The sequence below is a fragment of the Coregonus clupeaformis genome, chromosome 12 (assembly GCF_020615455.1).
Source record: "Coregonus clupeaformis isolate EN_2021a chromosome 12, ASM2061545v1, whole genome shotgun sequence".
Classification (NCBI taxonomy): domain Eukaryota; kingdom Metazoa; phylum Chordata; class Actinopteri; order Salmoniformes; family Salmonidae; genus Coregonus; species Coregonus clupeaformis.
Window position 1 is genome coordinate 19,041,298 of NC_059203.1, and position 60,969 is coordinate 19,102,266.

The 60,969-nt window shown below is 45.2% G+C and overlaps 1 protein-coding gene across 1 annotated transcript; it reads left to right on the forward strand.

Annotated features, from left to right (window-relative positions):
- Positions 1-6,587: 6,587 nt before the first annotated feature.
- LOC121577908 (rhamnose-binding lectin-like) lies at positions 6,588-44,740 on the forward strand. Its single transcript, XM_041891893.2, has 17 exons — positions 6,588-6,662; positions 7,530-7,565; positions 7,649-7,693; positions 7,834-7,969; positions 8,050-8,168; positions 9,530-9,574; positions 9,717-9,852; positions 9,931-10,034; positions 40,947-41,027; positions 41,981-42,016; positions 42,100-42,144; positions 42,286-42,421; positions 42,502-42,620; positions 43,969-44,013; positions 44,156-44,291; positions 44,370-44,477; positions 44,560-44,740. The coding sequence occupies exons 1-16, from the start codon at positions 6,638-6,640 to the stop codon at positions 44,473-44,475; spliced, it is 1,350 nt and encodes a 449-aa protein (XP_041747827.2). The 5' UTR covers positions 6,588-6,637; the 3' UTR covers positions 44,476-44,477; positions 44,560-44,740.
- The last annotated feature ends 16,229 nt before the right edge of the window (positions 44,741-60,969 follow it).

Consider the following 60,969-nt stretch of genomic DNA (forward strand, 5'->3'; position numbering starts at 1 on the left):
CCCATAAAGGAGACCGACTCCTGGCAAAACAGACACTTCTCTGCCTTAACATACAGGTCGTGCTCCACCAGCCTCCGCAACACGCTGCGCACCAGGGCCACATGCTCGACACGGGTAGGCGAGTACACGAGAATGTCATCTATGTACACAACGACCCCCTGCCCCTGCATGTCCCTGAAGATCTCATCCACGAATGATTGGAAAACTGACGGAGCGTTCATCAACCCGTATGGCATGACAAGATACTCGTAATGGCCCGAGGTGGTACTAAAGGCTGTCTTCCATTCATCGCCCTCCCTGATGCGCACCAAGTTGTACGCGCTCCTGAGATCTAATTTAGTGAAGAAACGCGCCCCATGCAAGGACTCAGTCATGGTCGCAATCAGCGGGAGTGGATAACTGTACTTCACCGTGATCTGATTGAGACCACGGTAATCGATGCACGGGCGTAAACCCCCATCCTTCTTCTTCACAAAAAAGAAACTCGAGGACGCAGGGGAAGTGGAAGGCCGTATGTATCCTTGTCTCAGAGATTCGTCTATGTAAGTCTCCATAGCTTTCTTCTCCTCCTGAGACAGAGGATACACATGGCTCTGTGGGAGTGCAGCTCCTGCCTGGAGGTCTATCGCACAATCTCCCTGCCTATGGGGCGGCAACCGCGTCGCCCTCGACTTACTAAACGCGATGGCCAAATCCCCATACTCAGGGGGAACGTGCAATGCGGGCACCTGGTTTGGACTCTCCACCGAGGTAGCCCATACGGAAACGCCCAAACATCGACCCACACACTGGGCAGACCACTCCATCAGAGCCCTCTCCTGCCACGAAATAAATGGGTTATGGGTACTCAACCAGGGCATGCCCAGCACCACCGGATACGCAGGAGAGTCAATCAGAAATAGCTGAATCATCTCATGATGACCCCCCTGCGCACACATCCTAAGTGGCGCAGTGACCTCCCTGATCAAGCCCGCACCCAACGGACGGCTATCTAGGGCATGAACGGGGAAAGGGACATCAACAGGAAGAAAGGGAATCCCTAAGGCTAAACAAAACTTCTTATCAACAAAATTCCCAGCCGCGCCTGAATCTACCAGCGCCTTATGCTGGGAATGAGGTGCTACCTGTGGAAAACTCACAGGTATGCAGAAATGTGCAACAGAGAGCTCTGGGTAAGTGGGGCGCCTACTCACCTGGAGGGAATCCCCAGTGCGGGACCTGTCGTCCTCTCCCCTAGGAGGCCATCCCCAGCACCTAGCCGCGGTGTGTCCTCCCCGACCACAGTTGGTGCAGGGGATGGACCCCCTAGTAAGCCGACCCCTCCTCTCTCTAGCGCCAGTGCCCCCGAGCTCCATGGGGCACGGCTCGGAGGCGCTGGAGGGTGAAATGGACGGAACCCCCTCGGGACGTCCGCGGGTAGCCAGTAGGTTATCCAGCCTGATGGACATGTCGACCAACTGGTCGAATGAGAGGCTGGTGTCCCTACAAGCCAGCTCCCGCCGGACGTCCTCTCGTAGACTACATCTGTAGTGATCGACGAGAGCCCGATCATTCCACCCTGCATCTGCCGCTAGAGTACGGAATTCGAGGGCGAACTCTTGGGCACTCCTCCTCCCCTGCCGGAGGAAGACCAGACGCTCCCCCGCCGCTTTCCCCTCCGGGGGATGGTCAAACACCGCCCTGAAGTGGCGGGAGAACTCGTCGTACGTGATGGTGTCCGCGTCGATCCTCCTCCACTCCGCGTTGGCCCATTCCAATGCCTTCCCGGAAAGGCAAGAGATCAGGGCGGACACGCTCTCATGTCCCGAGGGCGCCGGGTGCACGGTGGCCAGGTACAGCTCCACCTGGAGAAGGAATCCCTGACACCCGGCCGCGGTTCCATCGTAGGCCCTCGGGAGCGAGAGTCGGACTCCTCGGGGTTCCGGTGCGGGAATGGGCGGACTGGCCGATGGTGCTGGCAGGGTGGGTGGCGGTGGAGGCGTTCCCCAGCCTCGGATGGTGGTGATCACCTCCTGCAGTGCGGTCCCCATCTGCAGGATCTGGTCCCGTTGTTCCCGGGCCTGGTCCTCCAGTGTCGTCTGGGCTGCTGCGGCTCCTGCTGATTCCATATTGGTGTGTTATTCTGTCACGCGTGCTGTAGGTGGGTGTAGTGGTGGAATCAAACGCAGAACACCGAAGGATAGTCCAAACAACTTTAGTCAATCTACAAACAGGAAAATATGACAACACTTGCCCGAAGGCAAAAATACGCACGAAGGCGAATAAGCAAAAAGCGCACTAACAGGTGCGTAACACTCCAACGCAGTGGAGGAAAGCTCAACCGAGCGAAAGGGCGAAAATAAGCCCAACACACGACAGACCAAAATCAATAACACACAACACTAGACAAACACAACGAGAAACTTATAGGACACTAATTAGGCTAAACGAGAACAGGTGTCACAACAAAACAGACAAAGCAAACGAACATGAAACATACAACGGTGGCAGCTAGTATTCCGGAGACAACGAACGCCGAAGCCTGCCCGAACAAGGGAGAGAGGCAGCCTCGGCCGAAACCGTGACAAGTGGACTGATTGATCTGAATAACTTATTAATATTAATGCTTTGTGATGTTGACATGGCAATTACTTGATTAGATATGGATATTGATTATTTTGATTGTTATAATATTTGTGATATGGGTGAAAAAGGTTATTTAAGCTAAAGATATTGACACCATTCTTAAACATGTCCTAGAGATTATTGTTAAGACAAAGTTGCATATGTTGATGTGAAAGGATACTAACACATATATGGGAAGGGCTATAACCAAACAAAAGTGGGGAGCATTGTTTATAAAGAGATACACACAGTTCAGGGAGCGCCAAAACAGTAGGTAAATAAATATGGGACATTTTGGGAATATGGGAATCCTGAATGTTTGTATGGAGTTGTTCCTGGGGGTGGATGGGCCTGCCATGGTTACAAAGCCCAACAGGAAAATGTGGAGGTTAATTTAGAGGAAAACCTTCCAGACTTATAATCAATACCTGACTGGGCTAAGGGTCCTCATCAGGATGGGTCAGACAATGAGGAAGATACATTGGTCTGAATATATATTCTTATAAAATGTAACCACAGATGGCAAGGCTAAGAATAAGTATATGCACATGCTTACACTCATTTTATGTTATCTTTTGTTTTATTGGTTGGGACTTAAAAGTCCCAGAGGGGGGAAATATATAGATGATTTTCAAGTACATATGTTGTAAAATTAAAAACCTATATGCCTTAAAATGTTTATGGATTGAGAACCAGTTGAAGGGTTAATACAGAGCAGAGACATTCATGTGTTTTTCATAGACTCCCTGCAGCTGGGCTGGGTATGTCAATGACGTGTGTGGAGATTGGAGTAACAATGGAACTAGTGTTATCATTTTTTGTGCTTATGACCTTATGACCTGACACATGGCCACATGCACATAATCTCAGGGGCCGGGGAGGATGATGAATGATACATGTTTTATAATGTGTTATGAAATGATAATGGTGAAACAGAATGAACATGTTTGATATTTTATAATCCAGATACATGCTTAAATAAGGAATATAGACATGGAGTATATGCTGTGTTTTAAATGAATGAATGTGTTCTTTCACAGGGGCTCTTAAAATGTGGCCCACATGTTATAGACACATGGTAGCATTACATTAGTTCTTTTTTTTTTTTTTTTAAGAAGGGGCCTAAGCACGCAGCCAATAGAATGATAGAATGAGAGGCTTCATATAGAAAAAAGCATTCATTACCTTTTGGAGTGGACATTGTGTGACAGCTGGACGTTGAAAAAAAGGGTGGTGCAGAACTAAAAAAGTTAGGAATGTACGCATGTTTTTTCATCTGTGTGGATATAAGAGATATCTAAGCGAGAGAGAGACAGTTGTTCCATGGAGCAAGCTCAGGATTTGTTATGCAATAAAGTCTAATTCTTGAATTCACAAGCTCCGGTGTCTTGAGAGATATGTTTGAGTTGATTATCTATTAGTCAAATATTTCCACGACATCACTGACCACCTTCCGGAGACACTTGAAACCCTACCTCTTTAAGGAATACCTGGAATAGTATAAAAGTAAACCTTCTAGCGGGCCCCGTGGCAATACATTTGTAAAACCCAAAGCTTACCTTGACTTGGAAGAGTTCCAGTGTTGTGTTGGAAAGTCATAGCCAGCTATCTAACATAGCATGTGTCACGCCCTGACTCAGGGGACGCATATATGTTGACTCAGGGTGTGTATATTCCTTGTTGTGCTTTTTCTATGTTGTCTATCTAGTATGTGTGGATCTGTTGGCCGGTGTGGTTCCCAATCAGAGGCAGCTGTCGCTCGTTGTCTCTGATTGGGGACCATACTTAGGCAGCCTATTGGCACTGTCTAGTTGTGGGATCTTATTCCATGTAAGGTTTGTTGTTCTGTACTACCTTTCAATATCTCCCTATCCCAGTCTGTTGTCCCCACTTGCTTCAAGATGTCCACAATTGATCCAGTACCCAAGAAAACAAAGGTAACTGAACTAATCAGAGGGCTGATATAAATACTATGCATGCCAGTCTCTCTTGGCTAAGAGTTCAGGAGAGACTGACTGCATCACCTCTTCTTTTTATAAGAAACATTAATGTGTTGAAAATCCCAAATTGTTTGCATAGTCAATTTAAACACAGCTCTGACACACACACTTACCCCACCTGATAAGCCACCAGGGGTCTTTTCACAGTCCCCAAATCCAGAACAAATTCAAGAAAGCGTACAGAATTATAAAGAGCCATTATTGCATGGAATCGTTCCATCTCATATTGCTCAAATAAACAGCAAACCTGGTTTCAAACAACAGCTACATCAACACCTCACGGCACAACTCCTCTCCCCTACTTGACATAGATAGTTTGTGTGTATGTATTGATATGTAGGCTATGTGTGCCTTTTGAAAAACATGTATGTAGTTCTGTCCTTGAGCTGTTCTTGTCTATTAATGTTCTGTATTATGTCATGTTTTGTGTGGACCCCAGGAAGAGTAGCTGCTGCTTTTGCAACAGCTAATGGGGATCCTAATAAAATACCAAATGACTATTGCCCAATAGCACTCAGTTCTGTCATCATGAAGTACTTTGAGAAGCTATTTAAGGATCATATCACCTCCACCTTACCCGACACCCTGGACCAGGGCTCTCAACTCTGTTCCTGGAGCTACTGTCCTGTAGGTTTTAACTCCAACCCTAATCTAGCGCACCTGATTCTAATAATTATCTGGTTGATAAGATGAATAAGGTTAGTTACAACTGGGGTTGGATTGAAAACCTACAGGATAGTAGCTCTCCAGGAACAGGGTTGGAGAGCCCTGCCCTAGACCCACTACAATTTGCATACCGCCCCAACAGATCCACGGATGATGAAATCGCCATCGCACTGCACACTGCCCTATCCCGTTTGGACAAGAGGAATACCTATGTAAGAATGCAGTTCATCGACTACAGCTCAGTCTTCAACGCCATAGTGCCCTCCAATGTCCTCACTAAGCTCAGGGCCCTGGGTCTGAACCCCACGGGGGGCCAGTATGACAAATGTATGCTCCCTCACTAATTGGAAGTCACTCTGGATAACAGCGTCTGCTAAATGACTAAAATGTAAATTAACTTCTACTGCTGCACCATTGAGAGCATCCTGTAGGGCTGTAACACCGCCTGGTATGGAAATTGTAACCACAGGGCTCTCCAGATGGTGGTGAGGTGAGGAAGAGGACACCCAGCCACCAGAAGTATACCTCATGGGGATCTGACCATAGAGAATGATAGATACAGTATATCATCTAATATGTGTCCCATTATGAAGTCTGGGAGCGCACGGGAAGCTCCATTCAAAGCAAATCAAATCAAATTTGAGGCAATATTGAGTCAATATGCATTTAAAAGTAGTCCATTTTCTTCTTCTACTATTTCTATGAGTTGGCAAACAAACTAAAAGGTGCACACTGCCACATAGTGTTGTTTGAAAAGGTATAAAATCAAAGTTGGAGATTTTCTGCCACCTACAGTCATGCAATGTTTGCTCACGAGTATAATTCATTGGCTGATCCCTCCTGATGACCCGGATGGAATAATGGGGCGCGTTCAGCAGGACGCAACGTTTTGGAAGGTTCAGATAGAAATATGCTATGGTGAACAAACATGTCTCTCCTACATAATAATAATAATAATAATAATAATAATAATAATAATAAGGAAATACGTTAGCTCTATTCATGAAATGTATATCTGCAACGCTCTAGAAGGTTTTGCAACTGAACGTGGCCAATGTGATTCTTCCTTAACCAGGAAGCCCCACCCAGATGACTACTTTAAATTGGTGGAAGCCCTCAATGGCAATGTTCATGCCAAAATGGATTTTAGCCATCTAGAGTCCTCTATATAACTCTATGAGACTGACCCAAAAGCCTGGTACAGACCAGCAAAGCCCAGCCCCTGATTGCAATGAAGTGCACCTGGACACAAAATAGATACAGCTGAGTTAATTAAGACATGTCACATAACATAAATACCAGGTGTATTAGGTCAGGTTACCATCAGTTTCATCATATCTGCTACTACCACGCTTGTACCTGGCATCATGTTCAGACTGACGGTGGTCACCTGTGAGTATACAACTTCTGTATATGATGCAGGTTAGAATACATATCACTAAATGTTTAAATTTGTATTTCAGAGTTTTTGAAGTACGTGTCATGATTTGAGGTCTACAGTATGATGTGTTAAGTTAAAGTTCAGTATTTCCATAATTTGATAGTACATCAGGAAATGTTGAGGGAGACTGATCGTATGGGATAGACATTTTGCAGGGCTTGAATGTTTCATGAGATGATGGTAGAACTCATTATTGGAGGGTATTTTAATACATCTGTTTAACCGTCTAGAAACAAAAGCACTATCTAGAGCCCCCTTCTGAATTTGTCAAAAGTGTTAGGACACTTGCCTATAGTATATTACAGTAGTCCAAATATTAGTATTTGGTCCTATATTCCAGGCACACAATGACTACATCAAACATGTGACTCTACAAGGTATTTTGGCTGCGTTTGCAGTGTGTTTTGGTGTATGTTTTGCCCAATAGTGACTGGAGTTATTATCTTTCTAGATGTTTCTGAACACTTAAATTAATGCCATGATTAAGAAAGCATGAGTGAGACAGGCTACAAGGGCACATGTCAACCACTCACATTATCAATAACTGGGGAGGTTAGTATTTTAATCTTCAAAATGACAACCTTAATCATTCAGTTCCTTTTAGGCAAAAATGTATCTATAACCAACTACAAATGCGTCTAACAAGTTTAGTCACATTGCATGCATGGAATATGAGACCAAATGCTGAACTTGACTACTTTAATACACTAGAATATCTAAAATGCTTAAGGATAGAGACAAATGCTCATTTCTAGCTTCACGGTCCAAATGCATATGATGTGGATTGTTGCTGAACTGGCTGTGTGATGTTGTTTCAGTGCTGGTTGCAGCTTCCTGTGCACTAACGGATGGAGGTACTGTGTGTAATAATGATGATGATACTACTACACCAAGCTAATGTGAGTGGTGTGTAACTCCTGTTTATTTGTCCTGGCAGCACGCAGCATCACATGTGAAGGCTCTGATGCTTTACTACAATGTGGTAAGCTAGTCAACACTACTGAACAGTGTATATTCTCAGCTATCACCTGTTTTATACTGTAGATTACCTACACCGACGATGCCAACCCTTGCCTCTCCTTCGTTCCTTATCCATCTTTTCGTTGTCCGTCTCTTCCTCAGATAGAGGTAAGATCCATATCGAGCGTGCCAACTATGGTCGTCGTCAACGCAAAGTGTGTTCCATTGGGCGCCCCGCTAACCAACTCACCAACACCAACTGCTTCAGCCAATCCACCACCAGTAACATGGCAGCAAGGTACTGGAACCTGTGGTGTGTATTTACTTGTAGACACCCATTGGCTGCAGCGATGACCACTACCTGTCTTTGACACACAGGTGTGACGGGAAGAGCCAGTGTGTCGTCCCGGCATCCAATTCTGTTTTTGGAGACCCCTGTGTCGGAACCTATAAATACCTGGTCACTGAATACTCCTGTGTCCAACAGCAAGTAGCAAGTCAGTCTGTGCTAATAATACTTGGTGGTGGGCACCAATATCGTTAAATTGAATATCTGTATGACTGAGGCATGTTGGGATATTGTTTAATACTTCGGTGAAAGAGCGCACTCTGCTGATGGCTAGCAAAGCCATAGAATGGGTTGGGTCACCAATGGGACCAGCTTGTGAACTTTGTTTTATGGCCACCATGTGTTTTAATACATGCCCTTTTCTTTTCTCCACTCTTACACCACCCTCACTTCCTAACTAACCCTAGCTATCCCACAAACGGTGGTTATGGAACAAAGTAGCCGGCAACAACTTTAGTTAGCATAGCTTACAGGGCGGTCAGAGACCTGGTAGTGTGGCGCCAGAATGACAACCTCTCATTCAACGTCGACGAAGAAGATGATTGTGGACTACAGGAAACAGAGGGCCGACCACGCCCCCATTTTCATCGACTGGGCTGTAGTGGAGCTTTTCGAGAGCTTCAAGTTCCTCAATGTCCGCATCACTAAGAATCCATCATGGTCCATGCAACAGCAGTAGTATAGAGGGCACGACAATGCCTTTTCTCCAACCTGCCCAGGAGGCTAAAAATATTTGATATTGGCCCTCCGATCCTCAGTTCTACAGCTGCACCATTGAGAGCATTTTGACTGGCTGTATCACCACTAGGTATGGCAACTGCTTGGCATCCAACCGCAAGGCGCTACAGAGGGTAGTGCGTACGGCCCAGTACATCACTGAGACCGCGCTCCCTGACATCAGGACCTCTATACCATGCGTTGTCGGAAGGCCCTACATTTTCAATGACTCCAGCCACCCATGTCCTACTGTCTGCTACTGCATGGCAAGTGGTACCGTGGCACCAAGTCTTGAACCAGCAGGCTTCTAACCCCCCCCCACTCCCTGTCACCTTATTCCTAGTTATATGTGCATATCTAACTCAATTAGCCAGTTAGCACATGGTAAGAAAGATGGGTAGTCGTACCACACAGGTCTCCTTTACATTGTGGCTTAGTTGATTCTTGCGCGCACTTCATCTGGTGTAACAGTGAACATCTGTTTCAGCCAACATTAGCTAGCTCAAATCTCGTTTATAGCTATTCAGACGGCACGGGCACAAATTGTATAGAAATATAGCTTTGGTCTAGCGGTACGACTAGCAAATTTTAACTAGTTTGCTCTCACATTCTGAGCAGTTTGAGATGACGACGTCTCATAAGGAGCTTAAACCACGGTGCAACGGCTGACAATAATGCATTTAACTTTCTACAACTCTGTTTATGGCTATACATTAATTAATCACTTCACCAAGCCATAGTATGCCTTTATTTGTCAGGCCAGTGTGGTGTAACTCCTGTTTGTCCTTGCAGTAAGCAGCACCATATGTGAAGGCTCTGATTCTCAACTACAATGTGGTAAGCAGGTCAACACTACAGTACGGTATCCTCTCCGTTCTCATGTAGTGTTGTGTATATTGGTCTCTAGCCCACACAAACACCCAGCCTTGGCCTTCTTCCTTTTCTTCATCTATCTCTTCCTCCTCGTCGTCTCCCTCAGATGTAGGTATGATCCATATCCAGAGTGCCAACTATGGTCGTCGTCAACGCAACGTGTGTTCCATTGGGCGCCCCGATATCCAACTCACCAACACCAACTGCCTCAGCCAATCCACCACCAGTAAGATGGCACAAAGGTACGGCAACCAACGGTGTGTATTTACCTGTACACTCATTGGCTGTAGTGATAACCTCTACCTGTATTTTAAACACAGGTGTGATGGGAAGAGCCAGTGTGTCGTCCCGGCATCCAACTCCGTGTTTGGAGACCCCTGTGTCGGAACCTATAAGTACCTGGAGGTGGCTTACACCTGTGACTAAATGTGAGTTATAAACATGCTCGCACACATGACTGGGAGCTTGAGTGCTGGTGCTTGAATGCTGGTGCTGACTGAAATGTTTGTCTTGCAGGATATCTTCCCTGATGAACCTAAAGGCTTCTAGGATTTCTTCATCGAGTGGATCAGTTTATTTTCCTCCAACCCCCCCCAAAAAATCAACTTCAAATCATTGTAAACCTGTGCCTTTTGTGCTAAAGCGTTTCTTAAACAATTCTGAACTGTGGTGGTTGGTCTGAATTAAACTAAGCAGCATGAATCCAAGACTTGGTGTCTTTAGTTCTATATTACTAAATGTCTACTGTCACACCAATATTACTGAACATGTGTCCTGTATTCTCTCTTGCACTGTTCACTGAAGACCCATTTACACCTGGCACTAACATGTGTTCTTTGTCTTGATTTCCATATTCTCTGCCCACAGTTGTAGACTAGTAAAATACTCATTGTGATGAGCTCTTCCTGACCACCTCCGGCTGTAGTCAAGCACGCATTTTGTCTGGATCTCTATCAAGTGTGAACTGATCTGGACGGTCAAATCAATTATACCTGCCTCTAAAATCATTGCCAGGTAGAACCGTTGACTTATGACCTCAGTAGGCCTAATGGACTTAATCCATATTATTTTGGGAATGTCATTGTCACACGGCACTAAATAATCTGGTCAGAATGTGGACATGGACGGTTAAGAAGTTTTAATAAAACGTGTAGACTCTCCAAACCTTGATCACATGAAACAAATGTTAGCATGAGGTGTAAAATGCCGCTTTTATTGGGGATGAGCGGAGCACCACAACGACGGTCCCTATTCTGGTTTGCCTAATTTCAGTTTAACAAAACAAGTATTGTTGTACTGTCTCAACCGCTGTGAAATAGTTTTATAACAAAATTGTTTTTCAGCTGATGCCGGTGTATAAAACTATGCATAGACAGCGCGCAACAGATGTACCGCTTAGACGTTCTTTCATTGAGGGACAGATCTACAACCCATTTCTGTGATTTGGTCAAGTTGCCCAAAAAGTGATATATTACAGCGTTAACGATCTATATTAAGTTGTATGAAGCACATAGCAGTCAACACCAACATTAGTCATTTAAACAATTTTAAATGTCAGGATGGTAATTTCTCTGGGCGTTGATGTAGTTCAGATGTTATCAAGAGCGGATGATGAACTGTCAGATCTGAGCTGCATCCTCAGCAACACTACGCTTTCCCCTCAAGTTCTGTCTTCCGGCTTTGTAGATGGTTCGCTCGATAGCCACACCACGTAGCACCCACTTGAGTCATTCTACTCGAGCAGGTGCTGGAAGCTCACCACACAATGTTCATGGTCAGAATTGCTTATCACACAATTCTACAGAGTTTGGAGACTGCGTTTACTACATGCCGTGCTCACTAACCTTGAGGTTGCTAGTGTCCTGCACTGCCGCCTGCTTTTCCGCTGTTATTTTAACGTTAAAGCGAGGGTATTCACTATCCGGTTGTGCCACGTGAGAGTTGGGTTGATTACATTAGCTATCTATGTCCCTCACCATAATGTTTACAAAACTGAGGCAAAGCAGTGCTCGGCAGGCAGGGGCAAAGGACACTGTGTACCGGTGTCCCCTGTGGTTTTTCAGTGGCTGGCATCCAATATTGGTGCGTTGCAGCAATGTGTGGTACAGGCCAGAGATACTTTTGAGGAGATGGGGAAACTCCATTGGAATCGTATTAATGCCCATTTTGTATGTTGTCAAAGGGCTGCGCAGTGCATTCTGGAACAAGGAGATCTCTCCAGGAGGGAATGGGAGTCAATTGGGCGCTAGTTCAAAACCCAAAATTATGTCAGGGGCTGATGTGGATGGGGTGTTGGAGTCAGGCGCAGGACACAGAAGCTTAGTTGATCCGACTTTAATAGTCACAGGAGCAAAATACAAATCCAACGGGCCTCAACAGGAGGCGAGCGAATACGCAAAACAGTGCGAAAAGCACTAACAACAAGAAAACAAATAACCTACACCAACGGACAGGTGTACAACTACAAACAAAACCAAAGGAAACGTATAGGTGACATCAATACGAGATATGGAACAGGTGCACTAATCAGACAAGACCAAACAACATCAAACGGTAGCAGCTAGTACTCCGGGGACGACGAACGCCGAAGCCTGCCCGAACAAGGAGGAGGATAGAGCTTCCTCGGCGGAATTCGTGACAGTACCCCCCCTTGACGCGCGGTGTCGTAGAAATATTTGACTAATAATTAATCAACTCAAAAATATCTCGCAAGACACCAGAGCTTGTGAATCCAAGAATTTAGACTTTATTGCAAAACAAAGCCGAGCTTGCTCCATGGAACAACTTTCTCTCTCTGGCTTAGAGATCTCTTATATACACACAAATGAACAAACATGCGTACATTCCTAACTTATTTTAGTTCTGCACCACCCTTCTTTTTCAACGTCCAGCTGTCACACAATGTCCACTCCAAAAGGTCATGAATGCTTTTTTCTATATGAAGCCTCTCATTCTATCATTCTATTGGCTGCGTGGCTTAGGCCCCTTCTTAAAAAAGAACTATGGTAATGCATACCATGTGTCCATAACAAGCCCATGGGCCACAGTTTGAGAGCCCCTGCGACAGAGCACATACATTCATTTAAACATAATCATGTTTATTACAAATATTATTTTACCTTTGACCTCTCCCTACTTTTGCCTTAATGATACATAAAATAATACCATATAATCCCCCCTATGGGACATTCCAACAATGTCCCAACAATACAACTATTAATTGTATAAATGAATATAAGCATGTGCATTTCCTTATTTCTAACCTTGCCATATGTGGTTACTTTTCATATGCATATATTTAAACCAATATATCTTCCTCATTACTTGACCCATCCTGATGAGGACCCATAGCCCAGTCAGGTATTGATTACACGTCTAGAAGGTTTTCCTCTAAATTAACCTCCACATTTTCCGTTGGGCTTTGTAACCATGGCAAGCCCATCCACCCCCGGGAACAACTCCATTCAAACATTCAGAATTCCCAAATGGACAATCCATTGGTCCTCCCTTAAGTTTACAAAATGTCCCATATTCATTTACATACTGTCCTGGAGCTCCCTGAACTGGGTGTATTTCTTTGGCTGAACTAGTAACAATGATCTGTACAGTTATTTGTTTTACTGTGGTTTGGATCAACAAATTATTTTAACAGAGGTAGTATACAGCAAAACACTACTCCCATTACTACAAGTGATATTCCTATCATTATTGCCATCTTTGTAAACATTGCTCCCCACTTCTGTTTAATTGTAGCATTTTCTCATATGTATTAGTATCCTAACATATGCAACTTTATCTTAACAATAATATCTAGGACATGTTAAGAATGGTGTCAACATCTTTAGCTTACATAATATTTTTTCCCATATAACAAGTATTATAACAATCAAAATAATCAATGTCAATATCTAATCCATTAATTGCAATGTCAACATCATTAGGCATTAATATTAATAACTTATTCAGATCAATTAGTCCACTTATAATTTATAATCATAATCAAATTAATTACCCAAAACAACTTTAGAATGACAATCCTTAATTAGTCACCTTTGTTCCATCATTCAAAGTTAAAACTCTCACCTTGTCACATATTGACACTGGCCGAATGTATATTTATATTATAATAATTCTAGCATTAACTTCCTCATAACGAGAATTACAACAGATCAGTACCTCAATGCATTGTCCAAATTACTATAAATTTAGTAGTGTATAATACCTCCTTAATCAACATACTACCTCAACTAACACTCCCTTCCTCTACCGGCACTCAATCTTCTGGCGTCTTCATTATGTTCTTCAGATAGCTTCATAGTTCATCTTGGATTGCCCATAGCAATGTCCCAATTCCAATGTCACACCTGAACCGCCACACCTCCACCATCATTCTGTTTTGTCCATGTGCAAACCAGTATACCCAAACTAGGAAGAACGTTGCATTTGCATAGACCTCATTCCTCACATTCTTGAAAGAAAAGGCACAAAAGAGAAGGCAATTGATTGCTTTGATTTGATGCTGGATTCAGGTCTCCTGGCAGAAGTGGTGTCGGACAGGAACGCCTTCAACGCCTTTGTTGTTCCTCTTCAGCCGAGTAGAGGATTTTTGGTTTTTATTGAGGTTTACACCGTTCTGGGCCAAATGATCTCTGCAATGCATTACGACACCATCCGTAGTAACCTCAGGAAAGGACAGATCATAACAGTTCAGTTGAGTTAATTTCCAATCCAAAACATCCCTATTAACATTGTCTACATGACAAATCATTATGTTTCACATTCTCCCAAATTATATAACCCAATTGTTTTATTGTAACATTCCTATATTTTTGCTCACACTATTTGACATTACTCTGGTGTTTCCCTTTCCTTGTTCCTATTCTAACAATTGCTTACACTTCTCTCCTCATCCTGGTTGATCATAAAATTGTTTATATTTAGGATTTCCTAAATATTACAAACATTCTGCTGGCCAATATGGTCTTTCCGAGTTCCTTATATGACAAAAGTTGTAGTTGAATCATAACACAGTCCTAGTAACTGTGAAGATTTTGAACTACTGTTAATTCTTTAAACGGAGATGTGGTGCATATTAGACTATTTTCTTTATTTAATTGTAATATAAGATATTGTACTCATCTATATCAATCATTGTTTAACGGTTCCTTCAATTCCCTTTCTTCTGTATTTGGTATAGCTCTAACATATACAGGGTTTAATGCACTTTCCCAAGGAATAACTACTCCAATACCACTTCCCCCTGGAAATCTAACACCAAATACTACATAAAATTGTTTATCTAAGTCTTGGACTGTTCTCCTTATGTCTATGATTCACCTGTCTCTTTGTCACTTCCCCAAACTCTTTGTGATGGTTTCTCACACACCAATAATATTTTAACCCTTGTATTTTAACAGTGATCCCTTCCTGTATTTTTAGTTATGGTTCCTGCCTGTGCAAGAATATACATTCTAATCCTGTCTATATCCCTTCTATATCTTGTTCTTCTGCTCTTTATTTTTATCAGTACTCCATTCCCCTTATTCTCAAATCAAATCAAATCAGGTAACTAGTCAAGTGTAGAGAAATCAATGATAAGGATATCTGGTGCGTCTTGGAGGTCTGGAATCTCTCGGTGGTCTGGAATCTCTCGGTGGTCTGGAATCTCTCGGCGGTCTGGAAGGTCCTTAAAGTCTCTTAATCATCAGTTCCCTCACTCTGGTACAATGGTTAAGATGATACCCGATACTCCCCTCTATCCGTACCATCGTTGGTATAACCTGGACAACGATGTGTATGGTCACTTCAGTTGTTAACCTTCCCCCGTCACTAGGGTCTCCGGATCAGCCAAAGTCCCTCTCAATCTATCGACATCTGTCTGTGAAAAGTGTCCTTCAATCAGCCTACCCATAGGGAAGCTCAGAGTTACTGCTGCAAAGACACAAGCACAGACACACACAAAAGACAACAATGCTACCCAATGGCTGAGGTTGGAACACTCCTATAGTGGGAAACATGAATCTAAGTATCTACTCCACCACTTTTACCATTATTAAAGTAGCCAACAACACCTGGTACAGGCCCCTCCACATAGGGTCTTTCCAGCTCTTTCTTCTGTAGTCTTTTGTCATCACATAGTCTCCAGGGCACAGAAAATACTCAGATTATCCTACTCAGTTGGGCAGAGTTATCTTCACCCATGAAAAGAAAATCTTAAGAACATTGTTAGGTTAGGTGAGACACAGTATGCTACTCATGTCCTCTCATCAATGTACACTCATGTCCTCTCATCAATGTCCTCTGTCGTCAATGTACACTACCACTCCCTGCCCATGCAGGTCCCGGAAGATCTCGTCCACAAATGATTGGAAGACTGAAGGAGCATTCATTAAACCGTATGGCATGACAAGATACTCATAATGACCTGAGGTGGTACTAAATGCCGTCTTTCATTCATCTCCCTCCCTAATGCGCACCAAGTTATAAGCGCTCCTGAGATCCAGTTTTGTGAAGAAACGCGCTCCGCGTAATGATTCAGTCATACTCGCAATCAGAGGTAGAGGGTAACTGTATTTCACAGTGATCTGATTGAGACTACGATAATCAATACACGGGCGCAAACCTCCATCCTTCTTCTTCACAAAAAAGAAACTCGATGACGCAGGGGAAGTGGAGGGCCGTATGTATCCTTGTCTCAGGGACTCAGCTATGTAGGTTTCCATAGCCGCCGTCTCCTCTTGAGACAGAGGATACACATGGCTCCGCGGAAGTGCCGCACCTGTCTGGAGGTTTATCGCACAATCTCCCTGTCTATGAGGTGGCAATCGCGTCGCCCTCATCTTGCTGAACACGAGTGCCAAATCCTCATACTCAGGGGGAATGTGCATTGCGGGCACTTGGTTCAGACTCTCCACCGTGGTCGCCCCAACGGAAACACCTAAACATCACCCAACACACTGGCCAGAACATTCCTTGAGAGCCCTCTGTTGCCACAAAATGGTGGGGTCATGGGTGATTAACCAAGGAAGCCCCAGCACCACGGGATACGCAGGAGAGTCAATGAGGTACAACTGAATAATCTCCTCATGACCCCCCTGCGTCTTCATCTTTAGTGGCGCTGTGACCTCCCTAATCAACCCAGATCCCAACGGGCGGCTATCTAGGGCATGGACAGGAAAGGGTGCATCAACGGGCAGGAGGGGAATCCCTAACTTAGAACAAAATTTCCGATCAATAAAATTCCCAGCTGCGCCTGAATCGACTAGCGCCTTATGCTGGGAATGAGATGCAACCTGAGGAAATACCACAGGTATACACAAGTGAAAAACAGAGAGCTCTGGGTGAGTGGGGCGCCTACTCACCTGAAATGACTCCCCAGTGCGCGACCTGTTGCCTCGATTCCTTGGAGACCCTCCCCAGCACCTAGCCGCAGTGTGTCCTCTACGGCCACAGCTGGTGCAGGGGATGGCCCCGCTCGGGTTCTCTCTCCTACTCTCTCTAGCACCAGCACCCCCGAGCTCCATTGGGCTCGGCTCGGAGGTGCTGGGGGATGGAATGGACGGCCCCATCTCGGGACATCCGAGGGTGGTCAGCAGGGTATCCAGAAGGATAGAGATGTCCACTAGCTGGTCGAAGGACAGTTTGGTGTCCCTGCAGGCCAGCTCACGACGAACGTCCTCACGCAGGCTACACCGATAGTGATCGATGAGGGCCCTCTCATTCCACCCCGCATCCGCCACTAGAGTCCGGAAATCCAGGGCGAACCTATGTGCGCTCCTCTTCCCCTGTCGGAGGTGGAACAGACACTCCCCCGCCGCTTTACCCTCAGGAGTGTGATCGAAAACTGCCCTGCAGCGGCGGGAGAACTCCGCGTAGCTGATGGTGGCGGCGTCTATTCCCCTCCATTCGGCGTTGGCCCACTCCAACGCCTTGCCGGAGAGACAGGAGATGAGGGCGGAAACGCTCTCGTATCCCGAGGGCGCCGGGTGTATGGTGGCCAGGTAGAGTTCCACCTGAAGGAGGAACCCCTGACACCCGGCTGCGGTGCCATCATACTCCCTCGGGAGCGAGAGCCGAATCCCACTGGATTCCGGAGCTGGTCTGGTGGGGGCTGGCCGATGGTGGTGGTAATGTAGGAGGAGGTGTGGGCACGCCTCCCCTTTCCCATCGGCGCAGGGTGTTCATTACCTCCTGCATGGCGGAGCCGAGTTGCTGGATCATGGCGTCCTGGCAGCTGACCCGATCCTCCAGCGACTCGGTCGCCGCCGCTGCTCCTGCTGACTCCATTGTATGGTGTGTTGTTCTGTCAGGGGCTGATGTGGATGCGGTGTTGGAGTCAGGCGCAGGACACAGAAGCTTAGTTGATCCGACTTTAATAGTCACAGGAGCAAAATACAAATCCAACGGGCCTCAACAAACAGGAGGCGAGCGAATACGCAAAACAGTGCGTAAAGTGCGAAAAGCACTAACAAAAAGAAAACAAATAACCTACACCAACGGACAGGCGTACAACAACACACAACTACAAACTAAACCAAAGGAAACTTATAGGTGACATAATCAATACGAGATATGGAACAGGTGCACTAATCAGACAAGACCAAACAAACATAGATAACATCAAACGGTAGCAGCTAGTACTCCGGGGACGACGAACGCCGAAGCCTGTCCGAACAAGGAGGAGGAGCAGTCTCGGCGGAATTCGTGACACATTAGCCTATTTTGTGAACAAGAAGTACATTGCAAATGTGATCCGAGATGTTTGAAAGTATCGTACAGATTTAGAATTGTTACATTACGTACTCTCGAGGAAAATAGGCAGGTTTCTCGACTTTGAGAAGGGATTACGTGATGATTAGTTTAGCAACCGTGTGACGCAGCATGACAAGGTGAATGTGATTAGTCTACAGTCTGCTGGGTGGGGTGTTACACCTTTCTCCATTCATTGGGATTCCTATCTCCTCCTTTCTCTATCTCTGACAGCGCTAGGAGCCTCATTACAAATGTTCCCAAAATATCACCAACATGTATCCTGCCCATCAAGAGGATCCAGCGTGCTTGACCATGTATGAGCAAACATCCATGACAAGTACAAAGCCATCCCACTTCGGTCAATCAGATCACATCTCTCTGTTCCTATTTCCCGCCTAAAAGAGGGAGCCACCAGCACAGCGAATAGTGAGGCACTGGACAGAGGCAGGCTTAATGCTGCAGGATTGTTTGGAGAATACCCATCCATCAACATTAAGGAATATACATCGTCAGTCACAGGCTTCATTAGGAAATGTGTTGATGTACACACAATAATAATTTGGATATACCCCAACCAAAAACCCTTGATTAACGTAGAAATCCGTACAATGATGAGAGCCCATTCTGCAGCATTCAATATCCGCAGAACGAACCCGATGTCTTGGTGGTGTTCAACGCATACAAGGCAAACAGGTACGAGCTCCTCAAATCCATTAGGGATGCAAGAAGACAATACAGACTCAAACTTGAATTGATGTTTGACAACAGACTTGCGTCGCATGTGGCAAGGACTACAGACTATCACAGACTGCAAAGGCCAATCCAGCTGTGCGATATCCACCAAAACCTCCCGATCAGAAGAGCTTAACACATTCTATGCTCGCTTCGAGGCAGACAATACCAAGTCATCCAGGAAGACTCTTGCTGCTCCGGACAACCAGGTGCTTTCACACTCTGAGTCAGACGTGAAGAAAAACTCTCAAAGCTGAATTACTCACAAAGCCGCCGGCCCAGATGGCATCCCTGGCTGCATCCTCCGAGTGTGTGCTGACCAGCTGGCAGGCATCTTCTCTGGCATCTTCAACCTGTACCAGGCTGTAGTCCCCACCTGTTTTAATGAGACACTGACTCAACACCGGTGACCCCCAGGGGTGTGTCTTCAGTCCTCTGCTGTAGTCCCTGTTTACCCATGACTGCGTGGCTTTGCACGACACCAACTCCATCAAGATTGTTGTCAACACCACGGTTGTAGGCCTGATAACCAACAATGACGAGTCAGCCTATAGGGAGCAGCTATGTGTACTGGCATTGTAGTGTCATGAGTACAACCTCTCCCTCAACGTCAGCAAAAGAAAGGAGTTGATTGTTGACTTCACGAAGCAGAGGGAACATACCCCGATCCACATCAACGGGACTGCAGTAGAGAGAGTCATGAGTTTTAAGTTCCTTGGCGTCCACATCGCTGCAGATTTGTCATGGACCAACATGACAACAGCGTCTCTCCTTCCTAAGGTGGCTGATGAAATTCGGTGTGCCGCTCCGGGTCGTCTCCAAATACTACCGCTGCACCATCGAGAGCGTCCTGACCAGATGCATCATGGCCTGATGTTACGGATACAGGTATCCTGTGTTTTTGTGTGTTTCTCTCCTTCTGCCCTAATCACAGGTGTCCTGTATGTTCCTGATTGGTGGTCGTTGAGGTGTCTGCTGATTGGACCAATCAGTGAACATTCCTGTGCATTGCACCACCTGTTACTAGTTTGTTCAATCACACATCCCATTGTATAAAAACCAGTCTTGTGTTTGTTGAGAGAGAGAGAGAATATTTCCGTATGTGAGTATGGACACGGTGGTGTCCTGTTTTTGATTACTCACTAAGTTGCTGTTTACTATGATTGGTAATTCTGTTAGACTACTGTTTTGTATGTGAGAAATGGATACTGGGATGTCCTTTGTTTAGAGTACTCACTAAGTTGCTGGTTACTCTGTTTGGTAACTATTGTGTGTTTCTGGGAAAAGGGGAGTTTGAGCTAGCTGCCCTTGGGCATACATTTCCCGTAGAAAGAACTGTCTATAAACACTAGTTAGAACTGAGCGGACCACCCACTGTATTTTTGTATGGTAGCAGTAGCCTAGCGGTTCTTGAGGCAGGCAAGATCAGTTTAGGGGGGTTTTACACTATTGTTTCATTTCTTGGGTCCTGCTCAGCCCTTTTTCCCAATCCTTTACCGTGTGTTCAGAAATAAACCATTTGTGTTTGACGGTAGTTCATGGTAGTTGTGTCATATTTGTTCTCACTATTTCATGCCACACTTATAATTTACATGAATTATGTTACGGGTCTCATGTCCATCACCCTAGACGTTCAAAGCCACGGGGTTCGTAACATAAAGTGGGGGTTCGTCCGGGATATATCCCATGCTACTCATGCAAATTAGTAAGTGTCTGGTTCAGTGTTGAGCTTGGCAGCTGTACTACCTGTTTTTTTTGTGTGTTCAGTAGTCGACGGCTCGTGTTGCTAGTAGGATGGCTACTTTTGAGTTGGAGGCATTTTTGGAAAACCCTACGTGGGAGGTTTTTGAGAATTGCCGTAGAGTGGATCTACAGGTTTTGGCTGACCACTTTTCTGCACCCATACCGAGGGGTTTAGTGAAAGCAGAAGTTAGGGAAGTAGTGCTAGCGATGTTGTTGAACGAGCGAGTGCTTGAGTTACCGCCGCCTGAGTCTGCTGCTCCTGTAGAGGAGGTGGTTGCTGTTCCTGTAAGCCCATCAGTGTCTGAGGACGAGGCTAAGGTTCCAGCCACATTGCCCCGTTATGACCCACTCTCCCCACTGACTGACAGTGATGCCAGGATGGATGTCCGCTTGACACGGCTCCAAATGGAGGCGGAAGAGCGGGCACAAATCAGGCTAGACAAACTGGAGACGCGTAAGATGGAACTGGAGATGCGTAGGCTTGATCAAGAACTGGAGATGCGTAGAATGGAACTAGAGGCAGAAACAGCGAGGTTAGTCTCTGCTCATACTATGCCTGCTAGTGAGCCATCCTCCCCAGCTGTGTCGTCTGCTACGTTTGATATTAGTAGGCAGATCACCTTGGTACCTGTGTTCAGGGAGTCAGAGGTTGATTCCTATTTCAGTGTGTTTGAACGTATAGCGGTAGCATTGAAATGGCCCGAAGAGGTATGGTGCCTATTACTTCAGTGTAAACTAACAGGTAAAGCCCAAGAGGTTCTGGCAGCGCTACCTCTTGAAGACAGTTTGAATTATGAAGTGGTCAAAGCTACTGTTCTTCGTGCCTATGAGCTTGTTCCTGAGGCATATCGACAGAGATTTAGGTCTCATAAAAAGTCTCCTACTCAGACTTATGTGGAGTTTGCTAGAGACAAAGGAAATCTGTTTGACAAATGGCACAGTGCTAGTAAGGTAACTGATTTTAACTCTCTACGGGGAGTTAATCTTGTTAGAAGAGTTTAAAAATTGCTTACCGGAACGCATTGTAGTTTATCTGAACGAACAGAAAGTATCCTCACTGTCGGAAGCGTCTGTATTGGCAGACGAGTTTGTGTTGACGCATAAGAGCGTGTTTTCGGCTCGTACGGAGAGCAGGGCTGCGGAGTTGCTAACTTTTAGTCCTAGTCGACCAGCAGTACATCCAGCACGCCCAAAAGATGTGCGTCACTGTTTCTATTGTCATAAGGTGGGACATTTGGTTAGTGATTGCTTTTTGCTTAAACGCAAACCGGGGATGCCTCAGCACGCCAGGCCGCCAACGGGTGTTGGGCTGATTCGTACGGTTGTAAGGCCGGAATCAAGACAGAGGCCTCATAGTGAATGTGGTTTGAAAGTCCCTGTCCCAGATCATAGTTATGAACCGTTCATTTTTGAGGGGTTTGTTTCTATATCAGATGACGAAGCGTCTCAGCGTCCAGTTAGAATCCTCAGAGATACTGGTGCGGCGCAGTCGTTCATACTAGCTGATGTGTTGCCCTTGTCTAATAATACATATTGTGGTTCCAGTGTGTTAGTACAAGGAATTGAAATGGGATTTGTCCCAGTGCCATTGCACTTTGTGAACGTACACTCTGAGTTAGTCAGTGGATTGTTCAGAGTGGGCGTACTTCCTATGTTGCCAGTAAAAGGTGTGACATTTATAATGGGCAACGATATTGCCGGAGGAAAGGTGATACCCATATTGGATAAAAGTGACCAGTCTCTCTCCGAGGAGCTGGCACAGGGTTATCCAGATGTGTTCCCCGCTTGTGCTGTCACACGTGCTCAAGCACGACAAGTGGGTGAAGTGATAGATTTGTCGAACACGATTCTATTCAGAGAGTGTGACCCAGAGGATAGTTCGGGTGCTACCTCTGGTAAGCTGGTGCAGTCTGACCAACAGTCCAGAGAAAGGAAGAAGGATGTGGAACTTGTTGCTGAGGCCATACAGTTACCAGTTACTCGTGAGCAGCTGATCGCTAACCAACAGGTTGACATTAGCCTGGCTAAATGTTTTTCTAGTGTTGTCTCAGAGGAGGAGCTAAAGAAGAAAAACATGGCATACTTCATTGATGGTAATCTCCTCATGCGTAAATGGACATCCCATGTTGACGCTGGCGAAGATTGGAATGCTGTTTACCAAATAGTGATTCCTACAGCCTTTCGACAAAATGTTTTATCCCTCGCTCATGATCACCAGTGGTCCGGACATCTGGGAGTCACCAAGACTTATGATCGTGTTTTGCGACATTTCTTTTGGCCTGGCTTAAAACAAGATGTGGCTCAGTTCTGTCGGACTTGCCACACCTGTCAAGTAGTTGGGAAACCGAACCAGGTTATTTCCCCCGCGCCTCTTTGTCCCATACCGGCCATAGGTGAACCCTTCGAACATGTGATGGTTGATTGTGTTGGACCATTACCAAAAACAAAATCTGGTAACCAGTTTATGTTAACAATTATGTGTGTGGCCACCAGGTACCCAGAGGCCATTCCTCTGCGAACGATTACTGCTCCGGTGGTGAGTAAAGCGTTGATCAAATTCTCCTCAACTTTTGGGTTACCTAAGGTGATACAAACTGATCAGGGTACGAATTTCCTTTCTACACTGTTCAAACAAGTGTTAAAATCCTTGTCAGTTACACACCGTGTGTCAAGCGCATATCACCCAGAGTCTCAGGGTGCGCTTGAACGTTGGCATCAGACCCTGAAGTCTATGCTCCGTAAATATTGTTTGGAATCTGAGAAAGATTGGGATGAGGGAGTTCCTCTAGTTTTGTTTGCTGTCCGTGAGACAGTACAGGAATCCCTAGGGTTCAGCCCAGCTGAACTGGTGTTTGGACACACCATGAGAGGACCTATGAAAGTCCTTAAGGATCAGTTTTTGTCACAAGAGTTGTGTGTGAAAGAAAATGTGTTGGACTACGTTAGTCGCTTTCGTGAGCGCCTACATGCTGCCTGTGCTCTAGCAAAGGAAGCGCTGTCTTCCTCACAGAAACGGATGAAACGACACTATGACACACAGGCTGTTTCTCGTTCACTGCAGCCAGGTGACAGAGTTCTTGTATTGTTGCCTGTGCCAGGAGCGTCATTGTCAGCACGTTTCTCTGGTCCTTATGTCATTGAAAAGAAACTAAGTGAAACTGACTACGTGATACAGACTCCTGATAGAAAACGCCAATCTCGTGTGTGCCACGTTAACATGTTGAAGACATACCACACCAGACCCGTCACTCAGGTAGACAGTCCAGAGAAACTGGCCGAGTCGGCTGTCTCTATTGCTGCTACGGCTGTAGTGGGAGGTCATGTTAATGATGTGGACGGAGATGGTTTGGAGTTGCGCAATACTCAGCAGCAGTGTGCTAGATTGCCCAATTCAGAGATGCTGCTGTCTCTCCCGTCAAGCCTGATTCATTTAACGGACAGACAGTCAGATGATATTGTGAGACTATTACACAGCTTTCCATGTCTTTTTAATGATGTTCCTACATGTACAAATGTGTTAGAACATGACATTAATGTTGGAAACGCTGCACCTATCAAGCAACATCCTTATCGTGTCAACGTCTCTAAGAGAAAGATAATGAGGGGTGAGGTCGGTTATTTGCTGGAGAATAACCTGGCTATGCCAAGTTCAAGTCCTTGGAGTTCTCCGTGCATTCTGGTTCCTAAACCTGATGGGACATCCAGATTATGTACGGACTATCGGAAGGTCAATGCTGTCACAGTGCCCGACTCATTCCCGTTACCCAGACTGGATGACTGTATTGATACTGTTGGTGCTGCTACTTATGTAACCAAACTAGATCTTCTAAAGGTTACTGGCAGGTGCCGTTAACCCCACGTGCCTCCGACATCTCTGCCTTTGTGACCCCAGATCACTTCCTACAATATGCTGTCATGGCATTTGGGATGCGGAACGCACCAGCCACTTTCCAACGCCTGGTTAACACAGTATTGGCTGGAGTTCCTAATTGTAGTGCTTACCTTGATGATCTGGTAATTTATTCAACTGAGTGGTCTGATCATGTTAACACTCTAAGGGTAGTGTGTGAACGTCTAGCAACCGCTTCTCTAACCCTGAACTTAGCAAAGTGCGAGTTTGGGAAGGCCACTGTTACTTATCTTGGTAAACAGGTCGGCCATGGTCAGGTGCGCCCTGTAGATGCCAAGGTCTCGGCTATAAACGCATTTCCCGCACCTACCACCAGAAGAGAGCTACGCCGTTTTTTAGGGATGGTTGGCTACTAATGTAGTTTCTGTAAAAATTTCTCTGCTGTAGTTGCTCCATTAACGGATTTGCTCAGTCCGGCGAGAAAATTTGTATGGTCTGAAGGGTGTCGTACTGCTTTCAACACTGCTAAAGCACTCTTATGTAGTACTCCTGTTCTTGCTGCGCCAGATTTTGAACGACCGTTTAAACTGGAGGTAGATGCAAGTGCCAGAGGTGCTGGGGCTGTTCTACTGCAGCAAGACCAGAGTGGAGTGGACCATCCTGTCTGTTATTTTTCACGGAAATTTAACAAATGTCAGACAAACTATTCCACCATTGAACAAGAAGCTCTAGCTTTGTTGTTAGCTCTGCAGTACTTTGAAGTTTATGTTGGTTCCAGTGCATTACCAGTGATAGTTTATACTGACCATAACCCCTTAGTTTTTCTCCACCGGATGTACAACCAGAACCAACGCCTTATGCGTTGGGCACTTGTCGTGCAAAATTATAATTTGGATATCCGCCACAAAAAGGGGTTGGATAATGTGTTGGCAGATGCTTTGTCTCGTGTGTAATGATCTAGGTTTTTTTTTTTATCCCGGCAGGATGATTTGTGAATTTGGGTGTTGTGATAGTACGTGTGTCGCAAACCATTGTGGTTTGCTCTTTTAAGGGTGGGAGTGTTACGGATACAGGTATCCTGTGTTTTTGTGTGTTTCTCTCCTTCTGCCCTAATCACAGGTGTCCTGTATGTTCCTGATTGGTGGTCGTTGAGGTGTCTGCTGATTGGACCAATCAGTGAACAGTCCTGTGCATTGCACCACCTGTTACTCGTTTGTTCAATCACACATCCCATTGTATAAAAACCAGTCTTGTGTTTGTTGAGAGAGAGAGAGAATATTTCCGTATGTGAGTATGGACACGGTGGTGTCCTGTTTTTGATTACTCACTAAGTTGCTGTTTACTATGATTGGTAATTCTGTTAGACTACTGTTTTGTATGTGAGAAATGGATACTGGGATGTCCTTTGTTTAGAGTACTCACTAAGTTGCTGGTTACTCTGTTTGGTAACTATTGTGTGTTTCTGGGAAAAGGGGAGTTTGAGCTAGCTGCCCTTGGGCATACATTTCCCGTAGAAAGAACTGTCTATAAACACTAGTTAGACCTGAGCGGACCACCCACTGTATTTTTGTATGGTAGCAGTAGCCTAGTGGTTCTTGAGGCAGGCAAGATCAGTTTAGGGGTGTTTTACACTATTGTTTCATTTCTTGGGTCCTGCTCAGCCCTTTTTCCCAATCCTTTACCGTGTGTTCAGAAATAAACCATTTGTGTTTGACGGTAGTTCATGGTAGTTGTGTCATATTTGTTCTCACTATTCCATGCCACACTTATAATTTACATGAATTATGTTACGGGTCTCATGTCCATCACCCTAGACGTTCAAAGCCACGGGGTTCGTAACACCTGGTATGAGAATTACTCCGTCCACAACTGCAAGGCACTCCAGCGGGTGGTGAAGATGGCCCAGTACATCACTGGGACCGTGCTCCCACCCATCCAGGACATCCACTGCCTGAGGAAGGCACGCAGCATTATCATGGACCCCACACACCAAAGCCAAGAGCTCTTCTCTCCCTTACTGTCGGGCAGACAGTATAGGAGTATGAAATCTGAAACCAACAGGCTTGGAGACTATTTCATTTACAAGCCATCAGACTGCTGACTACAGATATTTTGCAGATGTTATCGCAGGTGCAACAAAATGCCTATGTTTCAATCTTTAGTTCCAGTGCAGTAATAACTAACAATACAAAACAATACACACATCTCAAAAATTTTAATTAAGAAATATTAGAATGAGCAATCTGAGTATAAAAAAAAAAAGATATATACAGTACCAGTCAAAAGTTTGGACACACCTACTCATTCAAGGGTTTGTCTTTATTTTTACAATTTTCTACATTGTATAATAATAGTGGATGCATCAAAACTATGAAATTACACACATGGAATCATGTAGTAACCACCCAAAAAAATCTAAAAATCAAAATGGATTTTAGATTTTAGTTTCTTCAAAATAGCCACCCTTTAGCCTTGGTGACAGCTTTGCACACTATTGGAATTCTCTCAACCAGCTTCAGGAGGAATGCTTCTCCAACAGTCTTGAAGGAGTTCCCACATATGCTGAGCACTTGTTGGCTGCTTTTCCTTCACTCTGCGGTCCAACTCATCCCAAACCATCTCAATTGGGTTGAGGTCGGATGATTGTGGAAGCCAGCTCATCTGATGCCCGTACACAGCCTGGAGTTGTGTTGGGTCATTGTCCTGTTGAAAAGAAATGATAGTCCAGCTAATCGCAAACCAGATGGGATGGCGTATCGCTGCAGAATGCTGTGGTAGCCATGCTGGTTAAGTGTGCCTTGAATTCTAAATAAATCACAGACAGTGTCACCAGCAAAGCACCCCCAAACCATCACACCTCCTCCTCCTCCATGCTTCATGGTGGGAACCACACGTGCGGAGATCATCCATTTTCCTACTCTGCGTCTCGCGACGTTGGAACCAAAAATCTCAGACCTGGACTCATTAGACCAAAGGACAGATCTCCACTGGATTAATGTCCATTGCTCATGTTTCTTAACCCAAGCAAGTCTCTTCTTGTTATTGGTGTCCTTTGCAGCATTTTGACCATGAAGGCCTGATTCACGCTGTCTCCTCTGAACAGTTGATGTTGAGATGTGTTTGTTACTTGAACTCTGTGAAGCATTTATTTGGGATGCAATTTCTGAGGCTGGTAACTCTAATGAACTGATCCTCTGCAGGTAACTCCTTGGTCTTCCATTCCTGTGGCGGTCCTCATGAGAGCCAGTTTCATCATAGCGCTTGATGGTTTTTGCGACTGCACTTGAAGAAACTTTCAAAGTTCTTGAAATGTTCTGGATTGACTGACCTTCATGTCTTAAAGTAATGATGGACTGCCGTTTCTCTTTGCTTATTTGAGCTGTTCTTGCCATAATATTGACTAGGTCTTTTACCAAATAGGGCTATCTTTAGTATAACACCCCTACCTTGTCACAACACAACTGCTTGGCTCAAATGCATTAAGAAGGAAAGAAATTCCACAAATGAACCTTTAACAAGGAACACCTGTTAATTGAAATGCATTCTAGGTGACTTCCTCATGAAGCTGGTTGAGAGAATGCCAAGACTGTGCAAAGCTGTCATCAAGGCAAAGGGTGGCTACTTTGAAGAATCTCAAATATATTTTGATCTGTTTAACCCTTTTTTGGTTAATACATGATTCCATGTGTGTAAAAATGTAGAAAATAGCAAAAAATAAAGAAAAACCCTTGAATGATTTTTTTTATTTTTTTTATTCAACCTTTATTTAACCAGGTAAGCCAGTTGAGAACAAGTTCTCATTTACAACTGCGACCTGGCCAAGATAAAGCAAAGCAGTGCGATAAAAACAACAACACAGAGTTATGGGGTAAAACAAAACAAAGTAAAAAATACAACAGAAATAAATATATATACAGTGTGTGCAAATGTAGCAAGTTATGGAGATAAGGCAATAAATAGGCTATGGTGCAAAATAATTACAATTAGTATTAACACTGGAATGATAGATGTGCAAGAGATGATGTGCAAATAGAGATACTGGGGTACAAATGAGCAAAATAAATAACAATATAGGGATGAGGTAGTTGGGCGGGCTAATTTCAGATGGGCTGTGTACAGGTGCAGTGATCAGTAAGGTGCTCTGACAACTGATGCTTAAAGTTAGTGAGGGAGATAACTGTCTCCAGCTTCAGAGATTTTTGCAATTTGTTCCAGTCATTGGCAGCAGAGAACTAGAAGGAATGGCGGCCAAAGGAGGTGTTGGCTTTGGGGATGACCAGTGAGATATACAGTGGGGAAAAAAAGTATTTAGTCAGCCACCAATTGTGCAAGTTCTCCCACTTAAAAAGATGAGAGAGGCCTGTAATTTTCATCATAGGTACACGTCAACTATGACAGACAAAATGAGAGTAAATCACATTGTAGGATTTTTAATGAATTTATTTGCAAATTATGGTGGAAAATAAGTATTTGGTCAATAACAAAAGTTTCTCAATACTTTGTTATATACCCTTTGTGGCAATGACACAGGTCAAACGTTTTCTGTAAGTCTTCACAAGGTTTTCACACACTGTTGCTCGTATTTTGGCCCATTCCTCCATGCAGATCTCCTCTAGAGCAGTGATGTTTTGGGGCTGTCCCTGGGCAACACGGACTTTCAACTCCCTCCAAAGATTTTCTATGGGGTTGAGATCTGGAGACTGGCTAGGCCACTCCAGGACCTTGAAATGCTTCTTACGAAGCCACTCCTTCGTTGCCCGGGCAGTGTGTTTGGGATCATTGTCATGCTGAAAGACCCAGCCACGTTTCATCTTCAATGCCCTTGCTGATGGAAGGAGGTTTTCACTCAAAATCTCACGATACATGGCCCCATTCATTCTTTCCTTAACACGGATCAGTCGTCCTGGTCCCTTTGCAGAAAAACAGCCCCAAAGCATGATGTTTCCACCCCCATGCTTCACAGTAGGTATGGTGTTCTTTGGATGCAACTCAGTATTCTTTGTCCTCCAAACACGACGAGTTTAGTTTTTACCAAAAAGTTCTATTTTGGTTTCATCTGACCATATGACTTTCTCCCAATCCTCTTCTGGATCATCCAAATGCACTCTAGCAAACTTCAGACGGACCTGGACATGTACTGGCTTAAGCAGGGGGACACGTCTGGCACTGCAGGATTTGAGTCCCAGGCGGCGTAGTGTGTTACTGATGGTAGGCTTTGTTACTTTGGTCCCAGCTCTCTGCAGGTCATTCACTAGGTCCCCCCGTGTGGTTCTGGGATTTTTGCTCACTGTTCTTGTGATCATTTTGACACCACGGGGTGAGATCTTGCGTGGAGCCCCAGATCGAAGGAGATTATCAGTGGTCTTGTATGTCTTCCATTTCCTAATAATTGCTCCCACAGTTGATTTCTTCAAACCAAGCTGCTTACCTATTGCAGATTCAGTCTTCCCAGCCTGGTGCAGGTCTACAATTTTGTTTCTGGTGTCCTTTGACAGCTCTTTGGTCTTGGCCAGAGTGGAGTTTGGAGTGTGACTGTTTGAGGTTGTGGACAGGTGTCTTTTATACTGATAACAAGTTCAAACAGGTGCCATTAATACAGGTAACGAGTGGAGGACAGAGGAGCCTCTTAAAGTAGAAGTTACAGGTCTGTGAGAGCCAGAAATCTTGCTTGTTTGTAGGTGACCAAATACTTATTTTCCAACATAATTTGCAAATAAATTCATAAAAATTCCTAAAATGTAATTTTCTGGATTTTTTTTCCTCAATTTGTCTGTCATAGTTGACGTGTACCTATGATGAAAATTACAGGCCTCTCTCATCTTTTTAAGTGGGAGAACTTGCACAATTGGTGGCTGACTAAATACTTTTTTTTACCACTGTACCTGCTGGAGCGCATACTACGGGTGGGTGTTGCTCTGGTGACCAATGAGCTAAGATAAGGCGGGGATTTGCCTAGCAGTGATTTATAGATGGCCTGGAGCCAGTGGGTTTGGCGACGAATATGTAGTGAGGACCAGCCAACCAGAGCACAGTGGTGGGTAGTGTATGGGGCTTTGGAGACAAAATGGATGGCACTGTGATAGACTACATCCAATTTGCTGAGTAGAGTGTTGGAGGCTATTTTGTAAATGACATCGCCGAAGTCAAGGATCGGTAGGATAGTCAGTTTTATGAGGGCATGTTTGGCAGCATGAGTGAAGGAGGCTTTGTTGCGAAATAGGAAGCCAATTCTAGATTTAACTTTGGATTGGAGATTCTTAATGTGAGTCTGGAAGGAGAGTTTACAGTCTAACCAGACACCTAGGTATTTTTAGTTGTCCACATACTATAGGTCAGACCCGTCGAGAGTAGTGATTCTAGTCGGGTGGGCGGGTGCAAGCAGCGTTCGGTTGAAGAGCATGCATTTAGTTTTACTAGTGTTTAAGAGCAGTTGGAGGCTACTGAAGGAGTGTTGTATGTCATTGAAGCTCGTTTGGAGGTTTGTTAACACAGTGTCCAATGAAGGGCCAGATGTATACAAAATGGTGTCGTCTGCGTAGAGGTGGATCTGAGAGTCACCAGCAGCAAGAGCGACGTCATTGATATACACAGAGAAAAGAGTCGGCCCAAGAATTGAACCTTGTGGCACCCCCATAGAGACTGCCATAGGTCCAGACAACAGGCCCTCAGATTTTACACATTGAACTCTATCAGAGAAGTAGTTGGTGAACCAGGCGAGGCAGTCATTTGAGAAACCAAGGCTATTTAGTCTGCCAATAAGAATGCGGTGGTTGACAGAGTCGAAAGCCTTGGCCAGGTCAATGAAAACGGCTGCACAGTACTGTCTATTATCGACCGCGGTTATAATATCGTTTAGGACCTTGAGCGTGGCTGAAGTGCACCCATGACCAGCTCGGAAACCGGAATACATAGCGGAGAAGGTACGGTGGGATTCGAAATGGTCGGTGATCTGTTTGTTAACTTGGCTTTCAAAAACTTTTGAAAGGCAGGGCAGGATGGATATGGGTCTGTAACAGTTTGGATATAGAGTGTCACCCCCTTTGAAGAGGGGGATGACCGAGGCAGCTTTCCAATCTCTGGGGATCTCAGACGTTACGAAAGAGAGGTTGAACAGGCTAGTAATAGGGGTTGCGACAATTTCTGCGGCTAGTTTTAGAAAGAAAGGGTCCAGATTGTCTAGCCCAGATGATTTGTAGGGGTCCAGATTTTGCAGCCTCTTTCAGAACATCAGCTGTCTGGATTTGTGTGAAGGAGAAGCGGGGGGGGGCATGGGCAAGTTGCAGCGGAGGGTGCAGAGCTGGTGGCCGGGGTAGTGGTAGCCAGGTGGAAAGCATGGCCAGCCGTAGCAAAATGCTTGTTGAAATTCTCGATTATTGTAGATTTATCGGTGATGATAGTGTTTCCTAGCCTCAGTGCAGTGGGCAGCTGGGAGGAAGTGCTCTTATTTTCCATGTACCTGTGTCCAAACGTTTGACTGGTACTGTGTGTCGTGACATGACTTTAACATTAATATGAAGACTTATCTCTAATTAACTAAATATGTTTAATTGTTAACCGATTTCAATTAATCATTAAACAATTAACTCATTAGAATTTGGGGCACCATGAGAGCAGTTATTTAAAGAGTCACCATCTCCCGAATTAAACTCTAAAAGGTCTTTCCCTATCACATCTATAAACAGTCAATTATTAATCATAACCTCGTATCATATCATCATTCTGAACGTCGTAACCTCCTTGCATCTTCAAAAACCCAAGACTTGCTTATGATTTAGTACTACACAAATTACTAGTAAATTAAATGGGAAAACAGGATAAACAGCGGTTATTGACTGGAGAAAACAGGTCCCTAGTGGAATGACAACAACTTGGTTTGTTAAAGAAAAAAGGAAGAGGGAAAAAAGAGAGGAACAGAGACACTGCCACACCCTGATCGAGAGAACTCTTGTTGGTTGGATCAGGGTGTGAGTTTTCTGTTGAGATCTATGTTAGTGTATTTCTATGTTGAGCTTTCTATGTTTGGCCGGGTGTGATTCCCATTTAGAGGCAGCTGTCGCTCGTTGTCTCTGATTGGGGATCATACTTAAGTAGCCTGCCTTAGTTGTGGGATCTTTATTTTGTGTTTCTGTTAGGCTTGTTGTGAGCATAGCCCATAGGACTTCACGTTACGTTGCTTTTGTTGTTTTGTCAAGTGTTTATCGTCATTAATAAATATGTACGCATACCACGCTGCACCTTGGTCTGACCCGTCTCTCAACGATTGTGACAGACCTTGATACATTCAGAAACTTCTCTCACCTACAGTAATTACATACTTGGCACACGAACCGCCGCCCGCTTTGAGTAAGAAACAGATCGCCTCTGACCGTTCCACACGTTCTACGTTAGGAATATTATTCCAGTATTCGCTTTTGAAAGTGTTAAAGTTTCAGCGGGAAAAAGTCTGTTGAAATAAAGAACATTGCTTTAGTTAATCCTGAGGGAGCAGTCTAAACGTTCTCCTTTGATTTACAACAGGGTGTGAGCTGTTAATCACCACTAGTCCTTTCTTCCCCCCACTGCGGGTGAGAGGGGGTCTGACTAAAGTTATTCACAGTTAACCTGACCTGGCCTATTTGGATTCTCGTGGAGTCATGACGTGTGTGTGTATATACAGTTGAAGTCGGAAGTTTACATACACCTTAGTCAAATTCATTTAAACTCAGTTTTCACAATTCCTGACATTTAATCCTAGTAAAAATTCCCTGTCTTAGGTCAGTTAGGATCACCACTTTATTTTAAGAATGTGAAATGTCAGAATAATAGTAGAGAGAATGATTCATTTCAGCTTTCATTTCTTTCATCACATTCCCAGTGGGTCAGAAGTTTACATACACTCAATTAGTATTTGGTAGCATTGCCTTTAAATTGTTTAACTTGGGTCAAACGTTTTGGGTAGCCTTCCACAAGCTTCCCACAATAAGTTGGGTGAATTTTGGCCCATTCCTCCTGACAGAGCTGGTGTAACTGAGTCAGGTTTGTAGGCCTCCTTGCTCGCACACGTTTTTCAGTTCTGGCCACATTTTCTATAGGGTTGAGGTCAGGGCTTTGTGATGGCCACTCCAATACCTTGACTTTGTTGTCCTTCAGCCATTTTGCCACAACTTTGGAAGTATGCTTGGGGTCATTGTCCATTTGAAAGACCCATTTGCGACCTAGCTTTAACATCCTGACTGATGTCTTGAGATGTTGCTTCAATATAGCCACCTAATTTTCCTTCTTCATGATGCCATCTATTTTGTGAAGTGCACCAGTCCCTCCTGCAGCAAAGCACCCCAACAGCATGATGCTGCCACCCCCTTGCTTCACGGTTGGGATGGTGTTCTTCGGCTTGCAAGTCCCCCTTTTTCCTCCAAACATAACGATGGTCATAATGGCCGAACAGTTCTATTTTTGTTTCATCAGACCAGAGGACATTTCTTCAAAAAGTACGATATTTGTCCCCATGTGCAGTTGCAAACTGTAGTCTGGCTTTTTTATGGTGGTTTTGGAGCAGTGGCTTCTTCCTTGCTGATTGGCCTTTCAGGTTATGTCGATATAGGACTCGTTTTATAGTGGATATAGATACTTTTGTACCTGTTTCCTCCAGCATCTTAACAAGGTCCTTTGCTGTTGTTCTGGGATTTATTTGCACTTTTCGCACCAAAGTACATTCATCTCTAGGAGACAGATAGCCTTCCTGAGCGATATGACATCTGCATGGTCCCATGGTGTTTATACTTGCGTAATATTGTTTGTACAGACGAACATGGTACCTTCAGGTATTTGGAAATTGCTCCCAAGGATGAACCAGACTTGTGGAGGTGTAAAAAAAAATTCTGAGGTCTTGGCTGATTTCTTTTGATTTTCCCATGATGTCAAGCAAAAAGGCACTGAGTTTGAAGGTAGGCCTTGAAATACATCCACAGGTACACCTCCAATTGACTCAAATGACGTCAATTAGCCAATCAGAAGTTTCTAAAGCCATGACATCATTTTCTGGAATTTTCCAAGCTGTTTAAAGGCACAGTCAACTTAGTGTATGTAAACTTCTGACTCACTAGAATTGTGATACAGTGAATTATAAGTGAAATAATCTGTCTGCAAACAATTGTTGGAAACATTACTTGTGTCATGCACAAAGTAGATGTCCTAACCGACTTGCCATAACTATAGTTTGTTAACAAGACATTTGTGGAGTGGTTGAAAAACGAGTTTTAATGATTCCAACCTAAGTGTACGTAAATATCCGACTTCAACTGTATATATATACACGCTCAATAGTTTCAATAGTGTGTATCCAGAATGGTCCACCACCATTTTTGATACATGTGGGAAGCGTTGGAGTCAATATGGGCCAGAATCTCTGTGGAACACTTTTGACACCTTGTAGAGTCCATGCCCCGACGAATTGAGGCACACAGGTCGAAAGACAAATGTGAGGTGACAGACAGTGATACATGGAGAGACAGTGACAATATCGCCTTGCACACTCTTGCCTGCATCTAGCTGAAATAGTGTGTAATCATTAGTCCAACAGTTGCAAACGAGAGTTTCTATTGGACAAATTCAGGTATGTTTATCCCCATTTTGTTCCGTTTGCTTCCCTCACAGTTCTGGGTGACTTTAACCTCCCTACGTCTGCCTTTGACTCATTTCTCTCTGCCTCCTTCTTTCCACTCCTTTCCTCTTTTTACCTCATCCTCTCACCGTCCCTCCTACTCACAAGGCAGGCAATATGCTTGACCTCATTTTTACTAGATGCTGTTCTTCTACTAATCTCACTGCAACTCCCCTCCAAGTCTCCGACCACTACTTTGTATCATTTTCTCTCTCGCTCTCCTCCAACACTACTCACTCTGCCCCTACTCAGATGGTAATGTACCGTCGCAACCTTCGCTCTCCCATCCTATTATCTCTTTCCTCTGCTAAATCCTTTTCCCTCCGATCTCCTGATTCTGCCTCCTCAACCCTCCTCTCCTCCCTTTCTGCATCTTTTGACTCTCTATGTCCCCTATCCTCCCGGCCGGCTCGGTCCTCCCCTCCTGCTCCGAGGCTTGACGACTCATTGCGAACTCACAGAAGAGGGCTCCGGGCAACCGAGCGGATATGGAGGAAATCTAGACTCCCTGCGGACCTGTCATCTTTTCACTCCCTCCTCTCTACATTTTCTTCCTCTGTTTCCGTTGCCAAAGCCACTTTCTACCACTCTAAATTCCAAGCTTCTGCCTCTAACCCTAGGAAGCTCTTTGCCACCTTCTCCTCCCTGCTGAATCCTCCTCCTCCTCCCCCTCCCTCCTCACTCTCTGTGGATGACTTCGTCAACCATTTTCAAAAGAAGGTTGACGACATCCGATCCTCATTTATTATGTCAAATGACACCGCTGGTCCTGCTCACACTACCCTACCCTATGCTTTGACTTCTTTCTACCCTCTCTCCCCACTTGAAATCTTGCGACTTGTGACGGCCGGCCGCCCAACAACCTGCCCGCTTTACCCTATCCCTTTCTCTCTTCTCCAGACCATTTCCGGAGACCTTCTCCCTCACCTCGCTCATCAACTCATCCTTGACCACTGGCATTGTCCCTTCCGTCTTCAAGAGAGCGAGAGTTGCACCCCTCCTCAAAAAACCAACACTCGATCCCTCCGATGTCAACAACTACAGACCAGTATCCCTTCTTTCTTTTCTCTCCAAAACTCTTGAGCGTGCCATCTCTAGCCAACTCTCCTGCTATCTCTCAGAATTACTTTCTTGATCCAAACCAGTCAGGTTTCAAGACTGGTCATTCAACTGAGACTGCTCTTCTCTGTGTCACAGAGGCTCTTCGCACTGCTAAAGCTAACTCTCTCTCCTCTGCTCTTATCCTTCTAGACCTATCCGCTGCCTTTGATACTGTGAACCATCAGATCCTCCTCTCCACCCTCTCCGAGTTGGGCATCTCCGGCGCTGCTCACTCTTGGATTGCGTCCTACCTGACAGGTCGCTCCTACCAGGTGGCGTGGCGTGATTCTGTCTCCCCGCACCACGTGCTCTCACCACTGGTGTCCCCCAGGGCTCAGTTCTAGGCCCTCTCCTATTCTCTCTATACACCAAGTCACTTGGCTCTGTCATATCCTCACATGGTCTCTCCTATCATTGCTACGCAGACGACACACAATTCATTTTCTCCTTTCCCCCTTTTGATAACCAGGTGGCGAATCGCATCTCTGCATGTCTGGCAGACATATCAATGTGGATGTCGGATCAACACCTCAAGCTGAACCTCGGTAAGACGGAGCTGCTCTTCCTCCCGGGGATGGACTGCCCGCTCCATGATCTTGCCATCACGGTTCACAACTCCATTGTGTCCCCCTCCCAGAGTGCAAAGAACCTTGGCGTGACCCTGGACAACATCCTGTCGTTCTCCGCTAACATCAAAGCAGTGACCCGATCCTGCAGGTTCATGCTCTACAACATTCGCAGAGTACAACCCTACCTTACACAGAAAGAGGCACAGGTCCTAATCCAGGCACTTGTCATCTCCCGTCTGGATTACAGCAACTCGCTGTTGGCTGAGCTCCCTGCCTCTGCCATTAAACCCTACAACTTATCCAGAACGCTGCAGCCCGTCTGGTGTTCGACCTTCCCAAGTTCTCTCATGTCACCCCGCTCCTCCGCACACTCCACTGGCTTCCAGTTGAGGCTCTCATCTACTACAAGACCATGGTGCTTGCCTACGGAGCTGTGAGGGGAACGGCACCTCTTTACCTTCAGGCTCTGATAAGACCCTACACCCAAACGAGGGCACTGCGTTCATCCACCTCTGGCCTGCTAGCTCCCCTACCTCTACGGACGTACAATTCCCGCTCAGCCCAGTCAAAGCTATTTGCTGCTCTGGCACCCCAATGGTGGAACAAGCTCCCCCACGACGCCAGGACAGCGGAGTCACTGACCACCTTCCGGAGACACTTGAAACCCTACCTCTTTAAGGAATACCTGGAATAGTATAAAAGTAATCCTTCTAGCGGGCCCCGTGGCAATACATTTGTAAAACCCAAAGCTTACCTTGACTTGGAAGAGTTCCAGTGTTGTGTTGGAAAGTCATAGCCAGCTATCTAACATAGCATGTGTCACGCCCTGAGTCAGGGTGTGTATATTCCTTGTTGTGCTTTTTCTATGTTGTCGATCTAGTATGTGTGGATCTGTTGGCCGGTGTGGTTCCCAATCAGAGGCAGCTGTTGCTCGTTGTCTCTGATTGGGGACCATACTTAGGCAGCCTATTGACACTGTCTAGTTGTGGGATCTTATTCCATGTAAGGTTTGTTGTTCTGTACTACCTTGGACTTCACGTTTCGATTCCTTTGTCGTGTTGTTTATTACGTTAATAAACATGTATGCATATCACGCTGCGCCTTGGTCTGACCCGTCATTCAACGAACGTGACAGCATGCCTCTGTTTGAGCAGGGTGTTTCAGTAGCTGCATTTGCTAGCTAAGTAAGTGAAACTGAAAGTGAAAAAAACTGAGTATTTCTATCTTGCTTCTCTTTCATTTTGGAATAAATTAATTAGCTCAAAACTGTTCAACTACTCTTTCTCTTTGAGTCAACTACTCACCACATTTTATGCTCTGCAGTACTAGCTAGCTGTAGCATGCTTTCAGTACTATATTCATTCTCTGATCTTTTGACTGGGTGGCAACATGTCAGTTCATGCTGCAAGAGCTCTGATTTGTTGGAGGACGACCTCCGGAAGTTGTCATAATTACTGTGTAACTCTATGGAAGGGGGTGAGAACCACGAGCCTACAAGGTTTTGTATTGAAGTCAATGTACCCAGAAGAGGACGGAAGCTAGCTGTCCTCTGGCTACACCATGGTGCTACCCTACAGAGTGCTGTTGAGGCTACTGTAGACCTTCATTGCAAAACAGTGCGTTTTAATCAATAATTTGGTGAAGTGATTAAATTTAGTACAGTTTTATGTAAAAAATGTTTTACAATTTTATTTTTAATGAAATTCAATGAGGAGGATGGTCCTCCCCTTCCTCCTCTGAGGAGCCTCCACTGCTTTGTACATAGTACAGCAGCATCTAAGGTGCAGGGTAGAGTACCTGGTGATTGCCGGCTAGTAACAGTGACAAAGTTTCAGGGCAGGGTAATGGACATATTCAATATCTCCCTATCCCAGTCTATTGTCCCCACTTGCTTCAAGATATCCACAATTGTTCCTGTACCCAAGAAAGCTAAGGTAACTGAACTAATCAGAGGGCTGTTATAAATACTATGCATGCCAGTCTCTCTTGGCTAATAGTTCAGGAGAGACTGACTGTATCACCTCTTCCTTTTATGAGAAACATTAATGTGTTGAAAATCCCAAATTGTTTCATAGTCAACTTACACACAGCTCTGACACACACACTTACCCCACCTGACATGCCACCAGGGGTCTTTTCACAGTCCTCAAATCCAGAACAAATTCAAGAAAGCGTACAGTATTATATAGACCCATTATTGCATGGAACTCCGTTCCATCTTATATTGCTCAAATAAACAGCAAACCTGGTTTCAAACAACAGATAAATCAACACCTCACGGCACAACGCTTATCCCCTACTTGACCTAGATAGTTTGTGTGTATGCATTCATATGTAGGCTTGGGTGCATTTTTTTTTTTTATGTAGATCTGTCCTTGAGCTGTTCTTGTCTGTTAATGTTCTGTATTATGTCATGTTTCATGTTTTGTGTGGACCCCAGGAAGAGTAGCTGCTGTTTTTGCAACAGCTAATGGGGATCCTAATAAAATACCAAATGACTATTGCCCAATAGCACTCAGTTCTGTCATCATGAAGTACTTTGAGAAGCTAGTTAAGGATCATATCACCTCCACCTTACCCGACACCCTGGACCAGGGCTCTCAACTCTGTTCCTGGAGCTACTGTCCTGTAGGTTTTAACTCCAACCCTAATCTAGCGCACCTGATTCTAATAATTATCTGGTTGATAAGCTGAATCAGGTTAGTTACAACTGGGGTTGGATTGAAAACCTACAGGATGGTAGCTCTCCAGGAACAGGGTTGGAGAGCCCTGCCCCAGACCCACTACAATTTGCATACCGCCCCAACAGATCCACGGATGACGAAATCGGCATCGCACTGCACACTGCCCTATCCCGTTTGGACAAGAGGAATACCTATGTAAGAATGCAGTTCATCGACTACAGCTCAGCCTTCAATGCCATAGTGCCCTCCAATGTCCTCACTAAGCTCGGGGACCTGGGTCTGAACCCCACGGGGGGCCAGTATGAAAAATGAATGCACTCACTAATTGGAAGTCGCTCTGGATAACAGCATCTGCTAAATGACTAAAATGTAAATTACCTTCTACTGCTGCACCATAGAGAGCATCCTGTAGGGCTGTAACACCGCCTGGTATGGCAATTGTAACCACAGGGCTCTCCAGATGGTGGTGAGTTGAGGAAGAGGACACCCAGCCACCAGAAGTATACCTCATGGGGATCTGACCATAGAGAATACAGTATATCATCTAATATGTGTCCCATTATGGAGTCTGTGAGCGCACGGGCAGCTCCAATCAAATCAAATCAAATTAAAGATAATATTGAGTCAATATGCATTTAAAAGTAGTCCATTTTCTTCTTCTACTATTTCTATGAGTTGGCAAACAAACTAAAAGGTGCACACTGCCACATAGGTATAAAGTCAAAGTTGGAGATTTTCTGCCACCTACAGTCATGCAATGTTTGCTCACGAGTGTAATTCATTGGCTGATCCCTCCTGATGACCCGGATGGAATAATGGGGCGCGTTCAGCAGGACGCAACATTTTGGAAGGTTCAGATAGAAATATGCTATGGTGAACAAACATGTCTCTCCGACATAATCATAATAATAATAATAATAATAATAATAATAATAAGGAAATATGTTGGCTCTATTCATGAAAGGTATATCGGCAACGCTCAAGAAGGTTTTGCAACTGAACGTGGCCCATGTGATTCTTCCTTAACCAGGAAGCCCCACCCAGATGACTACTTTAAATTGGTGGAAGCCCTCAATGGCAATGTTCATGCCAAAATGGATTTTAGCCATCTAGAGTCCTCTAGATAACTCTATGAGACTGACCCAAAAGCCTGGTACAGACCAGCAAAGCCCAGCCCCCTGATTGCAATGAGGTGCACCTGGACACAAAATAGATACAGCTGGGTTAATTAAGACATGTCACATAACATAAATACCAGGTGTATTAGGTCAGGTTACCATCAGTTTCATCTTATCTGCTACTACCACGCTTGTACCTGGCATCATGTTCAGACTGACGGTGGTTTTCTGTGAGTATACAACATATGTATATGATGCAGGTTAGAATACATATCACTAAATGTTTAAATTTGTATTTCAGAGTTTTTGAAGTACGTGTCATATGACTTGAGGTCTACAGTATGATGCGTTAAGTTAAAGTTCAGTATTAACATAATTTGACAGTACAGCAGGAAATGTAGAGGGAGACTGATCGTATGGGAATAGACATTTTGCAGGGCTTGAATGTTTCATGAGATGATGGTAGAACTCTTTATTGGAGGGTATTTTAATACATATCTGTTTAACCGTCTAGAAACAAAAGCACTGTATCTAGAGCCCCCTTGTGAATTTGTCAAAAGTGTCAGGACACTTTCCCATACTATATTGCAGTAGTCCAAAGATTAGTATTTGGTCCTATATTCCTAGCACACAATGACTACATCAAACATGTGACTCTACAAGGTATTTTGGCTGCGTTTGCAGTGTGTTTTGGTGTATGTTTTGCCCAATAGTGGCTGGAGTTATTATCTTTCTGAACACTTTTAAATTAATGCCATGATTAAGAAAGCATGAGTGAGACAGGCTACAAGGGCACATATCAACCCCTCACATTATCAATAACTGGGGAGGTTAGTATTTTTATGGGGTATAATCTTTGTTCCTTAACTTCCTCACATCACTATTAATTCAAGGTGGCATCCGCATGTATGTAGACGTGTTGAGAAGTATTGTAATCTTCAAAATGACAACCTTAACCATTCAGTTCCTTTTAGGCAAAAAAGTATCTATAACCAATTACAAATGCGTCTAACAAGTTTAGTCACATTACATGCATGGAATATGAGACCAAATGCTAAACTTGACTACTTTAATACACTAAAATATCTAAAATATTTGAGGATAGAGACAAATGCTCATTTCTAGCTTCACGGTCCAAATGCATATGATGTGGATTGTTGCTGAACTGGCTGTGTTGTTTCAGTGCTGGTTGCAGCTTGCTGTGCACTAACGGATGGAGGTACTGTGTGTAATAATGATGATGATACTACTAGACAAAGCTAATGTGAGTGGTGTGTAACTCCTGTTTATTTGTCCTGGCAGCACGCAGCATCACATGTGAAGGCTCTGATGCTTTACTACAATGTGGTAAGCTAGTCAACACTACTGAACAGTGTATATACTCAGCTATCACCTGTGTTTTATACTGTAGATTACCTACACCGACGATGCCAACCCTTGCTCTCCTTCGTTCCTTATCCATCTTTTCGTTGTCCGTCTCTTCCTCAGATAGAGGTAAGATCCATATCGAGCGTGCCAACTATGGTCGTCGTCAACGCAAAGTGTGTTCCATTGGGCGCCCCGCTAACCAACTCACCAACACCAACTGCCTCAGCCAATCCACCACCAGTAAGATGGCAGCAAGGTACTGGAACCTGTGGTGTTTATTTACCTGTAGACACCCATTGGCTGTAGTGATGACCACTACCTGTGTTTGACACACAGGTGTGACGGGAAGAGCCAGTGTGTCGTCCCGGCATCCAATTCTGTTTTTGGAGACCCCTGTGTCGGAACCTATAAGTACCTGGACACCAAATACTCCTGTGTCCAACAGCAAGTAGCAAGTCAGTCTGTGCTAATAATGCTTGGTGGTGGGCACCAATATTGTTCAATTGAATTTCTGTATGACTGAGGCATGTTGGGATATTGTTTAATACTTCGGTGAAAGAGCGCACTCTGCTGATCTCTAGCAAAGCCATAGAATGGGTTGGGTCACCAATGGGACCAGCTTGTGAACTTTGTTTTATGGCCACCATGTGTTTTAATACATGCCCTTTTCTATTCTCCACTTTTACACCACCCTCACTTCCTAACTAACCCTAGCTAGCCCACAAACGGTGGTTATGGAACAAAGTAGCCGGCAACAACTTCCGTTAGCATAGCTTACAGGGAGGTCAGAGACCTGGCAGTGTGGTGCCAGAATTACAACCTCTCGCTCAACGTCGAAGAAGATGATTGTGGACTACAGGAAACAGAAGGCTGACCACGCCCCCATTTTCATCGACTGGGCTGTAGTGGAGCTTTTCGAGAGCTTCAAGTTCCTCAATGTCCACATCACTAAGAATCCATCATGGTCCATGCACCAGCAGTAGTATAGAGGGCATGACAATGCCTCTTCTCCAACCTGCCCAGGAGGCTAAAAATATTTGGTATTGGCCCTCCGATCCTCAGTTCTACAGCTGCACCATTGAGAGCATTTTGACTGGCTGTATCACCACTAGGTATGGCAACTGCTTGGCATCCAACCGCAAGGCGCTACAGAGGGTAGTGCGTACGGCCCAGTACATCACTGAGACCGCGCTCCCTGACATCAGGACCTCTATACCATGCGTTGTCGGAAGGCCCTACATTTTCAATGACTCCAGCCACCCAAGTCCTACTGTCTGCTACTGCATGGCAAGTGGTACCGCGGCACCAAGTCTGGAACCAGCAGGCTTCTACTCCCCGTCACTTTATTCCTAGTTATATGTACATATCTAACTCAATTAGCCAGTTAGCACATGGTAAGAAAGATGGGTAGTCGTGCCACACAGGTCTCCTCTACATTGTGGCTTAGTTGATTCTTGCGCGCACTTCATCTGGTGTAACAGTGAACATCTCTTTCAGCCAACATTAGCTAGCTCAAATCTCGTTTATAGCTATTCAGACGGCACGGGCACAAATTGTATAGAAATATAGCTTTGGTCTAGCGGTACGACTAGCAAATTTTAACCAGTTTGCTCTCACATTCTGAGCAGTTTGAGATGACGACGTCTCATAAGGAGCTTAAACCACAGTGAAACGGTTGAAGATAATGCATTTAACTTTCTACAACTCTGTATATGGCTAAACATTAATTAATCACTTCACCAAGCCATAGTATGCCTTTATTTGTCAGGCCTGTGTGGTGTAACTCCTGTTTTGTCCTTGCAGTAAGCAGCACCATATGTGAAGGCTCTGATTCTCAACTACAATGTGGTAAGCAGGTCAACACTACAGTACGGTATCCTCTCCGTTCTCTTGTAGTGTTGTGTATATTGGTCTCTAGCCCACACAAACACCCAGCCTTGGCCTTCTGCCTTTTCTTCATCTATCTCTTCCTCCTCCTCGTCTCCCTCAGATGAAGGTAAGATCCATATCCAGAGTGCCAACTATGGTCGTCGTCAACGCAACGTGTGTTCCATTGGGCGCCCCGCTAACCAACTCACCAACATCAACTGCCTCAGCCAATCCACCACCAGTAAGATGGCACAAAGGTACGGGAACCAACGGTGTGTATTTACCTGTACACTCATTGGCTGTAGTGATAACCTCTACCTGTATTTTAAACACAGGTGTGATGGGAAGAGCCAGTGTGTCGTCCCGGCATCCAACTCCGTGTTTGGAGACCCCTGTGTCGGAACCTATAAGTACCTGGAGGTGGCTTACACCTGTGACTAAATGTGAGTTATATACATGACTGGGAGCTTGAATGCTGGTGCTGGTGCTTGAATGCTGGTGCTGACTGAAATGTTTGTCTTGCAGGATATCTTCCCTGATGAACCTAAAGGCTTCTGGGATTTCTTCATCGAGTGGATCAGTTTATTTTCCTCCAACCCCCAAAATCAACTTCAAATCATTGTAAACCTGTGCCTTTTGTGCTAAAGCGTTTCTTAAACAATTCTGAACTGTGGTGGTTGGTCTGAATTAAACTAAGCAGCATGAATCCAAGACTTGGTGTCTTTAGTTCTATATTACTAAATGTCTACTGTCACACCAATATTACTGAACATGTGTCCTGTATTCTCTTACACTGTTCACTGAAGACTCATTTACACCTGGCACTAACATGTGTTCTTTGTCTTGATGTCCATATTCTCTGCCCACAGTTGTAGACTAGTAAAATACTCATTGTGATCAGCTCTTCCTGACCACCTCCGGCTGTAGTCAAGCATGCATTTTGTCTGGATCTCTATCAAGTGTGAACTGATCTGGACGGTCAAATCAATTATACCTTCCTCTAAAATCATTGCCAGGTAGCACCGTTGACTTATGACCTCAGTAGGCCTAATGGACTTAATCCATATTATTTTGGGAATGTCATTGTCACACGGCACTAAATAATCTGGTCAGAATGTGGACATGGACGGTTAAGAAGTTTTAATACAACGTGTAGACTCTCCAAACCTTGATCACATGAAACAAATGTTAGCATGAGGTGTAAAATGCCGCTTTTATTGGGGATGAGCGGAGCACCACAACGACGGTCCCTATTTTGGTTTGCCTAATTTCAGTTTAACAAAACAAGTATTGTTGTACTGTCTCAACCGCTGTGAAATATTTTTATAACAAACTTGTCTTTCAGCTGATGCCGGTGTATAAAACTATGCATAGACAGCGCACAACAGATGTACCGCTTAGACGTTCTTTCATTGAGGGACAGATCTACAACCCATTTCTGTGATTTGGTCAAGTTGCCCAAAAAGTGATATATTACAGCGTTAACGATCTATATTAAGTTGTATAAAGCACATAGCAGTCAACACCAACATTAGTCATTTAAACAATTTTAAATGTCAGGATGGTAATTTCTCTGGGCGTTGATGTAGTTCAGATGTTATCAAGAGCGGATGATGAACTGTCAGGTCTGCGCTGCATCCTCAGCAACATTACGCTTTCCCCTCAAGTTCTGTCTTCCGGCTTTGTAGATGGTTCGCTCGATAGACACACACCACGTAGCACCCACTTGAGTCATTCTACTCGAGCAGGTGCTGGAAGCTCACCACACAATGTTCATGGTCAGAATTGCTCATCACACTTCAGTTGGCAATTCTACAGAGTTTGGAGACTGCGTTTACTACATGCCGTGCTCTCTAACCTTGAGGTTGCTAGTGTCCTGCACTGCCGCCTGCTTTTCCGCTGTTATTTTAACGTTAAAGCGAGGGTATTCACTATCCGGTTGTGCCACGTGAGAGTTGGGTTGATTACATTAGCTAACTATGTCCCTCACCATAATGTTTACAAAACTGAGGCAAAGCAGTGCTCTGCAGGCAGGGGCAAAGGACACTGTGTACCTGTGTCCCCTGTGGTTTTTCAGCGGCTGGCATCCAATATTGGTGCGTTGCAGCAATGTGTGGTACAGGCCAGAGATACTTTTGAGGAGATGGGGAAACTCCATTGGAATCGTATTAATGCTCATTTTGTATGTTGTCAACTGGCTGCGCAGTGCATTCTGGAACAAGGAGATCTCTCCAGGAGGGAATGGGAGTCAATTGGGCGCTAGTTCAAAAACCCAACATTGTCAGGGGCTGATGTGGATGCGGTGTTGGAGTCAGGCGCAGGACACAGAAGCTTAGTTGATCCGACTTTAATAGTCAGAGGAGCAAAATACAAATCCAACGGGCCTCAACAAACAGGAGGCGAGCGAATACACAAAACAGTGTGAAAAGCACTAACAACAAGAAAAAAAATAACCAACGGACAGGTGTACAACTACAAACAAAACCAAAGGAAACTTATAGGTGACATCAATACGAAATATGGAACAGGTGCACTATTAAGACAAGAACAAACATAACATCAAACGGTAGCAGCTAGTAATCTGGGAATGCCGAAGCCTGCCCGAACAAGGAGGAGGAGCAGTCTCGGCGGAATTCGTGACAGTACCCCCCCCCCCTTGACGCGCGGCTCCAGCTGTGCGCCGGGGACGGCCAGGAGGACTACGATGGAACTCAGTCAGGAGGGATGGATCTAAAATGTCCCTCCTAGAAACCGTTCCTCCGGACCGTACCCCTCCCACTCCACGAGATATTGTAGACCCCCCATCCGACGTCTCGAATCCACGATGGACCGGACTGAGTACGCCGGAGCCCCCTCGATGTCCAGTGGGGGCGGAGGGGTCTCTCTTATCTCACTCTCCTGGAGTGGACCAGCTACCACCGGCCTGAGGAGAGACACATGGAATGAGGGGTCAATGTGATAGTCATTAGGCAGTTGCAACCTGTAACACACCTCATTCAATCTCCTCAGGTCTTTAAATGGCCCCACAAACCGCCGGCCAATCTTCCGGCAGGGCAGGCGAAGGGGCAGGTTTCGAGTCGAGAGCCAGACTCGATCTCCAGGGGCGTAGACTGGACCCTCACTGCGGTGGAGGTCGGCGCTCGCCTTCTGCCTGCGGATGGCCCACTGCAGATGTACGTGGGCAGCGTTCCACGTCTCCTCCGAGCGCCGAAACCACTCATCCACCGCAGGAGCCTCGATCTGGCTCTGATGCCATGGTGCCAGAACCGGCTGATAACCTAACACACACTGAAAAGGGGTCAGGTTAGTAGAGGAGTGGCGGAGAGAGTTCTGAGCCATCTCTGCCCAGGGGATATACCCCGACCACTCCTCCGGCCGGCCCTGGCAATAGGATCTCAGAAACCTACCCACATCCTGGTTCACTCTCTCCACCTGCCCATTACTATTTATTTATCTTGGCCAGGTCGCAGTTGTAAATGAGAACTTGTTCTCAACTGCCTTACCTGGTTAAATAGAGGTGAAATAAAAAAATACAAATAAATATACTCTCCGGGTGGTAACCCGAGGTAAGGCTAACCGAGACCCCCAAGCGTTCCATGAACGCCCTCCAGAGTCTAGAGGTGAATTGGGGACCCCGATCAGACACTATATCAGGGGTGTCAAACGTGCGGGCCGGATCAGGCCCGCAAACGGGTTTAATCCGGCCCGCGAGATGATTTTTAAAAAATGCGCTGCAATTTTTCAATAAAATAAACTGCTGTTCCAATTGCGTCCACTGGATGGCGCAATAGCAATTGTGTTAAGCAAGCAAACTCTTTTATACCGGGGCAGAGCAAGTAGGTCAAGCACGTGCAGCCAATGAGCTACTTTGTTTTGCCCGCGATATTTATTACGGCTTCTACTTTTAACATTATGTGCTTTGGCACCCTCATTGCCCCAATATGTCTCTGTCAAAAAAGAGAAAAGTGGACGCAGAGTGTTCCAAGAAAAATGGTCATCCTATTTAATCACGGAATTGAATGGGAAAGCTGTATGTTTGGTGTGTTCAGAGCATGTTGCAGTGCTGAAAGAATATCAACCTTCGTCGCCACTATGTGAGTCTTCATGCCGACAAATATGACAACTTTCAAGGACAGCGGAGATGAGAGAAGGTGAATGAACTGTTGGCGGGTCTGAAGAAACAGCAGTCTGTGTTTACTCACAGCCGAGACATCAGTGACGCTGCAGTGAAAGCTAGCTACCTCATTGCTAATGAAATCGCAGTGGCTTCAAAACCATTTAGTGAGGGTGAATTTGTAAAAACATGCATGATGAAGGCAGCGGAGATTGTGTGCCCTGAAAAGCGGCAGGCTTTTTTGCAAAAATCAGCCTGACAAGAAACACAGTTGCAGACAGGATTTCCGATCTTTCAGTGGATTTGGACAGCCAGTTGAAGCAAAAAGTAAAGTCATTTATTGCGTTTTCGGTTGCAATTGATGAAAGCACGGACATTACAGATGTTGCACAACTGGCCATTTTTTCATCCGCGGAGTTGATGACACATTGACCGTCACCGAGGAGTTTGTGGAGTTGGTGCCGATGACAGATACAACGACAGCAGCTGATATTTTTACGGCACTCGTCGGCTTGCTAGACAGGGTTGGAGTGGACTGGTCCCGCGCTGTCAGCCTGGCTACAGATGGTGCGCCCTCAATGATCGGGAAAAAAGCAGGCGTTGTGACAAAGTTCAGAGAGAAAGTGCAATCTGCAAATGGAGGACGTGATTTTTTGACTTTTCACTGTATTTTGCACTAGGAGGCTTTGTGTTGCAAGTCATTAAATATGGATAATGTCATGAAGGTGGTCATCCAAACTGTTAATTTCATCCGATCCAGAAGCCTGAATCACCGTCAGTTTGACAGTCTTCTCAGAGAGAAAGACCACATATATGGCCTGCCATACCACACTGAGGTAAGATGGTTAAGCCGAGGTGCTGTGCTGAGGCGTTTCTTTGATTTACGAGAAGAAATTGAACAGTTCATGGAAGAAAAGGGCAAACCAGTGTTAGAATTTCATTCCGCAGAATGGATGCCGGACCTTGCATTTATGGTGGATGTTACAGAGCACCTGAATAACTTGAACAAACAGCTGCAAGGGCGCAACAAAGTTGTCACGCAGTATTATGACAGCATACGTTCTTTCAAGTTGAAGCTGTCATTGTGGGAGACGCAAACTTGCCGGTGGTGATGCAGCTCACTTCCCCTGTCTGAAAAATGTGTGCGCGACCCAACATGTGGCAGACATGAAGCGGTTCAAAGATAAAATAACAGGACTGTTACGGGAGTTTGAGCAACGCTTTCAGATTTATGTTTATATGTTTTTATGTTGATGTGCTATTGTTTTTAATTGATTTTATTTTATTTGTATATTTAACCTATTCTTGACTCTGTGGTTCTTGCACTTGTTTGGGGAACAGGATTTCATTATTTTTATCTACATTTCTGCCTGAGAAATGACACCCTGATATAGTTCTGTGATCTGTGAAACAGTTCTGTTAATTACTGAGGCATTGTGTGTTTGTGTGTTCTTTTTCTTTAGAATTTTCAAATAAACTTGACGTGTTTTATGATTAATAGTGATGTTGTGCTTGTACTATTTTGGACACTGTCCTCAGGCTCCAGCTTTATGTTGTATGTTGATCGTATTAAAACAAAGAAAACAATCTGAAGTTGTTGTTTTTAAGTTATATATACCATGATTTTTCCGGTCCGGCCCACTTGGGAATAGATTTTCCTCCATGTGGCCCCTGAGCTAAAATGAGTTTGACACCCCAGCACTATATCCTCGGGAACCCCGTAGTGCCGGAAGACGTGGGTGAACAAAGCCTCAGCGGTCTGTAGGGCAGTAGGGAGACCCGGCATTGGAATGAGACGACAGTCCTTAGAGAACCGATCCACAACGACCAGAATAGTGGTGTTCCTCTGAGAGGGGGGAAGGTCCGTGACAAAGTCCACCGAGAGGTGAGACCACGGCCGTTGTGGAACGGTCAGGGGTTGTAACTTCCCCCTGGGCAGGTGTCTAGGCACCTTACACTGAGCGCACACCGAGCAGGAGGAGACATAAACCCTCACGTCCCTAGCCAATGTTGGCCACCAGTACTTAACACTAAGGCAGTGCACTGTCCGGCCAATACCTAGATGTCCAGAGGAGGGTGACGTATGAGCCCAATAGATGAGACGATCACGGACCTCGAGCGGCACGTACGTCCGACCCACTGGACACTCTGGGGGAGTAGGGTCGGTGCGTAACGCCCGCTCAATTTCCGCATCGACCTCCCATACCACCGGTGCCACCAGACAAGACTCCGGCAGTATGGGAGTGGGCTCAATGGACCTCTCCTCTGCGTCATACCGCCGGGACAGGGCGTCTGCCTTACCGTTCTGGGACCCTGGGATGTAAGTGATCTTAAAAACGAACCGGGTCAGGAACATGTTCCACCTAGCCTGACGAGCGTTCAATCTCCTCGCTGCCCGGATGTACTCCAGGTTACGATGGTCAGTCAGAATGAGAAAAGGGTGTTGAGCCCCCTCAAGCCAATGCCTCCACACCTTTAGGGCTTGAACCACGGCTAACAGCTCCCTGTCCCCTACGTCATAATTACGCTCCGCCGGGCTGAGCTTTTTAGAATAAAAGCGCAGGGACGGACCTTAGGAGGCGTGCCGGAGCGTTGCGACAGTACTGCCCCAATCCCGGCCTCTGACGCGTCCACCTCTACCTGGAACGCTAAAGTGGGGTCCGGGTGCGCCAGCACCGGAGCCGAAGTGAACAGGTCCTTCAGTTTACGAAACGCCCTGTCCGCTTCAGCCGACCACTGCAAACGCACCGGGCCCCCTTTCAGCAGGGAAGTAATGGGAGCTGCTACCTGTCCAAAACCCCAGATAAACCTCCGGTAGTAATTGGCAAAACCCAAAAAACTGCTGCACCTCTTTAACAGTGGTTGGGGTTTGCCAGTTACGCACGGCTGACACCCGGTCAATCTCCATCTTCACCCCTGACGCGGACAACCGATGACCCAAGAAGGATATGGACTCCTGGAAAAACAGACATTTCTCTGCCTTGACATACAAGTCATGCTCCAACAGCCTACCCAACACTCGGCGCACCAGGGCTACATGCTCGGCTCATGTAGCAGAGTACACTAGGATGTCGTCAATGTACACTACCACTCCCTGCCCATGCAGGTCCCGGAAGATCTCGTCCACAAATGATTGGAAGACTGAAGGAGCATTCATTAAACCGTATGGCATGACAAGATACTCATAATGACCTGAGGTGGTACTAAATGCCGTCTTTCATTCATCTCCCTCCCTAATGCGCACCAAGTTATAAGCGCTCCTGAGATCCAGTTTTGTGAAGAAACGCGCTCTGCGTAACGATTCAGTCATACTCACAATCAGAGGTAGAGGGTAACTGTATTTCACAGTGATCTGATTGAGACTACGATAATCAATACACGGGCGCAAACCTCCATCCTTCTTCTTCACAAAAAAGAAACTCGAGGACGCAGGGGACGCAGGGGAAGTGGAGGGCCGTATGTATCCTTGTCTCAGGGACTCAGCTATGTAGGTTTCCATAGCCGCCGTCTCCTCTTGAGACAGAGGATACACATGGCTCCGCGGAAGTGCCGCACCTGTCTGGAGGTTTATCGCACAATCTCCCTGTCTATGAGGTGGCAATCGCGTCGCCCTCATCTTGCTGAACACGAGTGCCAAATCCTCATACTCAGGGGGAATGTGCATTGCGGGCACTTGGTTCGGACTCTCCACCGTGGTCGCCCCAACGGAAACACCTAAACATCGCCCAACACACTGACCAGAACATTCCTTGAGAGCCCTCTGTTGCCACAAAATGGTGGGGTCATGGGTGATTAACCAAGGAAGCCCCAGCACCACGGGATACGCAGGAGAGTCAATGAGGTACAACTGAATAATCTCCTCATGACCCCCCTGCGTCTTCATCTTTAGTGGCGCTGTGACCTCCCTAATGAACCCAGATCCCAACGGGCGGCTATCTAGGGCATGGACAGGAAAGGGTGCATCAACGGGCAGGAGGGGAATCCCTAACTTAGAACAAAATTTCCGATCAATAAAATTCCCAGCTGCGCCTGAATCGACTAGCACCTTATGCTGGGAATGAGATGCAACCTGAGGAAATACCACAGGTATACACAAGTGAACAACAGAGAGCTCTGGGTGAGTGGGGCGCCTACTCACCTGAAATGACTCCCCAGTGCGCGACCTGTTGCCTCGATTCCTTGGAGACCCTCCCCAGCACCTAGCCGCAGTGTGTCCTCTACGGCCACAGCTGGTGCAGGGGACGGCCCCGCTCGGGTTCTCTCTCCTACTCTCTCTAGCACCAGCACCCCCGAGCTCCATTGGGCTCGGCTCGGAGGTGCTGGGGGATGGAATGGACGGCCCCATCTCGGGACATCCGAGGGTGGCCAGCAGGGTATCCAGAAGGATAGAGATGTCCACTAGCTGGTCGAAGGACAGTTTGGTGTCCCTGCAGGCCAGCTCACGACGAACGTCCTCACGCAGGCTACACCGATAGTGATCGATGAGGGCCCTCTCATTCCACCCCGCATCCGCCACTAGAGTCCGGAAATCCAGGGCGAACCTATGTGCGCTCCTCTTCCCCTGTCGGAGGTGGAACAGACACTCCCCCGCCGCTTTACCCTCAGGAGTGTGATCGAAAACTCCCCTGCAGCGGCGGGAGAACTCCGCGTAGCTGATGGTGGCGGCGTCTATTCCCCTCCATTCGGCGTTGGCCCACTCCAACGCCTTGCCGGAGAGACAGGAGATGAGGGCGGAAACGCTCTCGTATCCCGAGGGCGCCGGGTGTATGGTGGCCAGGTAGAGTTCCACCTGAAGGAGGAACCCCTGACACCCGGCTGCGGTGCCATTATACTCCCTCGGGAGCGAGAGCCGAATCCAGAAACGTTCATATACATCGTCAGTCACAGGCTTCATTAGGAAATGTGTTGATGTACACACAATAATAATTTGGATATACACCAACCAAAAACGCTTGATGAACGTAGAAATCCGTACAATGATGAGAGCCCATTCTGCAGCATTCAATATCCGCAGAACGAACCCCGATGTCTTGGTGGTGTTCAACGCATACAAGGAAAACAGGTACGAGCTCCTCAAATCCATTAGGGATGCAAGAAGACAATACAGACTCAAACTTGAATTGATGTTTGACAACAGACTTGCATCGCTTGTGGCAAGGACTGCAGACTATCACAGACTGCAAAGGCCAATCCAGCTGTGCGATATCCACCAACACCTCCTGATCAGAAGAGCTGAACACATTCTATGCTCGCTTCGAGGCGATAATACCAAGTCATCCATGAAGACTTTTGCTCTTCCAGACAATCAGGTGCTTTCACTCTCTGAGTCAGACATGAAGAAAAACTCTCAAGGCTAAATTACTCACAGAGCGAGAGCCGAATCCCACTGGATTCCGGAGCTGGTCTGGTGGGGCTGGCCGATGGTGGTGGTAATGTAGGAGGAGGTGTGGGCACGCCTCCCCTTTCCCATCGGCGCAGGGTGTTCATTACCTCCTGCATGGCGGAGCCGAGTTGCTGGATCATGGCGTCCTGGCAGCTGACCCGATCCTCCAGCGACTCGGTCGCCGCCGCTGCTCCTGCTGACTCCATTGTATGGTGTGTTGTTCTGTCAGGGGCTGATGTGGATGCGGTGTTGGAGTCAGGCGCAGGACACAGAAGCTTAGTTGATCCGACTTTAATAGTAAGAGGAGCAAAATACAAATCCAACGGGCCTCAACAAAAAGGAGGCGAGCGAATACGCAAAACAGTGCGAAAAACACTAACAACAAGAAAACAAATAACCTACACCAACGGACAGGCGTACAACAACACACAACTACAAACAAAACCAAAGAAACTTATAGGTGACATAATCAATACGAGATATGGAACAGGTGCACTAATCAGACAAGACCAAACAACCTGTACCAAGCTGTAGTCCCCACCTGCTTTAATGAGACACTGACTCAACACCGGTGAACCCAAGGGGTGTGTCCTCAGTCCTCTGCTGTAGTCCCTGTTTACCCATGACTGCGTGGCTTTGCACAACACCAACTCCATCAAGATTGCTGACGACACCAAGGTTGTAGGCCTGATAACCAACAACGACGAGTCAGCCTATAGGGAGCAGCTATGTGAACTGGCATTGTAGTGTCATGAGAACAACCTCTCCCTCAACGTCAGCAAAAGAAAGGAGTTGATTGTTGACTTCACGAAGCAGAGGGAACATACCCCGATCCACATCAACGGGACTGCAGTAGAGAGAGTCATGAGTTTTAAGTTCCTCGGCGTCCACATCGCTGCAGATTTGTCATGGACCAACATGACAACAGCGTCTCTCCTTCCTAAGGTGGCTGATGAAATTTGGTTTGCCGCTCCGGGTCGTCTCCAAATACTACCGCTGCACCATCGAGAGCGTCCTGACCAGATGCATCATGGCCTGGTATGAGAATTACTCCGTCCACAACTGCAAGGCACTCCAGCGGGTGGTGAAGATGGCCCAGTACATCACTGGGACCGTGCTCCCACCCATCCAGGACATACACTGCCTGAGGAAGGCACGTAGCATTATCATGGACCCCACACACCCCAGCCATGAGCTCTTCTCTCCCTTACTGTCGGGCAGACCGTATAGGAGTATGAAATCTGATACCAACAGGTTTGGAGACTGTTTCTATTTACAAGCCATCAGACTGCTGACTACAGATATTTTGCAGATGTTATCGCAGGTGCAACAAAATGCCTATGTTTCAATCTTTAGTTCCAGTGCAGTAATAACTAACAATACAAAACAATACACAGATCTCAAACATTTTAATAAAGGAACTAAGAAATATTAAAATGAGCAATCTGAGTATAAAAAAAATATATATATATATATATATATATATATATATATACAGTGGGGAAAAAAAGTATTTAGTCAGCCACCAATTGTGCAAGTTCTCCCACTTAAAAAGATGAGAGAGGCCTGTAATTTTCATCATAGGTACACGTCAACTATGACAGACAAAATGAGAAAAAAAAATCCACAAAATCACATTGTAGGATTTTTAATGAATTTATTTGCAAATTATGGTGGAAAATAAGTATTTGGTCAATAACAAAAAAGTTTCTCAATACTTTGTTATATACCCTTTGTTGGCAATGACACAGGTCAAACGTTTTCTGTAAGTCTTCACAAGGTTTTCACACACTGTTGCTGGTATTTTGGCCCATTCCTCCATGCAGATCTCCTCTAGAGCAGTGATGTTTTGGGGCTGTCGCTGGGCAACACGGACTATCAACTCCCTCCAAAGATTTTCTATGGGGTTGAGATCTGGAGACTGGCTAGGCCACTCCAGGACCTTGAAATGCTTCTTACGAAGCCACTCCTTCGTTGCCCGGGCGGTGTGTTTGGGATCATTGTCATGCTGAAAGACCCAGCCACGTTTCATCTTCAATGCCCTTGCTGATGGAAGGAGGTTTTCACTCAAAATCTCACGATACATGGCCCCATTCATTCTTTCCTTTACACGGATTAGTCATCCTGGTCCCTTTGCAGAAAAACAGCCCCAAAGCATGATGTTTCCACCCCCATGCTTCACAGTAGGCATGGTGTTATTTGGATGCAACTCAGCATTCTTTGTCCTCCAAACACGACGAGTTGAGTTTTTACCAAAAAGTTCTATTTTGGTTTCATCTGACCATATGACATTCTCCCAATCCTCTTCTGGATCATCCAAATGCACTCTAGCAAACTTCAGACGGGCCTGGACATGTACTGGTTTAAGCAGGGGGGACACGTCTTGCACTGCAGGATTTGAGTCCCTGGCGGCGTAGTGTGTTACTGATGGTAGGCTTTGTTACTTTGGTCCCAGCTCTCTGCAGGTCATTCACTAGGTCCCCCCGTGTGGTTCTGGGATTTTTGCTCACCGTTCTTGTGATCATTTTGACCCACGGGGTGAGATCTTGCGTGGAGCCCCAGATCGAGGGAGATTATCAGTGGTCTTGTATGTCTTCCATTTCCTAATAATTGCTCCCACAGTTGATTTCTTCAAACCAAGCTGCTTACCTATTGCAGATTCAGTCTTCCCAGCCTGGTGCAGGTCTACAATTTTGTTTCTGGTGTCCTTTGACAGCTCTTTGGTCTTGGCCATAGTGGAGTTTGGAGTGTGACAGTTTGAGGTTGTGGACAGGTTACTTTTATACTGATAACAAGTTCAAACAGATGCCATTAATACAGGTAACGAGTGGAGGACAGAGGAGCCTCTTAAAGAAGAAGTTACAGGTCTGTGAGAGCCAGAAATCTTGCTTGTTTGTAGGTGACCAAATACTTATTTTCCACCATAATTTGCAAATAAATTCATTAAAAATCCTACAATGTGATTTTCTGGATTTTTTTTTCTCAATTTGTCTGTCATAGTTGACGTGTACCTATGATGGAAATTACAGGCCTCTCTCATATTTTTAAGTCGGAGAACTTGCACAATTGGTGGCTGACTAAATACTTTTTTTCCCCACTGTACAGTGGGGAGAACAACTATTTGATACACTGCCGATTTTGCAGGTTTTCCTACTTACAAAGCATGTAGAGGTCTGTCATTTTTATCATAGGTACACTTCAACTGTGAGAGACGGAATCTAAAACAAAAATCCAGAAAATCACATTGTATGATTTTTAAGTAATTAATTTGCATTTTATTGCATGACATCTCTGTGATGAACTCTGTGAAGCATTTATTTGGGATGGAATTTCTGAGGCTGGTAACTCTAATGAACTGATCCTCTGCAGCAGAGGTAACTCCTTGGTCTTCCATTCCTGTGGCGGTCCTCATGAGAACCAGTTTCATCATAGCGCTTGATGGTTTTTGCGACTGCACTTGAAGAAACTTTCAAAGTTCTTGACATTTTCTGGATTGACTGACTTTCATGTATTAAAGTAATGATGGACTGCCGTTTCTCTTTGCTTATTTGAGCTGTTCTTGCCATAATATGGACTAGGTATTTTACCAAATAGGGCTATCTTCTGTATAACACCCCTACTTTGGAAAGAAATTCCACAAATTAACAAGGAACACCTATTAATTGAAATGTATTCTAAGTGACTACCTCATGAAACTGGTTGAGAGACTACCAACAATGTGCAAAGCTGTCATCAAGGCAAAGGGTGGCTACTTTGAAGAATCGCAAATCTCAAATATATTTTGATCTGTTTAACACTTTTTTGGTTAATACATGATTCCATGTGTGTAAAAATGTATAACATAGCAAAACATTTAGAAAAACACTTGAATGAGTACCTGTGTCCAAACGTTTGACTGGTACTGTGTGACGTGACTAACATTAATATGAAGACTCTTATCTCTAATTAACTAAATATGTTTAATTGTTAAACGATTTCAATTAATCATGAAACAATTAACTTATTAGGATTTGGGGCACCACGAGAGCAGTTCTTTCAAGAGTCACCATCTCCTAAATGAAACTCTAAAAGGTCTTTACCTATCACATCTATAAACAGTCAACTTATTAATCATAACCTCGTATCATATCATCATTCTGAACAGTCGTAACCTCCTTGCATCTGCAAAAACCCAAGACTTGCTTATGATTTAGTACTACACAAATTGGTTTCATTATTTATTTACTAGTAAATTAAATGGGAAAACAGGATAAACAGCGGTTATTGACTGGAGAAACAGGTCCCTAGTGGAATGACAACAACTTGGTTTGTTAAAGAAAAAAGGAAGAGGAAAAAGAGAGGAACAGAGACACTGTCACGCCCTGATCGAGAGAACTCTTGTTGGTTGGGTCAGGGTGTGAGTTTTCTGTTGAGATCTATGTTAGTGTATTTCTATGTTGATCTTTCTATGTTTGGCCGGGTGTGATTCCCAAATAGAGGCAGCTGTCGCTCGTTGTCTCTGATTAGGATCATACTTAAGTAGCCTGGTTGCCTGCCTTAGTTGTGGGATCTTTATTTTGTGTTTCTGTTAGGCTTGTTGTGAGTATAGCCCATAGGACTTCACGTTACGTTGCTTTTGTTGTTTTGGCAAGTGTTTATCTTCATTAATAAATATGTACGCATACCACGCTGCACCTTGGTCTGACCCGTCTCTCAACGATTGTGACAGACACTTAACCTTGATACATTCAGAAACTTCTCAACTACAGTAATTACATACTTGGCACACGAACCGCCGCCCGCTTTGAGTAAGAAACAGATCGCCTCTGACCATTCCCCACGTTTTACAGTAGGAATATTATTCCAATATTCGCTTTTGAAAGTGTTAAAGTTTCAGCGGGAAAAGGTCTGTTGAAATAAAGAACATTCCTTTAGTTAATCCTGAGGGAGCAGCCTGAATGTTCTCCTTTGATTTACAACAGGGTGTGAGCTGTTAATCACCACTAGTCATTTCTTCCCCCCACTGCGGGTGAGAGGGGGTCTGACTAAAGTTATTCACAGCGAACCTGACCTGGCCTATTTGTATTCTCGTGGAGAGTCATGACGTGTGTGTGTATATACAGTTGAAGTCGGAAGTTTACATACACCTTAGCCAAAATAATTTAAACTCCGATTTAATCCTAGTAAAAATTCCCTGTCTTAGGTCAGTTAGGATCACCACTTTATTTTAAGAATGTGAAATGTCAGAATAATAGTAGAGAGAATGATTTATTTCAGCTTTTATTTCTTTCATCACATTCCCAGTGGGTCAGAAGTTTACATAAACTCAATTAGTATTTGGTAAAATTGCCTTTAAATTGTTTAACTTGGGTCAAACGTTTCGGGTAGCCTTCCACAAGCTTCCCACAATAAGTTGGGTGAATTTTGGCCCATTCCTCCTGACAGAGCTGGTGTAACTGAGTCAGGTTTGTAGGCCTCCTTGCTCGCACACGTTTTTCAGTTCTGGCCACATTTTCTATAGGGTTGAGGTCAGGGCTTTGTGATGGCCACTCCAATACCTTGACTTTGTTGTCCTTCAGCCATTTTGCCACAACTTTGGAAGTATGCTTGGGGTCATTATCCATTTGGAAGACCCATTTGCGACCAAGCTTTAACAACCTGACTGATGTCTTGAGATGTTACTTCATTATATCCACCTAATTTTCCTTCTTCATGATGCCATCTATTTTGTGAAGTGCACAAGTCCCTCCTGCAGCAAAGCACCCCCACAGCATGATGCTGCCACCCCCTTGCTTCACGGTTGGGATGGTGTTCTTCGGCTTGCAAGTCCCCCTTTTTCCTCCAAACATAACGATGGTCATAATGGCCGAACAGTTCTATTTTTGTTTCATCAGACCAGAGGACATTTCTTCAAAAAGTACGATCTTTGTCCCCATGTGCAGTTGCAAACTGTAGTCTGGCTTTTTTATGGTGGTTTTGGAGCAGTGGCTTCTTCCTTGCTGAGTGGCCTTTCAGGTTATGTCGATATAGGACTCGTTTTATAGTGGATATAGATACTTTTGTACCGGTTTCCTCCAGCATCTTAACAAGGTCCTTTGATGTTGTTCTGGGATTGATTTGCACTTTTCGCACCAAAGGACGTTCATCTCTAGGAGACAGATAGCCTTCCTGAGCGATATGACATCTGCATGGTCCCATGGTGTTTATACTTGCGTAATATTGTTTGTACAGACGAACATGGTACCTTCAGGTATTTGGAAATTGCTCCCAAGGATGAACCAGACTTGTGGAGGTGTAAAAAAATGTTCTGAGGTCTTGGCTGATTTCTTTTGATTTTCCCATGATGTCAAGCAAAGAGGCACTGAGTTTGAAGGTAGGCCTTGAAATACATCCACAGGTACACCTCCAATTGACTCAAATGACGTCAATTAGCCTATCAGAAGTTTCTAAAGCCATGACATCATTTTCTGGAATTTTGCAAGCTGTTTAAAGGCACAGTCAACTTAGTGTATGTAAACTTCTGACTCACTAGAATTGTGATACAGTGAATTATAAGTGAAATAATCTGTCTACAAACAATTGTTGGAAACATTACTTGTGTCATGCACAAAGTAGATGTCCTAACCGACTTGCCAAAACTATAGTTTGTTAACAAGACATTTGTGGAGTGGTTGTAAAACGAGTTTTAATGATTCCAACCTAAGTGTATGTAAATATCCGACTTCAACTGTATATATATACACGCTCAATAGTTTCCTGCGTGTATCCAGAATGGTCCACCACCATTTTTGATACATGTGGGAAGCGTTGGAGTCAACATGGGCCAGAATCTCTGTGGAACACTTTTGACACCTTGTAGAGTCCATGCCCCGACGAATTGAGGCACACAGGTCGAAAGACAAATGTGAGGTGACAGACAGTGATACATGGAGAGACAGTGACAATATCGCCTTGCACACTCTTGCCCGCATCTAGCTGAAATAGTGTGTAATCATTAGTCCAACAGTTGCAAACGAGAGTTTCTATTGGACAAATTCAGGTATGTTTATCCCCATTTTGTTCCGTATGCTTCCCTCACAGTTCTGGGTGACTTTAACCTCCCTACGTCTGCCTTTGACTCATTTCTCTCTGCCTCCTTCTTTCCACTCCTTTCCTCTTTTGACCTCATCCTCTCACCGTCCCTCCTACTCACAAGGCAGGCAATATGCTTGACCTCATTTTTACTAGATGCTGTTCTTCTACTAATCTCACTGCAACTCCCCTCCAAGTCTCTGACCACTACTTTGTATCCTTTTCTCTCTCGCTCTCCTCCAACACTACTCACTCTGCCCCTACTCAGATGGTAATGTGCCGTCGCAACCTTCGCTCTCCCATCCTGTCATCTCTTCCCTCTGCTAAATCCTTTTCCCTCCGATCTCCTGATTCTGCCTCCTCAACCCTCCTCTCCTCCCTTTCTGCA

What these genes read in the sequence shown, in the direction of transcription:
- LOC121577908 (XM_041891893.2), top strand. Translation starts at nt 6,638, where the DNA reads ATGTTCAGACTGACGGTGGTCACCT. An exon ending in TGATTCTCAACTACAATGTG is followed by an intron (nt 9,575 to 9,716) that starts GTAAGCAGGTCA and finishes CGTCTCCCTCAG; the next exon opens with ATGTAGGTATGATCCATATC. An exon ending in ACCAGTAAGATGGCAGCAAG is followed by an intron (nt 42,422 to 42,501) that starts GTACTGGAACCT and finishes TTTGACACACAG; the next exon opens with GTGTGACGGGAAGAGCCAGT.